Source organism: Lygodium microphyllum, chromosome 25 (assembly GCF_053477565.2).
Source record: "Lygodium microphyllum isolate KBCC chromosome 25, Lygodium_microphyllum_v1.1.10, whole genome shotgun sequence".
In the NCBI taxonomy this organism is placed as follows: domain Eukaryota; kingdom Viridiplantae; phylum Streptophyta; class Polypodiopsida; order Schizaeales; family Lygodiaceae; genus Lygodium; species Lygodium microphyllum.
In genome coordinates, this window is record NC_141159.1 from 119,159,830 (window position 1) to 119,231,918 (window position 72,089).

The window sequence follows — 72,089 nt, forward strand, 5'->3', positions numbered from 1 at the left end:
ACCTTCGAGCCTAGGAGTGGCCTCCTAGAGTCATTTCCTTAGAGTTTGGGATTTGGGTAGTCTGCTATGTTTAGAGATTAAACTTTGTCAGTTTATTATCGATAGACATGATCATTTTACTATACATTGTGATCAGCATTCCTTTGGGAAAAGTAGACATCTATCCACTTCCATGTATGAAAGCATAAAAAAGTGACACATTGAATCCCCATTGTTTCTCTTAACTAAGAAACCTAAACATGAATATTCTAGAAATAGGTAGCAAAACAATCATGAGTTTGTAACATTCCTAATTGAAAAATTATGCCAATAAAGAGTTTCACTAAGTCAATCATGGTGGATAAAACCATAGAGCCCTCACAGTATTCTAGAAATAGGCCTCATGAATTTGTAACATTCCCAATTGAAAACTTACGGCAATAAAGAGTTTTACAAAGTCGATCATAATGGATAAAACCATAGAGCCCTCATTGGTTTTCTCATGGTTGATCATCTAAGTTATGTCATAGATGATTGTGTCATACTTGAAATCCTTGCTATTTTCAGAGCCAAGTATAGTTGCTTTAGATGCCACCAAATCTTGGATTTTACATCTAAATCAAGGAAGAGTCAAAAGAAACATATTGCTTGATCTTTTGGACTTTATACATTGATTTAGAAGGTTGAAGCTCAAATTAAGGTCACCTTTTTTTCCAATGCATCTAAAAGGACTTTTATTGAGTGCTTGATAACCTTCTTTCGGCTCATTTTACTTGGAGTCTCATTTGAAAATCTAGCTCCTTAAAACTTTAGAACTTTTTTTGAAATTAGTTTTTACACATTAGAAGGCTAATCCAATGCCATCTAGGATTTGTTTTACTATTTCTAAAATTTGGGAATAATTTATATACACATTTTGTGTAGTATGGAGACTTCTACAATAGACAAGAATGTGTCTGTAACAAATATTGTACAATGCTCTCTTAATGTAAAAATCAATATACACAAAATGAAAGAGATCACAAGGAAGAAGGCAATTTGTTGTATGCTCAGGTATGATGGAGGGCATGATAGTTCTATTGGTTTCTTGAGGATCTGATTGAAAAGTAAGCGAAGAAAATAGTTTGGCATAAAAAAGTTGTGATGATACTTAGTGAGAACATTGGTGACCATCTATAGAGGATCGAGAGAATTTTGAAAGAGAAATATGAAGGGAATCTTGTTGATGAAGTAACAATACATGGCGAGTTAGAAGAAATCAGGGGTTATATAGGAGACATGTATGAACACGTCTAGAAATATTGGTGGCCACATGTTGGATCTTTAGATGATCAAGAAGAGAAGTGGAAAGACCTTATTAATAGTGAAAGTTGTATAGAGAATGGAGTATATGAGTTAATTGTTCACAAGAACAAGAGCTTAGTTGCACCGAAGAACATTGCTCTTAATATGCAACTGACTTCTTTGAAAGTATATCTTAATAGGTTTTCAACAATGTTAACCTAGATGAATCGCCACATGGGCTAATCCTCTTACACCTGAGAACATTATCATTGATGTGTAACTTAGTTATTTGAAAGTTTATTATAATAGGTTTCTGGCAATGCTAACCCAGGTGAATTGCTACATAGGCTCGCCCTTGAATCCATAGTTTGCTTGATACATGTAATCTCTACAAGACTTCTTAAATGATTTATATGATGGAATCCTCCATTTTGAAATATATTGTCTCTCTCTCACAAATTATGAAACTGTTTTTAACCATTTTAGTAGTCTATTTTTCCCTCTATCTTGAGAGTGAAGTCAAAGTTTGCAATTGAATTTGTTGTGACCTACACCATGTCATTAATAAATTCATATTCTTAAACTCTATTGCTTCATTATCAAATAATGTATTGATATGTCACTCATGTTCATTTCTTTTGTAAGGATCATAAAATATTACAATGGGAAAAGAGTTTAAGCACAAGTCTTTAGGTGTTCTAGAAATAGGTAATGATACACTCGTGAGTTTGTAACATTCCCACTTTAAAGCGTATAATAATAAAGAGTTTTGCTAAGTCAATCACGATGTATACAAATTGACTAAAGTGCTTTCATAACTTCATTATAGAGAGAGAGAGAGAGAGAGAGAGAGAGAGAGAGAGAGAGAGAGAGAGAGAGAGAGAGAGAGAGAGAGAGAGAGAGAGAGAGAGAGAGAGAGAGAGAGAGAGAGAGAGAGAGAGAGATTAGACAATGGTTGGTTGGCCATTGGGGAGCACTATGTACACATGTACTTATGCAAGGCCATGGATGCATGTGCTAATACAAGGCTATTGTTTTTTCTCTTGAGTCAAGGACACATTTGATTTAGCATCTGTGGTTGCAAGTGTGTTTATTGCCTATGTCTTGAATAGAGTTGAGATTTGTTTATTGAAACTCATATATTCTCTTGAAAGTTTCGGGTAGTCATGGAACAAAGCAAAGCAATGGGAGATGTACCTAAAATAGTGCTTTCAACTCCATTGAATGAAATGGATTCAATGGAATTACACAAAATGGCCACAACATCATCTCTTTGATGCTTGTCTGCTTGGAGCCATTCACATGGGTATGGAAGATAGGTGTTTTAATTGTGCTTGCATCAAAGTGTTATATACTTTTTTGGATATAACCATCTATATATTTTGTTGCAGCCAAAATGTGGGCTCTTATAGAATGAATACGTAGAAATGAAAGAAGTTGCAAGGGGACAAGGAACACATTGCTAAATATACAAGAACTACAATGGTTCAAAGAAACATGAGGACTGGTTCAAGTTCTTTAGACTTTAGATATCTCAAGACCAAGATGAATGAGTTGATGGAATTATAGATGGGTTTATGCACATGCATTGATCATGCACTTACCATGTACTCGTCGAAGTTACATGAACATGGTAAAAGGTTTGTATTGTGTTGTATGTGAGATAAAGCACACCCAGATTGTTCTTTAGTAAGTCTTGACTAATTTGGGTGGTGAAGTAAGGGTACTTTCAGCCATTGTTTTTGAGACAAGTAAGTTAATGAATCTATTGGTGAATTATATGTGGGCATTGTTTTGGGATTTGGAGATTATCATGAGCTTGCGATTTGCCAAAGGGTATGTCAACTATCGTTCCTGTAGTTGGAAATGAATGTTAGTAGGTTTAGTGCCTTGCTGCAACAATTGAATCATCACATGAACGGTTATAACTAAGGAGGAAGACTTGAATAGGATATTGTCTCATGCATTTTAAAGTGCATGGGCCAACATTTTTTTGCGAAGTTTGCATCAAATGTATTGAGGTGTGCAACACCTTTGATGTAACAAAGCTAAAGTTAGTAAAATGTATTGGGTATGTGCAATGCAATGTCTCTTTCTTGATGTTTAATCTGTAGAAAGAATTATTATCTCTTGCAATCTAGAGACAGAACTTTACTAACTTTTGTAGTGTAGTATATATGGGAGAGTAGTTTTCTCTATAGAATAAAGAGCAATTATAATAATCCAATTATGCTTAGTATCTAGTTTAATTTTAATACATAATATTTTAATATTTTAATATACACAATATTATAATGTGGAGAGTGCTGAAGTGATGAGGATAAGAAGTTGCAAGCAAATGATGGGGCCATTATGACATGTAGTTGATGAGCTTTCTTGCTACGGTTCTAATGGAGTGCTCACGGGTGAGTGTTCACTTTGTTGTGGTAGCATATGCAATGCTTTGAGGAACGCTTTTTGGCAAGCACATGTTCCATGGACACCTAATGACCTCCGCTCTCTCTCTCTCTCTCTCTCTCTCTCTCTCTCTCTCTCTCTCTCTCTCTCTCTCTCTTACGAAGGTTAAGGCCAACCAAGGGAACAAAAATATGAACTACAAATCTTCATAATCAATACAAAGACCCAAATTGTCCCATTAGAATAGAACACAACCATGCTTTCTCAACAAAACCAACCCTTGTACTTGAGTCTCACATCTCCACAATTTAGCTAAACATCTCTCACATATTTTAGAAAGACTCCCCATAGAATGCACATTCGGCTCTTGAAATAGCAATATCGTTGTTGTAGAATGACATTCGTTGTAAGCAAAGTATGCAAAATGGAGCATAATCCACCATTTTGGGGATCAAAAGTTGAAAGTCCAACAACATGTGACTCGATAATCACATGATTTTCCACATTAAAGTAATTTCTACTACCACAACCATTGGTTGGTGTTAAAATATTAGGCACAACATGATCAACATGCACCATAATCAAATATGTATCAACATGCTGCTCAACTAGCTCATTATCTCCATTTGCAATTTCAACATGGAGAGGCACATTCTCATGAATCAATCCATTATGATTTCCACCACTTTCATAGTTAAATTTCGAAACATTATTAATATGTGACTCATTAATAACATGAATTTCCACATTCTTATCTTTCCATCCATTGCAATTGCTCACCAATGTCAAACTATTAGTCAAATTTGCACCAAACTGTCGTTGGGCTAGTTTATTATTGGCACTTGTGATCTCAAGATGAGAATGCATATTCCAAACATCATGTATCTTTCAATGAACTTCCCTAATGGATCTATCATGACCTAAAAACCCTATTTGAGATTTAAATATTAGAACACTATTAATATGTGACTCATTCATCACAATATTTTCTACATCAATGTGATCTTTGACATTTGCAATTTCCTTATGACCATTTGGAATCTCTTAATGGAAATGCATATTTTGAACATCCCTATAAATGGATTTATCATGACCTAAAATCCTTCTTTGAGCCCTAAGCTTGGCAATCGGTCTTTGTTCACACCTTGTGGAGGTAAGCGCATCCCTACACACATGCAACACATAGTCTCTACTAGTTGTTCGATGCGAACACACCATATTGATTGGATAGTCACAGAATTTGTTATCAACACTTTTTATCAAAGGCATGGTCTAACTTTTAATATTTAAGTACATGCACATTAAATGTATTGTGGATATTCAAATATTAAATGCTAAATATTAAAATTATAGAATACATTAAGCATAATCATGACTCAATTTATTATGATTGGATTGTATTGATAGCATTATATGTGCTATCACTACAAAGTGAACTCTCTCATTAGAATAGTGCCACCTTTGACACCAAGGCTTTAATCCAAACAATACCAAAGTATGCACAAGTGTGAGAGTGCCAAGGCAATTAATAGAGTAAGCATGTGAGTGTTGAGAGTACATAATGTTGTGTTATGGATATTCAAACATTAAATGCTAAATATTAAAATAACAAAATACATTAAGTATAATCATGACTGGATTGTAGTGATAACATTATACACGCTATCGCTATAAACTAAACACTCTCATTCAAATAGTACCACATTCAATACCAAGTCTTTAATCCAAACAATACCAAAATATGCGCAAATATGTGAGTGCCAAGGCAACTAGTAGAACAAGTGAGTGTTGGGAGTATATAATGTTCCATGATAAAAAATAGGAACCCATAAGATCATCATTTATCATAGTCTTTATTCTACTTTTGGCATTCATCATAGTTAATATAACACATTCTCACCCCTACATAACAACACAATGATATGTAATCCAAAGTGGTTGGAGATAACTAATGCTTTGTTACTCACCGTCTAGATATGATTACTCGAGTGTTTCACAAAAAACATGATGATTTGATGCACACATTGTTACGAAAAGACCTCTCTAAAAGGTTGTAATCTATGTTAGTGTGATTGAATCCCAAAAGAGGGGACTTTGAAGCATTTTACTACTATGATGAAATGGTTTCTGCTGAGTTGACCGATAGAGTCAAGTTTTTTGCTTTATTTGAGACAATTTCAAGATGCAACATTCATGACCCTTGTGGAAAATTGAACCCCAAGAGTCATTGCATGGAAAATGGTGAATGTACTCGAAGATTAGTGGGCATGGCAACAATTGATAGTTTTGGCTATCCCATCTATCGAAGACAAGATGATGGAAACACGGTGATCATAAATGGTAATGTTATTGATAATCAATGGATTGTTCCATATAATCCGACACTGATACCATTGCAAATAGCGACGCTGATAACGACGCTCTGCGACGCTAATAACAACACAAATAACGACGCATGCAGGTAAATTTGCGACGCTAATAGCGATGGTAACAAGGAAAAAAAAATTGTGGCAGGGCAGCCACATATAGCATTGTGTGCTTTATTTGGGCTATACAAAATAGTTTCTGCACTGTGTATAATGCTCGTGTAAACAAAAACAAAGTGTACTTAAATCATAACATTGATACATGAAATAAATACATGATCGCATAATGAAAGCGACTGGTACAATCATGACAAGATATCACTACTACATAGAAAATGTCTACATAGATCAGGCGACCAAAAAAGAAGGGTGTGTGAGCTCCAGGGATCCAAGGGTGAACTACATATCCTCGCCATCTGAAAGCTTGTCCCGCCATAAAGGAGCATTGAATAGACTTTGCAAAAAAAGAAACAATTACACATCAGTCCACCATACAATAATGCATTCTAATTAAATATGGTAATTACGGACAAGAAAGATGAGTGACTTACAGGGCTGCCATGTCTATACAATCGATCGATCAATGCAGTGAGACCGTGCCTCTCTGCATATCGAGTCTCAAGGCCGGTCGGATCGCGATTTGTAATGGAGTGCTGCAAAGAAAACAAAATACTAGCTGTTAGAAACATGATTGTCAGTACAAAGGATATTGCAAAAAAATAAGCAAGCAAAACAAAAGAAAAACTTACAAAGTCCTCTATATATGTCCTGTGGCCACCACTCCCAAGATGATGGACCACTCCGGCCTCTAGTTGTGCCCTTGCCACCTCGCGCTACTGACTCCAACGTCCTGGAGAATCTATAGCTTCCTCCCTCAGTCGGAGCCAGTCTTTCGTGTCTAGCCACTTGGGCTTTGCAGCCCCACTCTTGAGTGCCTTGCGTGCGTCCGATCATGTGTGACATATATGCACGCATGCAGTCCATCATCTAGCCCGTAGAAAATCTATCTGCTATGGTTGGAACTGGAAACTCCTCATGCAAGGATGCTATTATGTAGTCCTTACCCCCCTCCGGTATGTTTTTCCAATGATCTAAGATGTTGTGCTGAAAAACTTATTGGCACAACTCTCTCATACGAGCCATCACCCTCCTCCCCTCATCATTCATGATGATGTCTCCTGACCTATCATCGACAAGATAGGCATATCCCTCTGGGGTATGCCTAAGATGGGTTCTCTCCCACCTGCGTCCACGCTCCTGGGCATATCCAGAAGACCCCTATACATCCGGTGTACTGACCGGGGTAGTATCTATCGATGTAGCACCCATAGGGGTGCCACCTGCTGTAGACGACCGACGAGTAACTGAAGTAGACGTCCCCACAGGTGTGACAAATCCTGGAGGTGAAGCAACTCCAGCAGAACGATGAGATGGAGACACTGTGTTCGTGCCTCCACAGCAACCACTTGAGCCACGCTCCCTGGAATCGCCACGAGAGCGAGGAGTTGCACCTATATCCTGTGCCGATCGCGGGCTCATTACCTCCGTATCTCTACAGCATTCCCCTGACCCTGAAGCACTCCCTTCCTCTGGCCCAAGTTTGGAGCGTCGATCTCGTCTGTTCGAAGCTGAAGCATCTGATCACGCTGAAGTAGATCTAGTAGAGTGGCCTGACGATGTCCGAGACAGCAGCTCTTGGTCTGCCATGTCTCTGAATCTCGCCATCTGATCTAGAGACGTGTGAAGATATCCTGCAACTCCTCATCACTCATCCCTCGACTCATCCTAAAAAGGTCACCTGCACAGACAAAAAATGATGTTAGCATAATCAATTTAAATCATACAAACCATGGTAATATAAATCCTAAAAAGATGATCTCACTTAAAATGCATATCTTATGTACCCTTACAAGCGATTAGTTAATGAATTGAGTAAGTGGATACTCTAAGTATGAAGTATCCTATGGTCCCATGTCAATCTCCTGACACAACTCCGCATACACTGGAAGATCGATAGACATGTCACCACAAAAGGATGAGTCCACCTCATTCGCAATCTTGGACTCCTGTATTTCCATCATTGTTAGCCGATGCTGGCTCCTCTACATGCTCCAAGCTTTCGGTGGCCTCCACCCCTTGCAATATCGACTCCTTTATTTGCATATTGTCCTCATCTATGCTCGGAACATCATTTTGATCATATACTCTCGCACTTCGGGGAGTTGAAGGTATAACATACCACCATCGAGGTTGTCGGGGGTTTGGATAGAAGATTACATGTTCACAAACATGTACAAGAGAGATTAAACTATTGTGACATGTACCATGTTGTAATACAATTAATAAACAAATGAGTTCATGCACCTATTCACAATGGTCCGGCAACACAAAGGTGTCGCGTAAATCCATCCATTTTTTTTCGGAATCTATTTCGAGAAATCCAAATGGACCTCGTTAAATTGTTGCTCCAGCTCCTTCAAGTACCACTTTGAACCACTACACATCGAATAGTATCATGGAGAAGCTACGGTAATCCACTGTAACAATACTTTGCAAGTTCCCAAAATACTCCATCTCATCTATAACTGTGTTTGGATCCGTTGCTCATTGTTGGCTCTCCTGCTCGAACCTTGCTAGGATACCACAGTCCATTGTGGAGTGCATTTTGTCAATACGCTTTACGCGAAAATGCCGTCCCGCGACCACGCTGCACTATATATTTTATAATGTACATTGAAACACTCAAATTAGTTGTCGCATATAAAATATAGATACGACAAATCCTAAACACGTCATCACCTTTGGACTACATCCCCTCGAGAATTCCCACTCCTCCATTGAGACCTCCGCCCCTTCGCTAGACGCTGAGGTCAAAGCTCCATGCAACCATTGCGTTGACATGAACCGCGGCATCTCCTCCATACCCTCGGAATATTGAATTGGTCAATAAGGCGTACTACGTCGAAATTCAGATCGCACTTCCTCTCGATCTGGTACCTGGCGAGCCACGTCTCCATAGAGGCATGGTGCAACATGCAAAAGCGATTCACATTCTCCTCCATTGCAGCATCCATTCTTTTTTCTACTCCATTTCCAACCACCACATCTCCGGTCAGTCTATCATCGTCCTTCAGCGACCATAGCATTTTGTAGTCTAGATCCACCAACATTGGTAGCCATTGTGAAATATGCACTTACACTTAGCACATCAATAGTCATTATTACTCTCACATGGCCACTGACTCATTACTTATTATATTCAGGTTGTTACATCTATTTACAACTGGTATAGTTATAGCACCAGTCAACTAGTGTAGTCGGTTATGCATTGTTTGACTTAGTAGGCCACTTTCCTTTATGTTGTATCTTATCTATACTTTGTGTACATTGTAAAGAGTGTGGGAGAAGAAGAAAAAACCAGTAAGAAAACGTTTTGGCCTCCATCTCTCTTCTTGTCTCTTGAGTGAGCTTCTCCTTGTGCATTCTGTGTGTGTTCGGCGCAGCATCTAGATACCAACCAACCTTCAGCCATGCTACTTTCTGGCCGAGCTCATTGTTGCACAAAGTCTTTCAGGGTTTTCATAAAGCGCTCCAAGAAGAACATCCATCGCATATGGACAGGTCCAACAATCTCCACTTCATCTACAATATGCACAAGAAGATGGATTTGTATCGTGAGCATGTTGGTAGGCATGTATTTCTCAAAGAGACAGACCGTCTCCACTACTCCCCGCCTCGTGGATTCAATAGAGGACGTCTAAATCTCCTTTTGTGAGATCCATTGCACCAAAGTTGACAACCTGTAAATGGCCCCATGTATTTTTGGAGTAAGGCATCCTGCGATCGCGATCGGCAGTACAAATTGCCACAAATGAGAAAGCATTATGAACAATGGCTACACTCCAAATAGCAAAATGCGCACACCAATTACAATCCATTCGTAGTACAAATCTGACATATCTTATGCCAGTCATGGGATTTTAGCCCTGATAATTGGTCGTCTTTAGAAAATGCAGACCTGAGAGAATGCATCATACCCGTCGGAGTGCGGATAGACTTGACTACTTGCTTCACAATGCACTCTTCTTTAGTGGACAAAACCCAAGGAGCGCGAGGTAGCTGCACGCGACCATTAGCACTCGATTGCGGCCAAAGCGCCTTCATCTTGCCTACCTCCTTCAAATCCATTCGTGCCCCTATAGTATCTCTCTTTCCTGTGATGTGGTCCCATAGCAATGTCAAGATTGTGGGAGAGAAGGAAGGAGTCTCACTTGTAGCTTTCTTGCTTGCACAATGGGGGAATACACACAAAGGTGGAGGCTGAAAACAGTTTTCCTCTTCTTAGTTGTGTAAGCCAAAAAGAACTCTAGTACAGAGAAATAGAAGAACCCTATATATGGGTCTCAAACCGAACTCAACTAACTAAGGTGGCATACTAACTGAGCCACGAACTAGACTAGATAAGGATAGCTGTCATCTAGCTATTATTCATGGGCGGTGTACCAACCGCATATGCAAGCTGCCCACATTCTTGAAAATATGCATGGGATCCAACAAGTGGTTGATCTGTAAGTGGGTCCAATATAGCAACTCGTAGAAAACTAAGAACCGTCGCATTCCGTTTGGATGTGACTCCGCGTGGACCATTTTCAGCTCGTACCAGCTTGCGGCATTCATACGTGTTGGAGATCGTCCAAAAAAACCTTCCTTGAGTTCATGACCCTCTGGTAAGAAACTAGCGTGTCCTTGATATACCATCTTCTTCATGGTTCGTGACCTTTGGGAGACTAACTATGGCCCGCACAATAGACATGCATGATAACCTGAGGTAACTAGACTTGTTCCAATACCTCTATCCAGTGAATACAAACTTGAAGAGATAAAATATAGATATTACCAACGAGAACGGAAGCTTATTTACCTGAGCACTCTCTAAATCCCGGAAAGTCATGCATCGTCCACATGAGAATGGCTCGAATATTGGCGGACCGTCAACCATCGCGCTTGCTCATATCTTGTATGGTGACCCTCTCCTCCCACAAAATCTTAAGCTCATCGACTAATGGACGAAGATACACGTCCATATTTTTGACTTTATAGTGGCCGGGGATGAGTAAGCTAAGGATGAGATGTCCTTTCTTCATAGAAAGCCATGGAGAGATATTGTAGTTGACAAGGACTATAGGCCACACATTGTAAGAAGTTGAGTGCAGATCGAATGGGTTCATGCCATCCATTGCAAGACCGAGCCGAAGATTCCTTGGCTCTCAAGCAAAGCTTGGGAAGGTAGAGTCAATGTGCCTTCGTGCGCGTGAATCTGTTGATATTCATTGAACTCCATCTGTGGACCTATTCTATGCATGCCACATTGTCAAGCTCGCCATGCCGGACATATGAAACATATGGTTTATGTGGGGGATAAGCGGAAAGTGGGGTAAGAACTTTTTGAGGGATGGTTTGCCCTTGCAAGTCGTATCGATACCTGTGAGCACCACACTTTGGACATGTCTCCATAGTCTCGTATTCTCCTCGAAACAGTATGCAATCGTTGATACATGCATGGATGTTGTTGTAGTCCATACCAAGCTTTCATAAAACATGTCGTGCATCATCACGATACTTAGATATGGTATTTGCAGGTGGTAATATATAATATTTTAGTAACCTGAAAAAAATTATAAAACACCTTGAAAAAGCACAAATGTTTTTAATGATAGTGCCAAAAAGAAATCAACGAAGCGTACGTACAAGATACCTGAACAACTCGGTGACACTCACATCGCTTCACCCATATTTTGCTTGCACAGTTAGGAGTGCAAGCAGTGTTTTTAGGCGAGATACTCGGCACCCATCATATAATGGTATGGATGCTTCCTCTCTAAGCAGATTAGAAGTCTCGACATCTATGGGAATCAATGCATCAATCATTGCCTCCATCTCAGGCTCCAAGATTGTAGGTAGGTTTGGAAGGCTGCCTGTCTCCTCTGGTATTGATGGTATAGATTGGGTAGTACCTTCCAAGTGGTGGATTGACTCAGGCACTCCATCCATCGCACGACCACGAACTCTTCTAATTGGCCGCAAAGGGTGCACTCCTCCTTGGGACGAGACGTCACCTCCCTAGATAGAAAATTTGTCAGCCACACCCAATCTTCTTGTATATTGTATTCAATTAGCTTACGAGTATAATGCATGATTGATATTAACTTTTCTTACCGTTTGCTGAAAATCCAAGTTCGCCTAATCAATGATCTTAGATTGAAACTCGCCGAAGCGTTGTACGTGTTCTATAGACAATTGACGTTTTCGTCTAATTGCCAGCTTGCATTGAGAGCAAGGACATGGGACACACTGATTAAGATATGCCTCGCGATCTTGAACAACAAGACTATCGTTTTCCATTGTCTACGTTACGACAAATAATTTGTTTTTGTTATCATTCTTTTTTTCTTTCTTAAATTGTTTGAGCAGGGATTTCTTCTCTTGTAACTCAACAAAAATTAACGTATGTAAAGTCTCCACCCACCCACCCATAAATTAACATATATATGTCGGAGTATTTTTCGTCTTGTGGTGTTGCACTAGACCTCGCCACTACTCTCTCTTTGTTTTTTATCCATTCATTATGTCCTCTCCTTCCATCTCTCTCTCTTTTTCTCTTTCTTTATTATGCTGTGTATATTTATTCCCTCTCTCTCGTTCCTTCTTCTTTTTTCTCTTCCTTCCCCTCTCTCATTTTCTTTAACGATCACGGCTATGACTACAATGATGACCACGACCACGACTACAACTACGACTATGACTACGACCACGACCACGACCACGACCACGACTACACCGACCACGACCATGACCATGACCACGACCACGACCATGACCACGACTACCACGACCACCATGACCACGACCACGACCACGACCACTACCACTACCACTACCACTACCACTACCACGACCACGACCACGACCACAACTACGATGATCAGGACCACGACCACGACCATTATAATAAACAAGAAAAGAAGAAAAAAAAAAACAACTACTACTACTACTATTACTACAACAATAAACAAGAAAAGAAGAAAAAACTACTACTACTACTACAAAAAAAAAAAAGAAAACTAAACAACAATAAACAAGAAAAGAAAAAAAACTACTACTACTACTACTACAACAGACAACAACAATTAATTTCCTTTTCTCTCTTCCTCCACCTCTCTCATTTCCTATTCCTCTTTCACCCTCTCCCTCTCTTTCTCTCTTTCCCTATCAGGTTTAATGTTTTCCTCTCTCTTCTCCCTCTCTCATTTTTTTCTCTCTCCTCTCCCTCTCTCATTTTCTTTTCTCTCTTTCTATCCCTCTCTCATTTCCTCTCTCACCCTCTCCCTCTCTTTCTCTCTTTCCCTATTATGTTTAGTGTATTTTCTATCTCCTCTCCCTCTCTCATTTCCTTTTCTCTCTTCCTCTCCTTCTCTCATTTCCTCTCCTTGCCTCACCCTCACCCTCTCTTTCTCTCTTTCTCTCTTTCCCTATTAGGTTTAATGTTTTTTCTCTCTTTTTTCTCTCTCCTCTCCATCTCTCATTTTTTCTCTCTCCTCCCCCTCTCTCATTTCTTTTTCTCTCTTTCTCTCCCTCTCTCTTTTCCTCTCCCTCCCTCATCCTCTCCCTCTCTTTCTCTCTTTCCCTATTAGGTATATGGGTTTTTTCTCTCTTTTTCTCTCTCCTCTCTCTCTCTCTCATTTTTCTCTCTCCTCTCTCTCTCATTTCCTTTTCTCTCTTTCTCTCCCTCTCTTGTATATGCTTCCTCCCTCACCCCCTCCCTCTCTTTCTCTCTTTCCTTATCAGGTTTAATATTTTTTCTCTCTCCTCTCCCTCTCTCGTTTTTTTCTCTCTTTCTCTCATTTTTTATCCCTTTCTCATTTTTTTTCTCTCTTTCTCTCATTTTTTTCTCTCTTTCTCTCCCTCTCTCATTTCCTCTCCCTCCCTCACCCTCTCCCTCTCTTTCTCTATTTTCCTATTATGTTTAATGTTTTTTCTCTCTCCTCTCCCACTCTCATTTCCTTTTCTCTCTTCCTCTCCCTCTCTCACTCGCTCTCCCTGCCTCACCCGCTCCCTCTCTTTCTCTCTTTCCCTATTAGGTTTAATGTTTTTTCTCTCTTTTTCTCTCTCCTCTCCCTCTCTCATTTTTTCTCTCTCCTCTCCTCTCCCTCTCATTTTTTTTCTCTCTCCTCTCCCTCTCTCATTTCCTCTCCCTCCCCCACCCTCTCCCTCTCTTTCTCTCTTTTCCTATTATGTTTAATGTTTTTTCTCTCTTTTTCTCTCTCCTCTCCCTCTCTCATTGCCTCTCCCTCCCTCAGCCTCACCCTCTCTTTCCCTATTATGTTTAACATATTTTCTCTCTTTTTCTCTCTCCTCTCCCTCTCTCATTTCCTTTTGCTCTCTTCCTCTCCCTCTCTCATTTCTTCTCCCTCCCTCACCCTCTCCCTCTCTTTCTCTCTTTCCCTATTATGTTTAATGTTTTTTCTCTCTTTTCCTCTCCCTCCCTCTCCCTCTCTCTCTCTTTCTCTCTTTCAATGTTACCCTCCCTCTCCCTCTCCCTCTCTCATTTCCCTATTAGGTTTAATGTCTCCCTCTCTTTCTCTCTCCTTCCCTCTCCCTCTCCCTCTCCCTCCCTCTTCCTTTCCCATTTCCTCCCTCTCTCATTTCCTCTCTTTCTCTCTCATTTCCTCTCCCTCTCTCAATACACATGAATTATACAAAAAACAAGTAAAAGAGAGAGAGAAAACTCCCTCTCCCTCTCTCATTTTCTCTCCCTCCTCTCCCTCTCCCTCTCTCATTTCCTCTCCCTCCCTCTCTTTCTCTCTCATTTCCTCTCACTCTCTCAATACACACGAAGTATACCAAAAACAAGTAAGAGAGAGAGAGAGAAAACTCCCTCTCCCTCTCTCATTTTCTCCCCCTCCCCCTCCCCCTCCCCCTCCCCCTCTCCCTCTCTTTCTCTCTCCCTCTCCCTCTCCCTTCCTCTCCCATTTCCTCCCTCTCCCTCTCCCTCTCCCTCTCCCTCTCTCTCTCTCTCATTTCCTTTCCCTCTCTCAATACACACGAATTATACCAAAAACAAGTAAAAGAGAGAGAGAAAACACAAAAGCAAAGCAAGAATGGACAATGCACTCACCGTAAAGGCTCAAAGAAGTGTTTGGTGGCTCCTCTTTGCCCTCCATATGCCTCCTCCTCTTCTTTGTGAACGGCGGCAGCGGCAGCGGTGGCGGCGGTGGCAGTGGCAGTGGTGAAAAGCCTTCTTTCTCTCTTTCGTGAATGCGCGAAAAATGATGTGCTCGGGTTTCGGCCCGCGTTTTTTTCCTGTGGGTACCATCACTATTTGCGTCACATTTGCGACGGTAATAGCGACGCCGCTATTTCTCGTCACTAACTTGTGTCGCTATACCCTCATATCCTTGTAGTGGTATAAGTATGTGTACAAGGTGCATGATTATGCAACCATCCAATTTTTTGTTGGGGTTGATTCAGCATAGAATGGTGGAAATGTTCAAGAAGGGGACAAGATCTAGAGATATTTGGATGCACGATATCTTTCTGCTTCTGAGGTGTGTTGACGAATCCATGATTACCCATTGTACAATGAAAAGCTTGATATACAACAATTGCAAGTACACTTGCCTCGTGAGAATTATGTAGTATTTCGAGATACGGATAATATACCAGATGTTATGAAAAATGAAGACCTCCAAAATACTATTCATACTGAATGGTTTGTATGCAATTGCATTCATCTAGAGGCTAGAACTCTTATGTGGGAGCTTCTCGCTCAACTGCCAAGACCCACGGACCACTTATTGTTTCAAGTGTTTCGAGCCAAGTGTAATGGCTACCTCTCACATAGCCATGCACACTCTCACACATACAAGTGTAGTGAGCTTACCTTCATGCCCGACCGAGTTGCCTCCTCCATCAAGCTCTCTGGTAGCTCCATGATCTAAGGGGCAAGCTCAAGCAAGCTCGATCCTTAAGCTCCAAGCTCCATTGCCGTGCACGAGACAAGAGAACATAAAGCAAGGGAGGAGAAGATAGAGAGCTTCTCCACCACAGTCCCTCACCCTCACACACTCACTCTCTCACTTCCTCACACTCCCTGTCCTCCTTTAAGGCTTGTGCATGCTTAGGATTCATTGCATATGGTCGTTGCTTGATTAGTACTGTTTCGGGGGTCATGAGAATGTTGTGAGTCACAATAATATCTATTCACTTCAGCTCATCATGCAAACACATCATTGAAATCCCTTAGGAGATTTATGAGATCATGCTCTTACTCCTCTGTTAGGTCATTCGCTATGTACACGGGTTGAGACTTGTCTTGCCTTCCCGCCAAGTTGACCTCCTTAACCTTGATTGGTCCTTTCAATGGGTTCACTTGCTTGCACTTTGCATTTGGCTCCTACGAATACCACTATTCGATCACTCTTTTTGTACTTCATGAAGTGCTTAGGTAGGTCATGGGGTTTCTTCTGTAGTTCAGCTTCTAAAGACTTTGACTATTTCCTTTTCTCCTCCTTCAACCTCATGTGCCTTAGGTGGACTGGAAGGTCCCCCTTTGTGCATCGGGTCCCAGGTGGTCGAGGTATCTTAGGGACACTATCAAAGCTCACCTCTGACTCGGAATTGTACTCATCATCCTCACCAGAAGAGGCTATCTCCCCTAGTGCTCACAACACTAAAGTTGACTCTACTCCAAATAATGGTGTGGTGCCAAGATAAACTAATCCCACTTGCTCATAATCTACCATGTCGAGGCATTCTAGCCAGACTTGATCGCAATCTACCTTGGCAACTCCCTTGCTCACTCAAAACGTGTTGATCTCTCAGGGTTTAATGTTCACTCTAATTTGCTCAATTACTCTTTAATCCGCATCATATTCTATGGTTTCTACTTCCTCTTTGCTCTTCTCACTGATGGAACAATAGTCTTTGTACTCATCATCAGAATTCTCATATTGGGACTGTGTGCCGCTTGTAAGGTCCCCCCTTTCAAGCTCTACTGCACTTGTCATGAGAGTTCAATTATATGACAAGTTTAAGTTATGGACCTTAGTCCATTGCCACTCTTTGCTTTCCATAAGATCCTTGAGAGGCTTTAAATTAGTAGTTGGGTTACCTGCAAGCTGACTTGATAGGTACTTGAGGACTTTGTGAAGTTCTAATTTGTTTGTTGGGACATGAAAGGTGATTGGCATTGGTTGACTCATGGAGCTCTCGACCATCATGCACAAGGATACCATGGGTAGGTTAGAAGTGATGGCAATGTTAGGGTTTCTAGCTGAGTCTATAGCTTGTCTAGTTTCACCCTCATCCTCCAAGATTAGGAGATCAATGATTGCCAATACGTATATCCATTCTTGTTCATCCTCAAGGCAAGGAATGTACCTTGTTAGAGGTCCATAATCGCTTATAGGCCTCAAGTTTCCCTTTAGTAGGGTAGAGATGGCTTCAAAGTCCATTGGTGAGGTTTCCCATGTGTCCATCTCTACTCGAACTCCTTCTGATCTATTGCCAAAGAATATCAGGCCACTATGCCAGTCCTCTATCACTCTGGCATTCCTCATCCAAGGTCTGACGAGAAGGATATCATAGTCCACTCCCTTCATAACTATGAAGTTCACAGAGAATTGGATTCCTGCTATTTTTAGAGGCCAATCCTTTAGGACTCCGAAGGGTCTAACCTTCATCCCATTCTCTAGAGTGACATTGAGCATTATAGTTTCCATTGGTGGGTTTCCCCAAGCTTGTGTCCACTATCCCCTTTCGTGTAGTATCTTTCAAGGCAATGACATGTAAGACTGTGTGCATCTCATTGCCCTCCCAAAAGGCATTCACTTGTGGGGACTTAGACATTTGATTCAACATTAGGCTTGGTATGTGTGTCAGTACATCGTGGTTTGGAAAGTCTTGTGGTTCATGTTCATTACTGTATTCTACCATCGCTTCAATTCTTGCCAAAGTGCAGAGTTTTGCCTAAGCAATTCTCTCAACGACAATGTCACAGGAATTGTTATTAGTGTGGTTAGCAATTTGTCATTCATCTTTCCCTCCTCTGCATCATGGGCTCCTTGTCAATGATCATGAGTCAGTTGCATAGCCACTGACCCCTTATTCTACCCATGCAACTGTTCACGTGGTGGTGTTAGCTCTCATGCCCTTAGATATGTGGGAGAGACTAATGGGCTCAAGGTTGAGAGTTCGTTAATCTCTTCCTCAATCATAGGTTCAATATCTTGAGGGTGAGCTTGTGCTTCTTCTATCCACTCCTTGACCTTGTCCATAGCCCTCAGTTGTTGCTGGTTAGGGTTAGGGTACTCTCCAACCTTAGCGCTTCCCTTCTCTCTTATCTTAGGAGCACATGTTTCTACTTTAGCATCACTGGCCTGTTTTCCCTTTGTTAATGTGGTCTCACTCTCAATCTTGAGTGTTATTTTTACCTTGGTTCTCTTTTTCCTTCGTTGTTGACTCTTCTTCCCTATAGAGGATGCATCCAGGTTGCTATGTCCAGGTAATAAGATACTGGCCTGCTTTGTTTGAGCTCATGTCATGACATTTAGGGAAATGGGTGTGGCATTGTTGTCGGGTGACTCAAGCAAAAGAGTTTGATGGCATAGATGGTACAATTGTTGAGCTAGTGGAGGATTTTCACCTACTAGGGCAATTGGCAAATAGGTGTGTGACTTCACATTCAGGGCATCAAGTCGCAATCTTCTCTCTATTTGCTTCCTCCTTTTCAAGGCAATGAGATGAGATATTCCTTGGATGGCCTAAATCTATCATGTTATGGATTCTTGGTTCTAAGCTCTTCCTAGGTCTCTACCTCTTCTTCTACCTAAGGCCATGACCAGCACAAGTGTATAGTCCATCAATATGGGATTACCCTCTTTGTCATAATAGACATAAGGATTCAAGTAAGAATCTTTCTCTAGTGGTTCCTCCACAAAGTGCACTGGAGCATTGCTTGATGGATGGGTCATGATAGGTCCTCAAGGTCTAGGGATTCTTGTCGGGTTGATGTCTATCCTTGGGGTGGCTTGGCTTTGAATTGTTAGGTGCAGGGAGAGCCAAAGGGGCATTTGAAATTGGATGTGCATTTTCTTCCCATTTATTGTTGCTAAAGATAATTGCACCTATTATTCTCCTTAGAAACTTGAACCCAAGAAAAGGTCCACGTAATAAGATACCAAGGCATTTGGGTTGTTTTATGACAATGTATCAACGTCTATCTATACCTACTGGTTGGTTTACAAATCTTCAACCATGTATTGCTATTTTTGGAATGAGATGGTATTTGTTTATTTTTTGCATGTGCTTATATTGTGATTTTCTTCAATTTCAAGTACCAAAAAGAGAGATAAGACTATCATATCCCCAACGCTATTACCAACAATAACTGTGGCATTAGCCTCTGCTTCACTTTTGCATATTCTGCTCAAGGATGAAGATTTTTGTAATGATTCCTCGAAGAAAAGAAAGCTCTGTTTTTGTTAGGTTCCTTGGCATCAAGTCATTTTTGTAACACTTGAAAATAATCGAGCATGTATAGACAAAAAAGTATGATGACTTAAACCTTTGGCCTTCATGGCTTGCTAATGGAAAGTAGGAGTATGATGTCTTATACCTTCCCTTTGTGGTGTTAACACTAGAAAGAGGCCAAAGTTGCTAGTTTCGAGCTCTACTTGTGAATGTATTGCTTGGAGATAAAAATGATTTCTAAAAAACAGAGACAGTTCTGTTTACTTGGACTTACACACACACACACACACACACACACACACACACACACACACACTATCACGTGAAGCAAAGATGTGTTTTCTTACAATCATGTGAGTGTCCTACTTGGAGATAAAACGGAGATAGTTTCATTTTGACTAGGTCTTTTGGAGAAAGTATTTTTGTAATGCTTGGACTCTTTTATATATATATATACACACATATATATATCTATACTATTAGTTAAAGAGAGGTGGGGGCGGGTGCCATGTGGCAACCCCCCACCTCCCCCACAAAAAAAGAAAGAGAACGTGGGGGCGGGTGCCATGCGTTCCCCCCCCCCCCCCTCCCCCCCGCGCAAAAATAACGCCTGCCCCGGCGGGGTGAGTCTAGGCGCGGAGCGCTCAGTATATTTGTATTATGATTCATTTCGTTACAACACTGATGTTTCAAAGTATCACACGAAGCAAGGGTATGTTTTCTTATAGTCATATATGGATGGAAGTTTATAAGTTTGATGCATAAAAAAATTACATGTGTGTTTGGCATTTTGTATTATCAATTTTATAAAGAATTTTAAATTTGAAAAGAGAGGAAGAGAGAGGGAATAGTTTCAAAATATCACACGAAAAAAACATGTGTTTTTTGAGCGAATTGCAGAGCCAAAGAATTGGTAAAGCGGCTTAGCGTCCAATACGTGAAGGCCTAACGTTCAGTACGCGATGCGCTAGTAATTAATAAATCATTCTACCTTGAACCTTAATCAACTCCTGATAACAAGGCGGCAGCTCTTAATATCGGCGTTAAAAAATACTTAATCCAGTCGTTGTGAAGGCCTGAACACACGGCCAATCATCATCGTCTCATCGTCGTAGTCTCCGTCCCCCCTTCAGTGTGCAGCAAAAATGGCGGCGTCTCTGTCTCCCCCATTCTCTTCTCTCTTCCAGCGCCCGACGCCATGCCTTCCTGTTACAGAATCGCAGCTCTTTGGACTGCGCCTGGCCCGGCCTTCTCCCACAGAGCTCAAATCTTCGAAGAGAGGCCACAAGGAGGTAACATTCCTCACATATCTTGGTCTGCCTTGTGATTCAATTGCGATCGGGCCTTCTAATGTTCAAATTTCGCAATCCTCTGCGGGCCTTCTAATGTTTGCTGAATTGTGCACTTGACGCACAATGCTTTGTTCAGCTCAATGGGGGCAGTAGGCCATTTAAGACTACACACCGTTACAGATTCGACATCACGAGATTCTGTGCAGGAGGCACTGCACACCTAGCTGGATGCAGTTGGGGACAGGGAGCTGCCGGCTCCCACCCTGGGCTGGCAATTCTCTGGCCCTAACGGCACCTAGCTAGGTATATGCGGCGACACATACTACATGCTCTGTGCTTGACACGTACATCTGAATTGACCATTGGCTGTTTAAACAGAATTATGGCTCATGCTATTACACATAGCTGATGCTAGATGTGTGGATACCATCTGACCAAATCAAAGCTAACATGGGGATTGAATGCACAGTTAACTGGATTGGAAAAGCAACCTTCAATGAGGATTGTATACCTCAACTGTGGCTGTAATTGTGTGTTTTTTGCAGATGGTTGTAGCTGCCCTGTCCGAGAAAGGAGACTATTACTCTGAGAAGCCACCCACACCTCTTTTGGACACCATCAACTACCCGTTGCACATGAAGAATTTGAGCATGCGAGTATGCTTTTTTTCTTATTGTTCTACTTTAGCAAAATGGAGTTACTTCAGAAAGTTTGAGTTGCATGTACTTTGATCCATCCGCACAATCAATCATTCATTTCTTACGTCCCAATGCCCATGGTCAATGCCCTGTAGATAGAGGCTTATGACAAAAAAATGAATTCGTAAGTCTAATTAGTAACATTTTTGTCAACACAAGGTGTGAAGTGATGCATTAGAAGCAAGTGGATAGAGCTCCACAAGCAACATGAAGAGCTCTAGTTTGAAACTCAATGGAACTTCTGCCAAAAGAGAGTCTTTCCTGCATTTTCATCAGATGACGTGGGGACAATAAGTCATGAATGCTAGAACATGGTAGTGAACAATCGTTATGCACATCATCAGGAAAGTCCTTAGGCTTTTCAGGGACTACAGGATTTATTCTCTTTTCCATGAACACAGGAGCTGAGGCAGCTTGCAGATGAACTTCGCTCAGATACAATCTTCACGGTGTCAAAGACAGGTGGTCATCTTGGATCCAGCCTTGGAGTGGTGGAGCTCACAGTAGCCCTTCATTATGTTTTTGACACCCCAGAAGACAAATTCTTGTGGGATGTGGGCCACCAGGTAAGCCTTGCTGATCAATGATGCTTCTTCACGTCTTCTGATGGCATTGAAAATTGATGTGGTAGCTTTTTGCAGGCATATCCTCACAAGATTTTGACAGGAAGAAGGTCCAAAATGCACACTCTGCGACAGACAAATGGATTGTCAGGATTCACCAAGCGTTCAGAAAGTGACCATGATGCATTTGGTGCTGGCCACAGTTCAACTAGCATATCTGCTGGTTTAGGTATAGAGCATTTGTGGCTAGCTATGTAGCTTGCATTGATAGGAGACTTGCTAAGAGTTACTTTGCTTCTATTGGCTCAGTCAAAAGTCTCGTATGTACTGATGAAGCTTATGTTGAATTTGAACTTCAGTTGAAGTGTGCATTATTAATTTCAATTATGAGAGCTTAACTGCACTTGTGAGATCAGTTGTCTCTCTTCTGCCAATAGTCTTGCCCAATTTGGGGCTCATGACATGTTGCTAGAACTCTCCCTTAACCCCTGAGTTTAACTGCAATTCTCAACCCTGAGTTTGACCCCAATTCTCACCATTTTCTTACATCCATGCTCCCCATGCTTAGGGCGCTATACAGGGGCCACAGGCCTCCAGCCACCTTCATTCCAATCGTAGTCAGAAGTCTCTCAAAGTACTTTCCTTTTTTCACTTGCTCTATTTTTTACAAGCATTAATACCCTTTCCCTGTTATTGAAATTAGTACTACAGTCCACATCAACATAGACCAAATGTTTACCATATAGCTGGGCATTCAGATTTAGTCTTGAGGGATAGCTAGTCTTCAGTGGAAAATGCTGGTGATAGTGAGCATCTTTTGACAATATCAATCTGACTCTTTAGGCTTTGGTGGCCATCAAGTGGAAAAGAAAGCTCCATGTTAACCTCTGGTATAGACATGACAGTCCCTGTTTTAAGCTTTTGTCGACATTTAAGTGTTTGCCAAGTTTGCTTTGTGAGGCTCTATCAAAAGCCTTGGCAAAGCCAATGAAGCGGGAACTCAGTCCCTCCTCACCACCTTCTGCTGTTATTAATGGTCCACAAAAAATTTCAAATATGATAGAGATTCAAGGTGGCCACCATTAAGATCACATAGCATCTGCACCCTCAGCATTTGCCATTAATATTCTTTCACAGTCATTTGCCTTACTAGACTCAATTCTAATGCATCTCTTGTAAAGAAATACCCTAACATAGAAACATAAACAGAAACCGTACAACAAAGCACAGACAATGAACACAGTGAATGAATGAAGTGATATGACTACTGAATATACGATGCTCATGCAGCAAACACACTATGTAGTGAATGAATACTGTACCTCGAACTCATGTATCTCAAGGATCAGGGCAGGGGTAATGAGCTGGAGAGTGTGTCGTACTCTGAACGGATCTCGAATTGCAGCAAGGCAGCCTCCGGATGTCGAACACCAGCAAACACAACAATGAGAAGCTGGATCTGATGTAGACAGTAGTGAGGAGAGAGAAATACTAAAAACGCACGCAGCAGGTGAGAGAGACTAAAAATGCAAGTAAGACAGCCTGCAGGAGAGAGAAAGACAAAACGCAGATTGCAGGAGAGATAAAGACTAAAAACGTAGGCAGGATAGCTTGTAGGAGAGAGAAAACTGCCAAACGCAGGCAGAACAGCCTAGTGACAGCTTGTAGAAGATGGTGACTGCTGGAGGAGAGAGAAAACTGCCAGTTGACACCCACAGCAGCTGGGCAACAGCCTGCAGGAAGCAAATGTAGGGCTGTGATGACGTGGCAGGCTGTACGACAGCAGGTCTGCACAGGAACAGCAGTTGCGTGGCTGGAATCAGCTCCAAACTGTGTGAAGAGGGCTGGAAATCAGGCGCCAACTGATGGAGACAGCAATGAACAGCTTCGGTTGAGATGCCCTCTGCGAACGGGGTGTGGGCAGCAAGCTGAAACACTTGAAATCTGCAAAATGAGATTAGGGCTGAATGGAGAGCAGCATACCTATTTATAGAAAGTTTGGGCCCTCCCAAAAGGGTTTGTGCATGTGGGACACAGAAACTCTCTAGGATTGCGTTTCTTTTAAATAAACAAGGTTTCTTAATTAATTAAGCATGTTTTGGGGCTGTTTAAGTAAAGCTAATGCATTGTTAGCTCAACATCCCCTCTTAGGCCCAACAACGGTGTGCCACGAGAATAGAGGCCAGCCAAGCCGTTGCTTGGTTTATCTTTTACCTCAAGGCGTTCTACCCCAAAGCAGCTAGAGCATCGGCAAAGGGTGCATGTCGACTGCCCAGTGGCCTACTAAGACTACAGAGGCAATGGTTATCTTACCAAGGGAGCCCAAGTGATCACCCTAGAGAGGACAGGGCATTGGACAAAGGGTGCGCGCTGGCTGCCCAGTGGCCTACTAAGACTACAAAGGCGATGGTTATCTTACCAAGGGAGCCTAATTGATCACCCTAGAGAGGACAGGGCATCAGACAAAGGGTGTACGTGGGCTGCCCAGTGGCCTGCCAAGCCTTACAAAGGTAGATGGAATCAGTTATGGACTTTTTTTTTTTAGGGCTTTTAGATTTGATAGATTAAGCATTAAGTGAGGGTTTCAAATCAGGTTTTGTCCTATTGAGTATCCGTGCTCCAAATGGGAGAGTGATAAGGGATGGTGAGACCCAAGACCTTCACAAAACAAGCATACTATTCCTATCATTACTGGGTATCGGTGATGAAGAAAATGACTAAGATGTGTGTATAGCAAATATGTCAAGTAAGCAAGACAAGCACATCAAGCAAGCAAGCTGGGAAAGACTGCCTTGGAGACTGCCATGTGCAATGCCCCGAATATGGTGGATCCTAGAGTCGACTACTCCAAATGATCGAAAAGGGATAAATGTGCACAAATGCATTGTTTACATGAACAGAATGCCAATGCATGGGGTAATGCAAAGGGAGATGTAAGATATCATGCTTATGCAATATGCTATGCAATGGTGCCACTAGGACAACGCCCTCGTAGGGGACTTGTTTACTTGTCCAGGTGCCCTTTTACAATCATCTCATCCTGACAGTGCGGATCATAATACAATATAAAAGAATAAATGAATGTAATGGCAAAAAAAAATTATAAGCATCATCATTGTCACTATCAAGAGTAGAAGCCGCCTCCTCTCAAACTAGAAGGGAAAGCAAGAGGGAAGCACTTTCTTCTCGTCAAGTTGAAGAAGTAGAGGAGGGTGTATCCAAGCCGATCCTAGGTATCAGGTACTGAAGAACCGGCCGGTTGACCGCTTTGGTTAAGATATCTACAAAATTATCTGATGATGGCACAAACTCTAGGCGAATAGTGCCTAGCTCAACTTGCTCTCTGGAAAAGTGGAAGTGAACTCCGCATGCCGTGTTCGTGGTGTGATGATCGGATTGCCTGCAAGGGCAATGGCACTCTGGTTGTAGCAGTAGACAACTGTGGGAGAGTCACATGGAAAGTGAAGTGCTGCCAGTAAACTCCTCAGATAGATGGCCTTGGTGGTGCCATCGAAAGAGCCCGGTACTCAGCCTCGGCCGTGGAAGCCGCCATCGTCTCCTGCTTACGGATGGAACAAGAAATGGGAGCCGTGCCCAAGGTAAAGAGGTAGCTGCGATGGGAATGCCGGGTGTCAGGATCTCTTACCCAATTAGAATCGGTGTATCCCTGCAAACATAAACAAGAATCATATGTCAGGCTATAAGAATAAGTACACCGTAAATAACGCAACACATGAAGTCATGCAATCCAATGTGATATCCTAGGTGCTGTGAAATACTGACTGAGTATGCTAACTAAGTAAGCCAAATCTGGCCTAGTGTGAATTAACCAAATAAGTTTTTCTACAACAGAACGATAGGTATGTTCATCGAAGGGCTGTCCTAGGATATCCTTTGACAAGTGGACAGTAGGATCTAGAGGCGTGGCCACTGGCCGTGTCTGATCCGAAGTGTACTGTTCTATGAGCTGAAGTGCATACTTCTGTTGTGACACAAAAATACAACCCCCAGAACAAACTACCTCCATCTCCAACAAATAAGACAACAAACCAAGGTTTGTCATCTCAAATGTAGCTTTAAGCTTAGCCTTGATTTCTGCTATGGGAGCAGAATCTGAGCTTGTGATGAGTAAGTCATCAATATATAGCAAGATATAGCTAACCCCCTCTGCAGTAGATCGAACATTTAAGTTCGGGTCATAAGGGGTAGAATGATATCCGTGAGTCTGCAAGAACTCATCCATCCTATGGAACCAAGACTGCGGTGCTTGCTTCAACTCGTAAAGAGTTTTATGCATGTGGAATACCTTATCCTTAGGGTTCCCTGAAGGAAAGCTCGGTGGCTGCTCCACATAGACTTGCTCCTTCAAGAAACCATTTAGGAAGACACTCTTGACATCCATCTGATGTATCGGCCAACTGTGGTGAGCGGCTAGCGTGAGTAGCAACCGAAAGAAAGTCAACCGCGTAGTAGGGGCGAAGGTCTCTTCATAATCAATGCCATGCTTATGTCGAAACCCTTGCACAACAAGGTGAGCCTTGTACTTGTCTAGAGTCCCATCAGTTTTTAGCTTGGTCCTAAAAATCTACTTTGTCCCGATGACTTTCTTGTGGCTTGGACGATCCACCAATGTTCAAGTTTCATTTTGGTCAATATTCTCTAGCTCATTCTCCATGGCCTCTCACCATTGAGAGTGCTGAAGAGTCTCTTGCCATGTATCCGGCTCAGAATGCGCTATATAATCAGCTCTAAACAACGATGCAAATGATGGTTGAGAAGCAAGCCGGTAGATCTTCCAGGTCCCTCCGGAGTGGAATCTATTGGTAGGATCCCCGAATCCCACGTGGTCTATTGGTACCAGCGAGGTAACGGGTCTCGAGGAGGGGGACCTGGGAGTGGAAGAATCTACGGAAATGTCAGGAGTGGAAAGTAGACTAAGCTCAGGAGGCACGATCTTAGATGAACTGGGAGAAGGAATCGGATTGGAATTCTGTGCAGAGGATTATACGATATCCCTCTCGTCAAAGACGACATCCTGCCTAATGATCACCTTGTTTGTCCGTGGATCAAACAAATGATAGGCTTTTGCTTTAGAGGAATATTCTACAAAAATAGGGAGATCAGCTTAGGGAGTGAGCTTTCCTATCTTGTCATTAGGCGTGTGTATGTACGCATGATACCCGAAGACTCTGAAGTGGGAAATAACAAGCCGAGAGCCAATAAATGCCTCATATGGGGTCTTTTGAGGAAGAGCCGTAGTTGGGCACCAGTTGAGGATGTACACCGAAGTGTTAACAACCTCGATGCAAAGGCGCTCAGGAAGCTCTGCTGTGCGAACAACATAGAGTCTGCCATTTCCATGACTGTCCGGTTCCTATGCTCTACGACTCCATTCTGAGAGGGGGAGTTGGTAGAGGTGAGGTGGTGGGAGATGCCATGCTTCTGTAGAAACTCGGAAGACTCATGGGAGATGAACTCACCACCATTATCACCCCTCATGCAACCGACATGACAACTAGTCCGGTTATGAACCAGTAGCACCCAAGCAGAGAAATATGTGAAAGCATATGACTTATGCTTGAGAAAGTATACCCACATGTATCTGGAATGATCATTTACTATAAAAAAGAAGTACAACGCGCCATTCAAAGCAGTAGTGGAAGTCGGTCCACAAAGATCAACATGAATCAATCTAAGAGGCGCCTTAGCACGATACGAGGTCTGTTGAGGGAATGGGGTACAGTGTTGCTTCCCGAGCTAACATGCTTTACAGACATCTCGAGATAGCTTTAGGCGTGGAAGACCCTCAACCAGCTCACGGTGTGAGTGACAACTCATAAAGAGAGTCATAACCAAGATGCCCTAAGTGAAAATGCCAAAGGCGCTCATTGTTTGTAGGCTCCTGAGATGCAGCTAAGGCTTGGAAGCTATGGAACATGGAACCCGTAGCTGGCGGCTTGGTCAGAAAATGTGTCATGTGGTATAGGCTATTAGGCTCTGCCTCACTGTGAGCAATCACTAAACGAGTCAGAGAGTCAAGGACCTCGACTGTGGTCGTTGTAAAGAAGATTGCTTGCCAACCGCAAAGCTGTTGAACAGATAACAAGTTCATCCCAAGCTGAGAGACATAATATACATTGTCTAGCGAAGCCAGATCCGGACCCTTGTCAATGGCAAAATTGACGCAACCTTGAGCCTGAATCTTGATCGAGGAGTTGTTTCCTACGTGGATCTGTTCGGTTGTAGGGGCTCAGGAACAGAAAATGTCCGCTATAGGAGTCATATGATGTGTAGCTCCATTGTTCACAATCCAAACAGGAGCTGAAGTGCTCGGCTGTGATGAGTGGGCCTCGGCGGTAACCTCGTCAGGAGGCAACTCACAAATGTGGACGAGACTCGCATCTGATGTCTCTATGGAGACGATGTGGACCTTTGCAGACCAGTTAGACAAGCTCTTTAGAGTTGAGAATGTTGTCGACTAAGATGGTTGAGCGGTGGCAGTACGAGTCTGACCTTTAAATTGCCCCTTGCTATCACCCTGCCTCCCTTGCTAGGGGTTGCCCAATTGAGGGGCGGGGGTCTGTGACTTGGGTTTTGGTGCTGTGCCTCTTGCCTTTGATCGACACTCGTCGTCAAAATGACTAGCCTTTTGAAATGTTGACAATACCTATTCTTTTTAGATACATTTTGCCACCCAGGTTTGAGAGATTGGGATGTTCCTTGTGATTCCTCGGGTTGCTTTTGCTTTTGATTTTGATCTTGATTTTGAGTGGAGGTTTGATTTTGTTTTCCCTTCCCTTGTTGGCCTTTCTGAGAATGAGCAACAAGAGCCCCCTCTGAAGAGAAATTTATATGAAACTGATCGAACAACCATGTGTAACGCAATAGCTAACACTCAAATTCATAGAATGTAGGCATAGTAGGCGTTGAAACTATACCTTCCACAGAATTGAAGTATTTCCTAGGGAGTTTATTTAGAAACAATGTGACCTGATTGTCAGAGGACTTGAGAGTCCCCGTAGTGGAGAATTCAGGGAGAAGATGTTAATACTCAACTAACTTGACTTTCAAGTCATTCCGGTCAGTGATTTTGAAAAATTGGAGATCATGGTCAAGATTGATACGACGGGTCTTGTCCCGAGCTACATAGTGGTCAGTCAAGTGTCCCCATCGCTCAGATGCTAAGTCAAAATGCTGAAGCTGAGAATGAAACTCAGGCAATAAGCCCTGCATTAGGTTTGCCAGTCGACACCTGCAGCAGCTGGGTGACAGCCTGCAGGAAGCAAACGCAGGGCTGTGATGACGTGGCAGGCTGTATGGCAGCAGGTCTGCACAGGAATAGCAGTCGCTTGGCTGGAATCAGCTCCAAACTGCGTGAAGAGAGCTGGAAATCAGGTGCCAACTGATGGAGACAGCAATAGACAACTTCGGCTGAGATGTCCTCCACGTACGGGGTGTGGGCAACAAGTTGAAACACCTGAAATTTGCAAAAACGAGATTAGGGCTGAATGGAGAGGGCAGCATAACAAAAACTCTCTAGGATCGCATTTCTTTTAAATAAACAAGGTTTCTTCATTAATTAAGCATGTTTTGGGGCTGTTTGAGTAAAGCTAATGCATTTTTAGCTCAATGTCTCTCTCGTCTCATAATTCTCACCTTATACTGCTTCTCCAGCTTGTAGCTTTTAAGCATAAATTGATCTAGTCATGGACAGACTCTTGTAGCTCCAACTTATAAATTTCAGACACCAGGCCTGCTGCCTCAGAAGTGCCTATCAAGAAGTCAATCATGCTGGATCCTTAGCGAACATGCAGGTGAACAGCTGTACAAGCAGACATCATGATCAAACAGTTTTTCAGACTTGAATCAATTGCTTGAAACCCTGCTCCAGTGGTCTTCCTCCCTCTTGACTTATAGTAGGATAGATTTTCTGACAAGTCACCAAGTTCTTTACTAAATTGCATTCCTGCTTTTGCTTGACTCTACCACTGAAATTTCCCAGAAAGAATGCATTTTTTGGGGGATAAAAGAATACCAGATTCCTGGCTAGTGGAGAAAATGATCAGGATTACTGTATCATATACTCTGCAGTTCTCCACTTCTTGTTAAGGGAGAAAATCAACCAACTGCAACAAAAATCACTGGTTTCCAAATGTTCTAAGCATATATCTTGTTCAGACCATTATTCTTAGCAATGCCAGCAATTTGGAAAAGCCTGTAAAGTTCCCAGTCTACTGGTCTCAAGTCCCATTTCCCCAGGCAGACGAAATGTCCAGACTATTTCCTATTATCTCCATTTTTCTCTGATCCCTTTGATATTCCATAAACCAAGCCTTAGATTTGTATGTCCTATGTAGGAAAAGTGTCTCACTATGGCATCCTGTGCAAATCTATTATCGTCCACAGTGTACATCGACTTCAGTGCTTTTATCTTATCTAAAAGTGTCCTAAGTGCAGTTTTTGTTAGCCTAAGGTCCTAAGGTGACAAAAAATGAGTCACTGGCCCAAGCCAATGACTCATTTTCTGTTACCTGCTCCTCTCTTTTCCTTTCATTGTATTTTATATTTCTTCAGAAAGAGATTAATGACTTTACCTTTGTTAGTTAATGAAATGTGTTACTTATAATGTTATTTCATGGATCTTGATCATAGACTCATTTTTCAATCTCACATCTCCTTCTCTATTTCTTGCACTATTCGCTCCTATTTCGGCAATAACGTTATCTTTTACTTTTGCATCTCTGGCATATGCATCCTAAGCATTGGATAAATTCCACGGTTAGCAATTAGACATATAGAGTCTTTGGATTCGAGATGCTTAGTGTCCTTCCCTAAGTGATTAGACTGCTTGATCCAGTCTTTGTTCATTGTTCTGTCAAACAATGCTGCAAACATGTATAGGGCCAGTCTAGATCCTTTTAAGATGAGCAAGAAACAGCAGGTGCACTCAAAGCTTCTCGGGCAACAGCAGGGCAGCAACTCAAGCAACACATCTGTTTGATATCAGTTCACAGATATGACAGTCTTTCGCCATCATAATGAAAGGTTTATTCCAGAACTGCCAATGCTTTCATTATTCAAGACGTGTGAGCCCCCTTTGCAATCTGTCCTTTTACCACGAAAGGAAGTCACAACTCTTTACAACACACACAGGCCCTAAAGAAAGCTCTCTTACATGCCCTTCCAAATATATTTTTGGCTGCCTAGTACTTCATCTCTGCAAGTATTTCACTAAGTGCATTATCTTGACTGCAGATAAATGATAGTCTGTATGAAAATTTGGATCAGCAGTATTGATCATGCACAATGAGAATTATGCAGCTTTATGAATTCAGAAGAAAGAAAGTCATGAGCTTATATTTTGTTTTAAGTTTATGTCCCTTATATTCTTCTTCCAGGTATGGCTGTTGGAAGAGATTTGAAGGGGAAAAGAAATCACGTGGTTGCAATCATTGGAGATGGAGCAATGACAGCTGGACAAGCATATGAGGCAATGAACAATGCTGGCTACTTGGACTCCAATATGATAGTCATTTTAAATGATAATAAGCAGGTCTCTTTGCCTACTGCAACACTTGATGGCCCAGCACCACCTGTTGGTGCCTTGAGCAGCGCTCTCAGCCGGTTGCAGTCTAGCAAACCCCTCCGTGAGCTTCGGGAAGTTGCAAAGGTATGATCTGCTTAAATGGTTGGTGATGCAATTGCTTATTGATACCTAATAAACTGAACACTGAGAGCAATTGAATCAGATGCATTCTGGAATATGACATAAATTATGGATGTAACCAATGATATTGACTTGTGATTGCAGGGTGTAACGAAGCAAATTGGTGGCTCAATGCATTCTCTAGCTGCTAAAGTTGATGAATATGCACGTGGAATGATCAGTGGTTCAGGTTCAACATTGTTTGAAGAGCTTGGGTTGTACTACATTGGCCCAGTTGATGGCCACAATATCAATGACCTTGTAACCATACTTAGAGAAGTAAAAAACACACATACCTCAGGACCGGTCTTAATTCATGTAGTTACTGAGAAAGGACGTGGTTACCCTTATGCTGAGAGAGCAGCTGATAAATATCATGGTGAGAATTAGTTTGCTTCTGAATTCATATGCTACTGCCTAGTCCTTTGTGTCACTTTTTCTTTTCTTGGGTTTCTTCGTGACAGTCTCTTCTTCTTTTCTTTTGCAGGTGTGGTAAAGTTTGATCCATGCACTGGCAAGCAGTTCAAGGGCAAGAGTCCCACTCAGGCATACACCACATATTTTGCAGAAGCTTTGATTGCTGAAGCTGAAGTTGATTCTAAGATCATTGGCATACATGCAGCCATGGGTGGAGGCACAGGCATGAATATGTTTCTTAAACGGTTTCCAAACAGATGCTTTGATGTCGGAATAGCAGAGCAACATGCAGTCACGTTTGCTGCTGGTCTTGCATGTGAAGGACTGAAACCCTTCTGTGCTATATATTCTTCTTTTCTGCAGAGGGCCTATGACCAGGTGTGGATTGCAATTGCAAGTAATAAAAACCTGCAGCTCATATTTTGGCTTCTAATAGCTGGCAATCGCTCAAACACATTTGCTAATAAACTGTCATATGGCAGGTGGTACATGATGTTGATTTGCAGAAGCTGCCTGTTAGGTTTGCTATGGACAGGGCTGGACTTGTGGGAGCAGATGGCCCAACTCATTGTGGGGCTTTTGATGTAGCATACATGGCTTGCCTTCCCAACATGGTTGTGATGGCACCATCTGATGAAGCTGAGCTTTTTCACATGGTGGCCACTGCAGCTGCTATTGATGATCGTCCCAGCTGTTTCCGGTACCCTCGAGGAAATGGCATTGGTGTCCAGCTTCCCCCAGGAAACAAGGGAATTCCTTTGGAGGTTAGTTTCATGTCTGTTTCTCTTAGGTCCTTTCATGGACTTTTAAGCTTTTGATGTTTGGGTTAAAGATTTTACTGATTTGCTGTTGCAGATTGGGAAGGGAAGAATATTGGTAGAGGGGGCTCAAATTGCTCTCCTTGGCTATGGCACAATTGTACAAAATCTGTTGACTGCTCGTAATCTTCTTGAAGCACATGGGCTTTCGGTAACTGTAGCTGATGCCCGATTCTGTAAACCACTTGATCGTGATCTTATCAGACAACTCGCAAACCATCATGAGGTTTTAATCACAGCTGAGGAAGGTTCAGTAGGTGGATTTGGATCACATGTATCACATTTCATGTCTCTTGATGGTCTTCTTGATGGAAAGTTGAAGGTATGAAATGTCTACATGTGTTTAAAGTAAGTGGATTTTCAAGTGAATACATGACTCAATTTCTGGTTGTTTTCTCCCTCTTTCCAGTGGAGACCACTTGTGCTTCCTGATCGATACATTGAACATGGAGCTCCAGCAGATCAGTTGTCTGAAGCTGGACTCACAGCTGCTCATATTGCAGCATCTGTGCTGAAGATCCTTGGAAGAACTAGGGATGCTTTGGAGATCATGTCTTGAGGGACATTACATCATGTATACATTGTTTGACATTTGGAAGCATGAAAGAAGCTTGGGTATCAGCAGCAGCATCCAAGATTCTTTGCGATAGTGGATGCATAATACAAATGCTGGGATGTTAGGATGGACCATTCCCAGCATTCTGAAGCTGTGGAGCAGCTTTGAACTCAGCTCTCTGGAATTTTAAAATGCTTCTGCTTGGGAGAATCAATGCATTATTTTTCTGTATATTCATCATCCATAAAGGCCCTGTTGCAAAAGCTGCATCAAAATCCAAGTGCTGAAATGAAACATACAATCAAGTGCATCATTTTCTGAGTACTGCACTGTGGCAGTTTGGCCCTGAGGCCTGAGTAAGCGAGAGTCTATGCTAACATCTAACCCCACTATTGTAGTAACTACTGATTGTATGTGGCACACTGCTTTCTGTAATTGTCCTCCCAATTGTGATCTATTGGGTTTTACTGTAATCTTCCTGCCAGCCTTGTGTGTTTTTGAATATAGTGCACTGCTTACTGTATTTTTCCTCCCAATTATATCATGTTAATCTAAGCTATTTATTCTACCATTGCTGCTGGACTTTTTGACATGTATCTGCTCTACAAGTATTAAAGCACATTGCTCATCTTTTACTATACTCATGCTGCTGTGTTTAACAGTTTCTTTTCTCAATGTGCACATGAACCAAAAACATATCATGAGATATAGTTACCAAGCAATCCAACAAGATTGTCTATCATTTTGTGTTGTAGGTATTGCGCTTCATTTTGGACATTGTAGGCTGTCCTGGACGCCCACATTTTGGGCCTGGCTACTCGAATATTGGTTGTGGCCCCAGTTTGCCTATCTATAGCCATCCTACCTCCCTCCTTCATTCATCAGGTGTGATCATTCAGCCAGCCCTCCACGTTCTCTCTCATCCCCTTGCTGCCATTTAGCACCCACATTGATGCTCAGTGTATGTTACATTTTGGGCATTGTAGGCTGTTCCGAACGCCCACATTTGGGACCTAGCCATGCTAATACTGATTGTGGCCCCAGTTTGCCTGTTTAAAGACATCCTACCCCCTTCATTCATTCATCTATTGTGATCATTCAGCCAGCCCTTATTCGCTCTCATCCCCTCGCTACCATTTGGTGCCCACACTACATCTTAGTGTTGGACATTGGGGCTGAACTTTCCAGCCTTGTATCTTTTTGCCATTGCAGTCAATTTGTTCCTTCTCTCTGGCATTGATCTAGTCTCCTCCTCTCCGTGTTTGCTTTCCTTTTTGTTGTGCACTCTCACATGGTATCATTTGTCAAGTTGGGAGCTGGAGTCTTTGAAGAGATTCAGTCTATCCACCATTACAGCCACCGGGACATCATCCAGACCTTGCATTACTGTTTTGTAGGGCAGAACCCTGATTTCTCCTACTGCCTGCTGTGTTTAGAGCTGGACTACCAACAGTTTGTAGTGCTTTGTTTTGTGCATGGCCAGCTGGCCGCTTCCTGGGCAGCTCCTTTTCTAGGCTGAGCAGCCTCAGTCTTCAGGCAGGTGCCGTCACTGCAGCCTCTAAAGCTGCTGTTTCAGCCAGGTAGTGCACCTTTTCAGCTGGTGTGCCCCTCTCAGTGCTGGTGCAAACATATACAATCTTTTGGGGCCACTAGTCCTTGACTAGTAGTGATGGGACCCCCTTTGCAGATGTGTGTTCTATCCTCTTTACTCGCATTTGAGAAGCTAGATGGGACAAAGTACCATCTATGGTTGTATAAAGTCAAGTGCATGCTGAATACTTTTGATCTTTGGGATATTTGAGTCCCTATAGCCCAATCTACCATGGATCCCCGTGTTCGAGTGAATTTACAAGGGATCACATCAACAGGATGGAGGAGATTCGGGATGAGCTTGTATCCCTTAGTAAGACCATTCCTTTGGAGGACCTAGTTGTGACACTTTTGACATTTGCCATCACCAATATATGAAGTGTTCTACACTGGTCTTCTCACCTCTCGTATGTGGGATACTATTGCTTGGGAGGAGCTAGTCTCACTAGTGCTTGAGCAGAGTGTGTCACAGGGAGAGAGATTTTGCCAAAGCTAGTGTGTATACTTGTGCCTTTGTAGCGTCATTTGGAGGTGAAGGACAAGCCAAGCAAAAGAAAGGGCAAAAAAAGAAATTGGAGTCATCTTCAAACTTTGATATAATTTTGAGGGGAAGTGCAAAGGATGTCCCAAAGTGTCCTTACTATGGGAAGACCTTGCACCTCGAGAAGTGTTGGAAGAAATGCCCTCATCTTTTTTGGGGAGCAAACACTCTTCCCACCATCCTCGGATTTGTTCCATGCCTATGAGCCTCATTCTGAGTTAGGTGAGGATATTAAAAGCTTTGACATTATCATTATCTACCATTTTATGTGTTTTAGGCACTTTAGATGGAGGGTACACTAGTGCGTTTCTTTTTTGGCCACTGTAGGTTATCATGCTACCCATATTTTGGGCCTAGCCACTTGTATACTAGTTGTGGCCCCAGTTTGCCTATTTATAAGCAACCTATCTCTCATTCATTCATCCATTGTAATCATTCATCCATCCCTCATTCTCTCTCATCCCCCTATTATTGTTTGGCACCCATGGTGATGCTAAGTGCTCCGTCTTAGGGCTAGCCATTGCAACCCTGTATCTTTTAGCCATTATATAGTTAGTTTGTTCCTTCTCTCCTACATTGATTTAGTCTCCTCTCAGAGTTCACTTTTCTTGCCATTGCGCGCTCTAACAAATGCATGGGTGATGCAAGGGGTAATGCTAAGTGTTGTGTTGGAATAAAATGCTATGCACAATGGTACCACTTGAGCAATGGCTTCATAAGGGAGTTGTTCACTTGCCCAAGTGCCCTTATACAAGCATCGTAGCAAGACACACATGGATAAATATGTAATTGCATGAGTACATCAATACAACTACCAAGATCGTGTAAGCACCAAGAGGATGTTATTTCTCCCTCTCACCATCAAACGTTGGAAGGAGTAAGCACCCCCTTTCACCCCAACAAGTCAATATCGAAAGGGGGAGGAGAAGCATCCAATAAAGTCGAGTAATGTATGTCTAGTTGAAAATCTATGAAATAAATGGGCTCCACAGTGGCCTCAAGGAAGATTGTAACTTGGCCTTGAGAGAGGAAGCATCCATGTTGATTCAAAAAAATATGTGAAGCTCAACCAAATAGGAGCAGCTAATTAAGAGTATTGTACTATTCAAGTCCACAATTGTTAATTTCTAGTTAAAATACAAGCCATAAGCGTAAGTGCCACATGAGACCATAGAACACACATACCTCTACTTAAATGCAGATGCTTTAGGTGCCTTTATGTTATATTAAGAGTTCCCATTATCAAAGGGTAGGTGTGATAGTACGAGTAGAAATGTGTAGTGGAAAGGCAAGTACAAACTAGAGCATGTCTTGCTAGAATCTAAGGATATTTAGGTGGGAATAGAAATAAGTCTTAATCAGTGTCACAAGCATCTAAACCATCAGAAGCATCTAAACCAAGTAAGGTGTGATGCTCTAGATCCTGTAGATTGGAGGGTCTCTTGGGAAGCAGGCTTAGCCACTTCTGGTTATATACTAGATGTAGATGGCAACTCAAAAGTAGTGGAAGCCAAGATCACATCCTGTCTATCCAAAAGGGAGACAAGGATGTGTGAGGACCAAAGTCGATAGAGGGATAACTGGCTAGTTGTTAGGGCTTAGATTCCATTGTCTATTTAGTACTTTTATATTTTAGTACTTATATACATGTAGGCTTTTAGGATCAACATGTGTAAAGTGACTTTATATTTTATATGATGTTCACTTGAAGTTAGTCACTTGGCCTGAGAATCAGGAAGTTCTATTTTTCCAAATTCTACATGATCAAGAATGCGAAATCTTTTAGGACAGTGCTAGAATACGGTCACTGATGTTTGATTTTATCTACTTGTGTTGGTCTCCTGAATATTAATGATGTCTACTTCAAGTTATTCAATTAGGATTGGTCGTGATGATAGTAAACTATGTGATATTTTTTAGGACAACAGTCCTGTATTAATGAATATAATATGTATTTCGTATCTACATATTGTTCCTGAATATTAAATGCCTAATATGACTGTAAATAGATTCAAGAAGTTATTTGCAGCCATAGGACTGCTTTTAGATAGATTGCAGGGTTACGAGGCCATAACACTTTTGTGATCTTGCTGGTTTCATGGGCATAATCCTCATGATTTAGACATCATGCTTGGAAAGAAGAAATTTGCAAGATAATGTATTATTGCAATGGTTTTAGTTGATAGCTTGAAGATTTCAATCTAATCAAGAGTTGTCAATGCTATGGGTTCAAAGTAGTGTGGTTCCAATTGAAATTTTTGATTTGTGTGACATCTAGTAGTTTTAAGGGTTTATTTTGGGAGTTTAGCCCTAATTTCAAGTCTTTAGGTTTCTTCTTCAAAATTGAAATGTTAGTAGAAGAAGATATAAGAGCAGCAAAAGAGGGTGTAGTCTGTTGTGAGAGGAAACTCGAGATGATGAGAGAAAGGCCATTTTAGAAAAAATAGAGATTTAGGTAGTTTTAGGGTAGACATGCATTCAAGAAAATTCATGCAATTCAAACAATTTCTTGCAATTTAGACAGTTTCCTATAGTTCAAGTAGATTCTTGCAGTTCAAGTAGATTCGAGTAATTCAGGTGGATTCATGTAATTCGGATGTTCAAGAGATGATGAAAAAGAATAAAAAGAAAACTTGCCAAAAAAGTGCTACCAACAAAGAAGAAGATCAACATCAACTTTAAGAAAATGCCATAATGAGGAATTGATTGGTATGACCTAAAGTGCAAAAGTGTCAGGAGTTATAGAAATGGCATGAGTAACTGGAATTGTTGAAGATCTATCAAAGACGGCTTGATAACATAGGAATCTGATCAATATAGGAGTTTTCAAGCAATACTTGCAAAATAGTTTTTCAAGGAGCTTGAACTACAAAAATTGTAGGAATAACCCCTTATATCATAGGCTGAAACCCTACTACTTCATCATTGCAAAAGTTAGGAGGTTGGCTGAAAGAAGAGTAGTTCTTTTGCAAATTGCATGTATGTTTCATGATGGGTAAATCTAAGAAGAAGCAAAAGAGATGCAAAGCCTACTTTGAGCATGAACATACCTCAAGATGTAGTCTATCTATTTATGAGTCCTGTGAAAGAGAGAAATCCTGCAAGTATTTTTGCATGGTTGATTTATGTATGTAGTTCAATGATATCTACAAGAAGCTTTCTTCCACAGCAAAGAAAGGTACATGTTCAAGGATGGATAGAGCAACGATAATATACTTGATGAAGCTTATGAGAGTGAGAACGTACATTTGAGATCTCCTTCTACGGAGACCACCAAGGTTGCCCAAATTGTAGCCAAAATCACCGGCGTTTTTTGCATCCACACCGTTCCTGTGTAGATGTAACCCTATTTGGAGGTAGGGCGGTAGCATCCACAGCTTGGCAACCTCATTCTGAGGCTTGGCGGCAACATCAAGGTGGTAGTCGTCACCATCTAGGACTCTGTTTGGCATCTATATCAAGGAGACTGTCCTTTTTTCTTGGCGTTTGCTCCCAAGTGTGTTATTATTTTTCGAGCTTTCGATTTTGTGCTTTTGCAATTGAAACCGATTTTTTGAGCTTTTTGAAACAACCTTGGATTTTTTCTACAAATGACATAGAAATTATAGTTCACTACATAAAGGTCATATTACACACTACTAATCTTTTTAAACATGAAGATATATGATATATCATGCATGCATCACCGTTTGGGAGCTCCCAATGAAACATACACTATTCAAAATAGAGAAAGCAATGCTAGTAAATAATCACTACAAAAGAAAACCAGTACTAAATCTGGGATGACCCCTCAAAAACCATCACACTTCAAAAATTGTCCTATATGAAGGGTGCAAAAAAGTCAATGTGAACCCAAGTTGGTCCAATACAAATCTATTCCTAGAGATAAGTAGTTCCCATGGTAACTTCATAGAATTGACACATAGCTATTATGCCGACATAAAAAAGGAGATTTGACACTCTCACATAATTGGGTGGATCTTTTGTGGTTGTCCAAGCACATGCAATGTTTGTGGATGTGAGTATTGGCTAATGTATGATCATATTCTCCTTTGGTTTGAGACCAAGAATATGCACATACACACAATACATGTGTTTGCAACCAATGAAATATTTGTGTACTCTCTTTTTTTTGAAAATCAAGATAGGCGCAACTAGGATCTTCTTTAATGTGAACATCATATGAACTGTCTATGAGTACCTGAAAATACTATATGCTATTTGTGTACTTTACATAACATGGGCTCCTTGTAAACCTGAAAATTTAAAGTTGTTAATAGTTAGACCTACAACCACCAAATCACAATTCTCAATCACATAAACATGGAATAGAGTACTCTTCCCGGTTGATACAATCTTCTAGCAATGATCATGTCCATTTATACTCATCTGTGCTTGCTGAAACATTTTAACTATAGACTTGCTAGTGGTATGATATACTTAATTGATGTACTTTAAGACCAAACACATGGCATGCACCAAAGTCCTCATTGGTCTTGTGCTTAGTAGGCATACCGATCTTTCAAAGATTTTCTCAGCTTGTTTTGGTGTTGTATTACTATTTTGATGAATCTATGTTGACATGACCTTCCCAAAAGTTTGAGTTCGCATAGACGTTGGACATCAAAACATATCTAGTTGTGGGCTCAATTTCATCTATATCCAACATTACAAAATTAAAAATTTTCTTACCAAGATCCACATCACCCCACTTTTGACAAGCCCCTAAAATTGTATTCCATGCAATAGATTCAGAAGTTAGTTGTAGAATTTTTAGCATTGCAAAAGCTTCACTAAGTTGGCCTGCTCAACACACGAGATCAAGCATACAATTGAAATGCTGAATAGATTTTGCAAAGCCATAGCTTTGACAAAGAGTCTCAAAGCATGTCCAGCCTTGCTTTATAAGGCTAGCATGGCTACATACTGAGAGCACATTAAGAAACATGATTCCATCAGGTTTTATGCCTTCATGTTTCATGCTTTCAAACAACTTCAAGACTATTGTAGCCTCTCCTTGACAAGTATATCCTGAGATAACTGCAGTCCATGATACCACATCTCACACTGATAGACCATCAAAAATTAAGTGTGCATCTCTGAGTGAACCACATTTGGCATACATACTTACCAAAGCATTTCCAACCAACTTCTCTTGTTCAAAACCATCCTTATTAACAATATTAGCATATAGATCTTGACCTTAGCCTAATGCTCCAGCACTGCCACAAGCTTTTAAGATACAAATTCTTGTGACTGCATTTGGATATGTACCCTCCACCTCCATATTTGAAAGAAGATCTAAAGCTAACTCAAGAAGTCCATTTTCAAGATGCCTTGAAATCAATGTATTCCACAAGCTAGTTTCTTTGATTGGTTGTTCATAAAAAATGTCTCGAACTTCCTCAATGAAGCCACATTTCAGGTATAAATTAATCAAAGCTTTGACAACCAAAGGATCCAAATCAAACCCTTCTTTAATGATTTGAATGTGAATTTCTTGGCCCTTAGCTATGGCTCCCATTGTGGTACATGTCCCTAAACTGCAAATAAATGTGCAAGAATTTGGAAATATTCCTTTTAACCAACATCTAATCAAAACAGTCTAGTGCTCTTCCACACTGCCCATGTTGACAGCACCCTGTGATTAATGCATTCCACGAGACAACTGTTTTAACTGCTAGATCATTATGCAATCTCTCAGCTTCTACAAATAAGCCTGCTCTTGCTAAGCATCTACCAATGCATTGGCAACAAATTCATCCTGTAAAAAGCCCTATTTTACAAGTTATGACCCCCTAACCTCCCACCAACATTCAAACTACACACAAAAGTGACATAATTAAAAGGTACACTCTCAAACTACATTTGCTTAGGATAGCTTAGCACTTCCTCATTCAAGCCCTGTTCCATGTACCCAGTAATCAAAGCATTCCACAAGACAACATCTTGGATGGTTGAGCTATCAAACACATACTGTGCTTCTGGAATTGAACCTATTTTGGCATACACATTCACTAGAGTGTTGACTATGAAGGGATTGCTCTTGAGCTCTTCCTTGACAACCTCTGCATGTGTGGCATGCACCTTCTATACGTTTCCTGATATGCTGCATACTTTTAGCACACATAGATATGTGTAATTAAGTTTGAACCCACACCCTCTAATTGCATCTTATCAAAACACTCTAAAGTTTCCTTTGCAAGTCCATGTTCAGCATACTTAGAGATAAGTGCAATCCAACATACAACATTTCTGAGTGGTAGGTCATCCAACACCTGATGTGCTTCTAGGAGCAGACCACATTTCACATACATGTCTATCAAGCTACTGGCAATAGTGAGATTTCTTTCAAGCCCCTCAATAGCAATTTCAGCATGGAAACCTTGGCCCCTATCTTTGGTGCATATGCTTCCACAACATTTTAAAATGTGTAGGTAATAGCATAAGGAGAGAGACCACATTTTATCATCTTTTCAAACAAATCAAGTGCTTCCTCACTAAGTCCCTCCTTAGCATAGCTTGCCTACTAATATGTTCCATGAGACTACAGATTTAACTATCAAATCATCAAATGCATCTTGTGCATCTTCAAGCAAATCACATTTTATATACATATCAATCAAGGCATTACCGATCACATAATCTTTTTCACATCCTTCCTTCACAATCAAAGCATGGGCTTTTTCCCCTCATCTAAAGATCTCATGCTACCACAATATTTACAAATGTAAAAAAATGAGGCATCATCGAGGGAAGCATAACCTTGCACCTACATGCCATTAAAATAATCCAAAGTTTTCTCACTCAGGCCATTTCTGACAAAACCTGCCATCAATGCAGTCCAAGCAACTACGTTTTTAGCTGGTTGGTCATCATATGCATCCTGTGCTTCCGCAAACGATCCACATTGGGCATATGCATCAATCACACTATTGATAACATATTGATCCCTTTCAAAACCCATGTTTCACAATCTCACAATGTACACCTAGAACCCCATTTGTTGTTCCCATGGTAGAGCAACATTGCAAAGAAGAAATGTCCATTGCAATGTTTCTAATGCCTCATCCTCTAGACCATGGTCAATGTATCATGCAACCAAAGCATTCCGGGAGACCACATCTCGAGTTGGAATCTCATCAAATACTTCAAGTGCTTCTTCCAACGACCTACACTTTGCATACATATCCACCAATATATTTTTCAAAGCCTTGTTTTGTGATTTCATTGTGTAATTCCTGACCATTATCCATGGATCCTATCTTAGCATAGGCTTTCAAGCTATAAACATAGGTGACACCATCAATAAATATACCTTGAAGTCACATCTCTACCAAGCACTTTAGTGCTTCCTCAGCAAGTCCATGCTCACGTATTCTGCAAGCAAAGTTGTCCACATTATAGCATCCTGGTAAGGCAACTCATCCATGATTGCATGTGCTTCCCCAAAGAGACCACATTTGGCATACATATCTACTAGCTAAGTACAAACAAAAACATTCTTCTCAAACCCCTCATTGACCACATCCACATGTAGTTTCTGGCCAATATCAACAAACTTCAACTTTATGCAAGCTTGCAATAGTGGTTGAATTGTAAATAGGCTAGGATGGACAAAATCTGCTTGCATATTTTGGAACAAAGTGAGAGCACCTTATATATCACCAGATTAAATGTGCCCTTGCAAAAGAGAAGTCCAAGAATGCTCACTTTGCCGCCTTCAAAATATTCAGGGTAGCATACCTCCAGAGTCTCTCTCTCTCTCTCTCTCTCTCTCTCTCTCTCTCTCTCTCTCTCTCTCTCTCTCTCTCTCTCTCTCTCTCTCTCTCTCTCTCTCTCTCTCTCTCTCTCGTCAAGCCACATATCCTCCTCCTCATGATCATAGAGCAGCCAGTTCGTCTGCGTGTGTGCAGACAACAAGGAAGCTACTGCAGTTGTGGGATCCATTTTTGCAAGGTTCATTAGATGGTTCCTCATGTTGCACATTTGTGATGGTTTCGATTAATGATTCCTCATGTTGCACATTCATTGCTCATGTTCCTCATGTTGCTTAATGATTCCTTATGATGTGCTTCTAATTGGTTCCATTGCTACCTTGTAGACCTTGTGACCTTGCAACTCTACAAACCCAAGAGCCTAATACTGACAAAATAAAAGGGGGTGGGAGCCCCCCCATTGTCCGCATGCATGTGGACGATGGGGGGGCTCCCACCCCACTTTTTTTTTTACAAGTTAAGCCTTTTATTATCACCTGAGGCTGATTAAGACATGGACCTATGAGAGGAATCATCTTCCCCTTGCATCACCATCAAACTTCATGGTGATTAAGCCATAGATCTAGGGCTGATCAAGGCATAAACCTTTACATCATCAGCAAACCTTGCATGTTTATATGCCACTTTTACTTCCTCTCTTATCAAAATCTATAACATTTCAATCTTCTTGTTGAGATCCAACAACACATGTAGACTTTAGGCCGATTTTAGGCCATCTTATTATTAATAAATTGGATGTTTTTTCATCATTGTGTAGAGACACGACTACTTCACTTTGCTATCCATCAAATGATTCTCCTTTTGATGCTATGTTGTCTATCATATAACATGCAAGATAACAAAGAAATTAGTCACTCCATCTTCTATTAAATTTAAGAATGTAGTCTGTAGTGCATACCAAAAAAGTATACTTTAAGAATGTAGTCCACGTAAGAGCTATGAAGAAGAAAGCAATGTGATTGTCCTTCCTACCAAGTATTGCAGCTAGCCACTGCTAGCATGTAGGTGTGCATGTCACCACTCACATTGCTGACATGTTTGCTAGAGGAACATGTGCACTAAATAGTTGAGATCTCCATGCTAGATTGCATATAATGATGCTGCGTAGTATACAGATTAGTGGAAAAATGTGCCCACTATCAAATGGGCATACAATTAGGAGCCAATTCTACTGACAAGTGCCCCATGGTTTGCACAAGAGCATGCTATATTCTAGAGGTCATTGGTATGTAGTTGAGATATCTATGCTTTATAGCAAATATCCATTTTATATAGCACTTGTCATGGGTAGACACTTGGGACGCATTCTATACCAGTATAAGTGCCCCATGTTTGTTAAGGGATGTGCTAAATACCAAAGATCATTGCTTTATAGCTAAGATAGCACTATATAGCACGAAGTCTATTTATAATATAGTGGAAAAAGAGCTTATGAGGTATTGAATAATGGAAGGACTTGACTAATGTCCCATTTTGGCATAGGGTGTTGTGAATTCTTACTCCAATAGCTTATCCATTTGACTATGTCATGCAATCAAAATTATCATTTTTGACTCCTTCAAGGAAGCATGAATACTGCTTGTGCTGGAACTTAGAACTACTTCATCTATGTCACTTGTGTTTCAAAGCATTAATAACATCCAAGTCATGATAAGTAATCCATTTCCAAAAAAGAAGTTTCTTCACCTCTCCATTCGATCTAGGCTAATTTTGATATCCCTTATCTCCATATTCATTTTAGGAGTGCTCCTTAAACCTTTTTTTTTTACTAATGTATTCCTCCCAAGCTCTAGAGTTGAGTTGAGCCATGAAGCAATCTTGATCGTTATTCCCTACTCCATGGCAATGCCCATGTGAGGCTACCTTATTTTTGCAACATGAATTAGCAAATCAACTTTATAAAATGTTATGTTGCAATTCTCCCAAAATAGGAATGTCAATGGCGATGAATGTAGAGGCAAGCACGAGCTCAACTGCCAAGATCCACGGATCGCTTATTGTTCAAGCGTTCCAAGTGAGCACTAATGGCTACCTCTCACATAGCCGACACGCTATCCCTCTCTATGAGTGTAGTGAGCTTACCTTGATGCCCGATTGAGTTGCTTCCTCTCTCAAGCACTTTGGTAGCTCCATGATTCTTGATGCAAGCTCAAGCATCCTCAAGGCTCCACCTCCAAGCTCCATCCTCCATAGCCACGTACAAAACAAGAGAAGAGAAGAGAAGAGAAGAGAGAGGGTGGTGGATAACTTCACCTCCTTGATCCCTCACCCTCACACACTCACTCCCTCACATTCTCACACTCCCTCCCTCAAGCACGCACAAGCAAGCAAAGAGAAGAGAAGGAGAGAAGAAGAAGAGTCCACTTTGCCACACACCAAAGAATGAGCTCTCATTCATGTTTTGAACTTTATATACAAAGCCTTAAATCCCATTTGGGCAGTCATCCCCTTTTTACATGGCCGACCCTTTTTTCCATTGTTCTCCTATCTTCCTAGCTTCCTTCCTACTGCCCATCTAAGTTTATAATTTGCACAGGTCAGGGCTCGACGCTCTTAAAATAAATCACGATGCACCTTGCGCTCTTTTATGGAAGTATTGACTTGTGCTTTTTCTTGAGCGCCTCTCCTTGATTTAGGACTTTTTCACACTTCTTGTGTTTCCCAATTTTGCTTAGTGTGCCTTCGTTCTCCATTTTGCTTTTGCCTTGGCTCTGTCTTTTGGTTTAGATTTTCCCAATTTTCCACCTTGTTCGTTTGACGGTTAACATTACCCCCCTCATAGTTGAGTGCCAGTCCCATGGCACTTGTTGGGGGATGAGTTAGACTCTGTTGTTGGAGTAGCCAAGTAACTCTTTGAGTTTGTGTATGAGTCGAGTTGGAAGGTGTGTTGGAGGGATTTATGGAACTGTGAGGCCCTTGAGTTGGAGATGATCCCTTGTCTTGGAGGGATTTATGGACCTGAAAGGCCCTTGAGTTTGGACTGAGCCCTAGTCATGGAGAGAGGCTGGTGGGCAGATTTGGCATTGAAATTGAATATTGTGTTGTATGGATTTGTCGCTTGGCCCTCTGTGGTGACCTTCTTATGTACTGTTCGAAATGAGCTTCTTCATTCACTTTTCGATTGGGGTTGTGGCGTATGCCTCGGTTTGTTGGGCTGGCATGGTAGGATGTTTCATAAGATGGGAGCACATTGCATGGATGATGGGGTTGTTGAAGTTGGTGGGGGGGCCTTTGGTTGTGCACTACGTGTGGGTGTCTGCCATTGTCGTGTGGTGTAGTTTGCGCAAGCTAGTGGGATGGAGCTTAGGGTGACAAGTCTAATTACAGGCAAGTGTTATCTTCTTGGGTGTGTCCTGCCCTTGATGTGCCCTAAGCGTGATGTGGGGGGTCAAAATGAGGCTAGGGGTTTAGGTACAGAACCGTCGGCCGAAGCCATTGGATGCACCTAACTTGAAGGCCCCTAGGTGTAGTGGCTGTGGTGGATGTGCAACTTGTAGTGGCGACACATGATAATTTTCTCCTTTTTTTTGCTTTTTTAAAAAATATTATTTTTTATTATTTTAAAAATATATTTTTAAATAATAATAATAAAGTTACATAGTCGTGATAGAAGTCTAATCTTCATCATCGGAGTGGGGTGGAGAAGGGGGCTTAATAGATTTACTAAGGAATCGGTGGCTTTGGAGATACCCCTTGAGGTTTAGGCGGACTTGAAGGGTGGTGGTGGAGAGGAATGGATGATCGCAGCAGGTGAAGCGGCTATCATTCATGTCCTCTAGTAGAGTTAAGCAAAATGAAGGCAATAGAGTGGCTCGTATCATTAGCCGAGCCATCGTGCAACTATCTATAGCATTAGGATCAAAATGGAGCATTGGGCGGCTGTGCTCCTGCGGGTTGGGGACTTGCCTAAGGAGTATATCCTAAGAAATCTAAGGTAATTACAAGTTGTAGTAAAGGCAGGGTCAGGGTATGAAAAGAATTGGTTAGTGAATTGGATTAGAGTATCATATAATTTTTTTGACGTGAAGACGAGGGCATCTTCATGTGTAGTATAGTGAGGATTATAGATTACAGGGAAGTCATAACGACCGTGGACACTTGAGTCAAAATCCACTCCCACCCTTTGAGGGTAAGGCATAAAGGTTGGGTCGTTCCACTCTCGAAGGGTTGAGTGTTGCAAAAGGCCATCCAAGTGTCCAGGTTCGTGTCATAGACCCTTTTTCTCCATGTAGGTTGGCATCCGTAGCTGGGCATAGACCGTGGTACTTCAAAAAATTTATTTTGCCAAAATTTGGTGTCTTCTGTGGTCCATAATGTGGGGTTCTTGTCTCTCTCCTCCAACCATCTTTGTCCGAGCCTGCTTTCGATGTTAATCACCTCCTCCACCATCTTGATAGGTAACACTCTACGTAGGGTGGTGGGGAATCGGAAGTTGAGGTCAAAGGGGCTCCTAGCCATTTCTTGCCTCTCCCAAATTATGAGGTTGGCATGAAAGCTTGTTGGGGTGTCATTTGCACATGGTGGGATAGGTGCCTGGGGTGCCCTCACTCCCCTAGCATTCCATTTTCTCCTTGTCTCCACCACCATTTGCTTTCTTCTTTCTCTTAGTGTCGCCTTTCTTTCTGCGAAAGTATTTGCATATTGTTGCTCTTCAGGCCCGTGGAAGGAGAGGTGGTGGGACAAGCTCATCTTCATGTGGTCCCATTTCAAAGTTCACATCCACCTCCCTTTCTCAAATTTCCTCTTGCTGCTCCTCTTCGAGGAACCAGAGTGCGTCCACTTCTTGTGAGGTTAGTCTTGTCAATAGGAGATAATGCCGTTGTTCTTCCAGGCTTGGGCCAACTCTACTAGGTTGTGGCAGCAAGTGTAGTCCAGTCTTCAGTGCCCTATGAGCCATTCCCAATTTCTTTTTCATTGCCTCCATGGACTCTCCCTCCTTTTCCTGGGTGACGTCAAATAGGGTTTCTAGGAAGGCGCGTTGTTGGGTGTGGAAGCTCACTTGGGCGGCCTTCGCTCTACTTTCGATAAGTATCTTTTCTTTTTTGGCTTGAGCAAGGCGATCTACTAAAGCTTTGACCCTTTTTTTGTTCTAATTGGCCCATTCCTTCGCCCTCTTGTTCATGTCTTCGAGGCTTTCCCCCTGCCTTTGGGCTAGCATTGTCAGCCTTCATTCTTGGTCTTCCATTTCTGCCCTTAGCTATTGCTGCTCTTCCTGTGCCACGGTAGCCTCTTGGGTTAGTCTCTCCATCTTTGTTTCACACCAGCGAGCTCTTTCCTCCCTCAACTCCTACAACTCTTATGTGGCTTTAGTGAGTTTCTCCATTTGAGCTTGTAGACCTTCATAGAGTGCCACAATCTCTTCATTATGCCGCCATAGGCATTGTGTGGCATCGGTTTCTCCGTTCAAGCGCACCTGCCATTTAGCTTATGTCTCTTCCTTAGCTTGTAGGTGCTCTTTCAGCTCATTGACTTCCCTTTGGGCCATAGCCATTTGGTGTGTTCTCTCCAGTTGGAATGCCACCATGGCCTCCTTTTCAGCTTCAAGCTCTACTATCGTGGTTCTCTTCTCCTTGGCTCTCTCTAGTTGAGAGAGGAGCTCTTGGATGTACTCATCGTATTCTTTGGACGGCCTCTCTGTTCCTTCTCCTGCTCCTTGGCCCATTTCCTTATTTACAAAGTATTGGACCCAAGCTATGAGAGCGGAATTTAGGTGTTGGGAAGTGCTTAAAAATAGCTAAAAATTATGAATATCAAGGGAAAAATATTCAACGTCGAAGGCAGCGGCTCGATCTAGGACGATTTTAAGCGTCAAAGTGCTTTAAAGGCGCCCGAGCGACACTTGTTGATTTTTCATAAATTTTCAGACTATCATGCGGGTTGACACGAGTTACCGGCCAATGCGGGATTCCAAGCCGGATGCCTAGGATTTTTCAGAGCTCAATTTGGAGTCTGGACGGGGAAATGGCCAAGGAAATGGTCAAGATATGAAAATGTGGACATTTGAGAGGCCAAATTGGGTGTGCCCTTTGGGAGTTAGACCCCCCCACTAAAAATTTTATGCAACATTGATCAAAAAACGTGGAGAGAGAAAGGAGAAGAGAGCGTGGGAAAAATGGCGCCTATTTTTGCGTCCACTTCTTGGAGATGGAGGATGGAGACTGCAAACAACCCCCATCACTGATCATTGCCCTTGCTTCCCTCCTGGATGCTGACTCTATCGCCGCCTCTCGCCCGTCAAATGATGGTCTCTTTGAAGATCTCTGATTTCAGTCTTTCTCTCTCCTCCCTCTCTCTCTTCTAAAGGCAAGTTCATGTGGGAAGAGGAAAGAAGAAGAAGGAATGATGGAGGCTTGTCCGGCATGGATCGGATTGCTCCACGGGCTGGAAATGGTGATTTGTGATCGTCATGAGCATGAAGTGCTGCTGATTTTCAGATTTGCAGCCATGGACATGAAACCCGAAACACGCAAATAAGCGGTAATTCAATTTTTTCAAAGGAAATTTGAGATTTCATGGCTTTTGATTGATAAAATGTTGTTCATGTGGGCTAAAAATTGTTTATGTTGATGTTTTCCATGAGTACTTGTTGATCATAATCAGAAAATCAGAAAAATATGCATCTTGTGGCTCAAAATAATACACTAAAACACGTAAAATATGAAAAATCAAGGAAAAATGATGGTTTTGGGCATAAAAATGAAAAAATGAATAGGAACACCAACTAAATTTTCATTTTTTCTGCAAGAAGAAACTAAGGGCCACATCCCATAACCTATTTTGAATTTTCAGTAATTAAATAATGCAAAAAATAAGGGAAAATACAAGAAAAATAGAGAAAAATCACTAAAAATAAGGGAAAAATGCATTTTGGGTGCGGAAAATTAATGAAAATTAAGAACAATGTTTGTGAATGTTTGTGGGGACTGAAGCATGAGGATTTGCCTCGGTTCAACCCCACCTTCTTGTTCTACTGTGTTTTTCCCACTCTTTATACATAAAATGATGGCCAAATGCCTTATAAATTTATACAACAATGCAACATTTGATCGATGGGAGGGTAGAGCGGTCAAAATGTGTCTAAATGCGGAGTAAAATGATGAAAATATTGCTGGGTTTTTTTTGTATGCTATATAGGTCGGTGAATAATTATAAAATAAGGGCCTAGTAGCACAAGGGTGTCCTTGGTGCTAGGTTCGTGTAACGCCGCATAAGAACGGTAGTTGAAAATCATTGAAAGGATGTTTTGCATATGTGCACAATATTGATTTCATAACTGTTTGAGCACTTGGCATCCACAATATGCATAAATCATGGAAATATTTAAAGGTATCAGAAATCCTGGATGCACAGCAATTGCTTTCATTAGGACCTTGACCCACGTTGAGTGAGAGACAGGACACCCTAAGCCATAGGCTAGTCGTGGGGTCTAGGGGAAAGAGAAGTAAGGACAATGGTACATTCATGTATACGATTAAATGGTACCTTGAGTGGATTTTGTGTGAAATGTTTATATGTTGAGCGACGCATCGAGGGGCCAATCCCCAAGGTGTAGGAGAGTCGCAGAGGTGGCGGCACTCAGCCGTTGGAGGACCCCCTATGTCTGTGCTTCGTGCCATGAGGCAATGTGTAAGGGACTCCCTCTGAGGAGTAGTGGGTGAGAGAAGAGTGGACTACAAACGACGTAATAGAAACGCAAGACATTTAGGAAGGCAGTGTATGTGTCATCAACGCTCCTGGCCGCGAGGCCGTGGGGTTGTTGAGTGCGTGAGATAGAGGTCCGGCTAGTGCATAAGCCAGTGCCGGCCCGTTCTAGGTTCCATCAGTGGTGCGTCTGCCGGGAGCTGCCGATAAGTGGCGGTCTCCGAATCTTGGTCTCATAAGGGACCTGTTAGTTTTATTGGTCGATAGCCGCCTTGAAGCGGTGGATATCAAGTTAGTCTGATAAAAACTTTGGTCATTGGTATGACGATCAATCCAAGAAATTCCCAACACCCAAAGGATACTTTGTCTATCTTGAACAGTCTAGTGGGATCTTTAACACGTTGGGTGATTGACTATTTTACCCTTTGCCCTGAAAGTGATACCATGCTTGAGTTTGGGTCCCTATGGGAAAATACCCATGGAGCTACCTCTAAGATTAATAGCCCATGGCGATTAGAGAAAAGGGAAAGTGAAAGTAGTGCTAAGATGACACAGTCATCTATGATAATTCATGATGATAATGTCATAGAAAAGACTGTGACAATGATGGTTAATATGCACATAGGAGGACATGATGATTATGATCTAAAGATACATTTGATGCTAGTGCCCGACGCAGTTGGGTACTATAGTGTGATTGCCAAGATCCATAAAGCATTGGATGATGTCCATGTGTGTGGAAAACCATTGTTAGTAAGGAAGATTTCATTAGGACCTATCCTAAGTTCTAGCAAAGTGGTGGTAGATGAGAATAGGCTTACTAGAACACCACTAGCAGATGATGGGATAGATCCCCTATTGCATAGTGTTGGACTCCCTAAACCACTTTGTGAGTTGGCGGAAAGGGAAGTTCATGGAATTAGTGACTCTTCCACACCAGTAAAGGTGGAAATGGAAGAGGTTAAAGACCCTAATACACTGGTATTAGGTCAAGAGGAATACGAAGATTTTAATGACCTAGTCTTGATCCCAAAAGGGAGGACTAAATGTCCTCCTCTTTATAGGGATCTCCTAGTGTTTTATGGGTTGCCAAATGAGGATCCGATGATTCATTTAAGAGAATACGACCTAACTTGTATTGCAAGTGGGTTTGACGATATACATCGGATGCTTGTATTCCCAAGTACCCTAAAGGGGGAGGCAAGGAAATGGTACTGGAACCTCCCAAGAGGGTCGATCAAATCATTTTAGGAGTCTTGTGATAGATTTCTAGATGAGTATGAAAAGAAGCTCCCTATGATTCAGGTCTTAGGGCAGCTTATGTAGTTTAGAGAGGAGTCTTATCCTTCTGTTAAAGAGTATGCTAGAGCCTTTGATAGTATTCTTAGGCTTTGGCCAAGACGAGCCAGTGCACTACCAGATGATGTGCTATGTGAGCTCTTTCTGAATGGCTTAGAGATTAATACGCAAATCCAAGTGGGACTGCGGAATTCTAAGTCGTTAAGGGAAGCAAAAATGCATGCCATCGATTATGAGGGTCATATTCAGAGATGTTGGGAAAACTTTTGGAGTTTTCCCTGCTCAGTACACGTGCATCCTAGTTTCCAACCATTTCTGCAAGAAGACATCTCACTTGTTGATACCAAGGTAGCCTATGAGGGGAACCTTGGTGGCCAAAATTTCAAAGCAAAAAATGGTCATCTTATGAGTAGTAATGACATGCCTCTCAGTGAACAGGTTCCAAGCCATGTAAGTCCCAGTAGGGCTTGCAACACTTCCACGAGAGATAGTTGTGATGGAAATATGGATCGCACCAATGGGCCTATGAGTGTTGATAAGAATTCTGTGTGTGGTTCTAATTTTGTTGCTAGTAAGGCTTTTGAGAGACCTTTATCATCTCTAAGTGAATCATGCTTCCGGGTGGATGTTGTTCCTTCCAGTGAAAGCATGGTTCTTATGGAAGAAAATTTGCAATATGGACGTAAACAAGTAAAGACATCTTTTGTAAAGAGGATGCAAAATGCTAAAAGTCCACATGTGCTTCACAAAGGTCATAAGGATGTGAGGCCATTTAGCCATAGGGATAAGTTTGCATTGAGTTCGTTAGACAAGTGTAGCAAATTGAGGGAATGCAAGAATATTAAGGGGAATGTGAGATGGGTTTGGAGACCCAAAATCTCCAAAAGTATGGCAGGAGTGTCAGATGCAAGGCCAAGGATCCCATCTGGATATATTCTGTTGAACCCCCAAGAGGGTAAGATTGGATATACATCTGACCATATACACTGCCTTGGGACACACCCATGTGATATGCTTAGGCTTGAAATTCTACCTAGTTTGGGTCGCAGCACTGATCTACGTGAAAACCCAAATAGGGGAGGTTTGAATGAGTAGAAAGCTATGATTCTTTCTCCCAAAGGAGCCACTTAGCCGCTTGAACGACCAGGTTATTCGGATTACAATAAATGTGGGACATGCAAGCCCACTAAGGTTGTTCATTCAGCTCATAGTGCCCAAGAAGGGATCGGTCTTATTGATGAGTTATTTGTGGAAAGGCTTGGACTTGTAGCTCTACAAGAAGAAAACCATAAGATTAAAAAGAAAAAGAAAAAAGAAAAAAAAATACAAGATCAAGCTTTTAGCTAACTTGCATGAGTAGCATGGGGCTAGTTGACCTATGATATGCTATCTTTGGCACCTTGGGTAGTCTGAGAGGGTGTGATGTATATGCCAAGGACATCAGTATTACGTGGACTACAATGACATATCTAGTTTTAAGCTAGGAAGGCTAGCTGCTTTGGATATTACCTTCAGATTTCGTTAGGCCAAGAGGGCCGATTTAGTTTTGTAGTGAAGTGTTTTATTTCATTAGGCCAAGAGGGCCGATTTAGTTTTGTAGTGAAGTGTTTTATTTCATTAGGCCAAGAGGGCCAGTTGTCTGTTTAGTGCGGGTGCGTTTAATTGGGTTTTTGTTTTAAGTGTTGTGCTGGACATGTTTTGTGATTTGTGAAATTTGGTGGAGCCTTTGCTGTGATGGAAGCTTCTTGTGGCCAATCCAGGTGATACCTCTCCTTTCCGAGTACCTTTCTTTCCTGTTATATGTGTATTTGTACTTGTCAAGGAGATACATTTTTGTTGGGGACCGCCAACCAAGGCATGAAGTCCCAATTTTAGACTAAGTATGTTTGAGGGAGGTCGGAGTAGTCCTTGCCTCCTGTAAAGACATTGTCAGGCATCGAACGACCTATTTTAGAAGGAAGTCCAGTGGCCCTGTTCTGCTAGCCTGCTAGGCAGCCGTCCTAGGAGTTCTTGTTAGTAGTGAGGCAGTTAGAGAAGCCTGCCAGAAGATAATAATGATGATGCCAAGAAACCCAGAACATCCCAAAAGATGAATATAAATACGAAGGTATGTAAAAATGGGTTCTAACCCCTATCAAAGAAAAGAAAAGGAATGAAAATATATAAGCAGTTGATCATTGCCTTGTGAAGGCTTGGTAGGTTCCTGGGGACGAGTCAGACCCGGGGCCGATACCTTGTCTTCCTAGGGGTGGCTTCTTGCTGGAAAAAGAATGATAAAACAAGGAAAGTTGGAGCGAAAATAAAAGTGAGCGTTAGAAAAGGATTAAGTGTCGCCTTGTGAGGGCTTGGTAGGTTCTTGGGTGCCGGGACAGGTCCTGAGACCGATGCTTTGTTCTCCTTGGGTCACTACGCTCAGCTCCCTCCTTTTTACATGGCCAAGTATGTTGATAAAATAAAAACCCTAAAAGAAGAAATGTACTGAAAGAAAATACTCCTTGATCAGGCTATAGGAGTCCTCGCCTTGTAGGAGCTCCTAGTTGTGTTGTCTTTAGTTGGTAAGTAGTTCAGACTACCACTTAGGGCAACCGCTTTGATAGGTTTTTAGTTTAGCTGTGTTGGAGCAGTTGGTTAGTGACTCACTTTGGATCTTCTATTAGATAATGCTAGGCCTACTCCTTGTGGATGTCATGCCTTGGTTCTGTCCAGGGGTAGGGGGAGCATTGTGCTGAGTTTTATCGTATATCTGTTTTGTATCAGCTTGATGCTTCTTTGGTTGTTTATGTGCAGATATGTTCGTGGATTCGACGGGCTGAGTCGTCCTATTCCGTGGTCGCCAATGAGAGCGGAATTTAGATGCTGGGAAGTGCTTAAAAATAGCTAAAAATTATGAATATCAAGGGAAAAATATTCAACGTCGAAGGCAGCGGCTCGATCTAGGACGATTTTAAGCGTCAAAGTGCTTTAAAGGCGCCCGAGCGACACTTGTTGATTTTTCATAAATTTTCAGACTGTAATGCGGGTTAACACGAGTTACCGGCCAATGCGGAATGCCAAGCCGGATGCCTAGGATTTTTCAGAGCTCAATTTGGAGTCTGGACAGGGAAATGGCCAAGGAAATGGTCAAGATATGAAAAGGTGGACATTTGAGAGGCCAAATTGGGTGTGCCCTTTGGGAGTTAGACCCCCCCACTAAAAATTTTATGCAACATTGATCAAAAAACGTGGAGAGAGAAAGGAGAAGAGAGCGTGGGAAAAATGGCGCCTATTTTTGCGCCCACTTCTTGGAGATGGAGGATGGAGACTGCAAACAACCCCCATCACTGATCATTGCCCTTGCTTCCCTCCTGGATGCTGACTCTATCGCCGCCTCTCGCCCGTCAAATGATGGTCTCTTTGAAGATCTCTGATTTCAGTCTTTCTCTCTCCTCCCTCTCTCTCTTCTAAAGGCAAGTTCATGTGGGAAGAGGAAAGAAGAAGAAGGAATGATGGAGGCTTGTCCGGCATGGATCGGATTGCTCCACGGTCTGGAAATGGTGATTTGTGATCGTCATGAGCATGAAGTGCTGCTGATTTTCAGATTTGCAGCCATGGACATGAAACCCGAAACACGCAAATAAGCAGTAATTCAATTTTTTCAAAGGAAATTTGAGATTTCATGGCTTTTGATTGATAAAATGTTGTTCATGTGGGCTAAAAATTGTTTATGTTGCTGTTTTCCATGAGTACTTGTTGATCATAATCAGAAAATCAGAAAAATATGCATCTTGTGGCTCAAAATAATACACTAAAACACGTAAAATATGGAAAATCAAGGGAAAATGATGGTTTTGGACATAAAAATGGAAAAATGAATATGAACACCAACTAAATTATCATTTTTTCTGCAAGAAAGAACTAAGGGCCACAGCCCATAACCTATTTTGAATTTTTAGTAATTAAATAATGCAAAAAATAGGGAAAAATACAAGAAAAATAGAGAAAATTCACTAAAAATAAGGGAAAAATGCATTTTGGGTGCGAAAAATTAATGAAAATTAAGAACAATGTTTGTGAATGTTTGTGGGGACTGAAGCATGAGGATTTTCCTCGGTTCAACCCCACCTTCTTGTTCTAGTCTTTTTATACATAAAATGATGGCCAAATGCCTTATAAATTTATATAACAATGCAACATTTGATCGATGGGAGGGTAGAGTGGTCAAAATGTGTCTAAATGCGGAGTAAAATGATGAAAAGATTGCTGGGTTTTGTTTGTATGCCATATAGGTCGGTGAATAATTATAAAATAAGGGCCTAGTAGCACGAGGGTGTCCTCGGTGCTAGGTTCGTGCAATGCCGCATAAGAACGGTAGTTGAAAATCATTGAAAGAATGTTTTGCATATGTGCACAATATTGATTTCATAACTGTTTGAGCACTTGGCATCCACAATATGCATAAATCATGGAAATATTTAAAGGTATCAGAAATCCTGGATGCACAACAATTGCTTTCATTAGGACCTTGACCCACGTTGAGTGAGAGACAAGACACCCTAAGCCATAGGCTAGTCGTGGGGTCTGGGGGAAAGAGAAGTAAGGACAATGGTACATTCATGTATACGATTAAATGGTACCTTGAGTGGATTTTGTGTGAAATGTTTATATGTTGAGCGACGCATCGAGGGGCCAATCCCCAAGGTGTAGGAGAGTCGCAGAGGGGTGGCGGCACTCAGCCGTTGGAGGACCCCCTATGTCTGTGCTTCATGCCATGAGGCAATGTGTAAGGGACTCCCTCTGAGGAGTAGTGGGTGAGAGAAGAGTGGACTACAAACGACGTAATACAAACGCAAGACATTTAGGAAGGCAGTGCATGTGTCATCAACGCTCCTGGCCGCGAGGCCGTGGGGTTGTTGAGCGTGTGAGATAGAGGTTCGGCTAGTGGATGAGCCAGTGCCGGCCCGTTCTAGGTTCCATCAAGCCATTAGATTGATGGCATCCACTTGGGTCGTAGAACTAGGGCTTGAGATGGCGGTGGTGATGGCGGGTGTTAGGAGGGTGGGTATGGGGGTGATTGGGGCCTTGCCCTTGCCTTCGTGCACTGTAGATGGCACGAACTCAAGCACACATGCACTTGAGTTGGGCCTGTTGTCTCTGATGGGGCTTGCTGGTTCTAGCTCATCGTGCATGGAATGCTGCTCAATGGACCTACGCATGGCAAGGGCCATGTCTTCCTCCTCTTTTTTTCTCAGCTCCTCCTCCTCCTCCTGCTGATTTCTCTTCCTTTCCTCCTTGGCCTTTCTGGACTTCTTGCGGGCCTTTTGCAAGTCCGCCTTTTCTTGTCTCCTCTTCTCCTCTTCCTATTGTTTTTATGCAGTTTTCTTTTCGTTTTCCTAGCCTTTCCCCAGCTAGTTTGCTGTTCTTGTTCTTTGCTTTCCTCTTCTTCCCTCAGCGTCCTCTCGCTGGACTGTGCCTCCCTTCCTGGTGAGGTGGTGACCTGCTTGGTGTTTCATCCACCCCCTCTTCTCCTTCTTCCTACGCGCCTGTCCCAAGGCTTCCCTGATGATTGTGATGAGGACCCTACCGAATCCAATGGTTGCAGCCTTTGAAGATGAAGCTTTCCTTTTAGCTTTGGTGGTGGGAGATTCTCCTTCAGTGGGCTGCCCTCTTGTTGCCAAGGCTTTTGCTGAGGTCTCAAAGGTCTTTCTCACAAACCCGTTGAGGTTGACCTCATCCAGTGACTTTGTTGCGACACTCTCTAGCAAGGGGACGTTGATGCGGCTCATGATGGAGTTGTATCTTTGGCTAGAAAATAGCAAGTGCATCATCTTGACTTGGAGTTGGATTTCGTGAGATCAAGAATGTCCGCCAAGCTGATGCCATCATTGGTGTGGGGACTTTTACCTTGTCCATCCTTGGTAAGGCATAGACGTCTCTTTTTGGCTTTCTTTCAACTTTGTTTGCTAGGCTCAATGCCTTTTCCACCAGCTCCGGGGTCAATTCAATTTGCACTTGGCGAGTTCCCTCCCCCTCATGCATGGTTATGGTGCCACGGTTTCTATAGAAAGTCCTCAGAAACTCTGCACAGTGGAAGTAGTCCACCCCCTGGCTCACTGCTTCCATGCATTCTTGTAGATTGCATTGCTCGATGATCTGTCTTATCATTGTTCTTCAATGGCCACGTCATCTAGGTTGAAGATACGCCCGGATTTGAACTAGTTGAAGGTTTGCGTTTCCACCGAAAGTCCATACTTTGCTTGTTCTTCCTTTGAAAAAGGCAATTTGCTAGCCTTGTCTTGGCCTACCATGATGGGTTCCTGTCATGAAGCCATATTCACCATTAGTGGTTTTCAGAATGAGCAACAAGAAACGACTACATGCTTGTTGAACTAAAATGCTTGCATGCAAAAGTAGACTTTTCCTTCCAGTAGTCTATTGATTTTAACTTTTATCAACCTTTTCCTTAATCACAAGTTGTTGCATTTTACCCTTGCAATGTGTGCTTTTCCTTTATTTTTTTCTTTATGTGTTTGGTTTGACTCACCTTACCCCTTTCCCCTTCGTAATGAGAAGCATCCTTCATAGGATGAAATGGTTAGAGGATGAAGGGCCTTTAGTGCACGATCTTAGTGTTTTACTTTTGCATGAGCCAGGCATAGAACTTGAATTATATTCTAACTGAGCATAGTGGTCCATATCGAAAGGGCGAATGCCCACATGTGTAATGTAAGTGAGGACATCAAGTAAGAAGTCACCAGAGGCCACTCTGCTGGCAACATGCAACTCCTCCTCAGTGAGGATATGATCTAGTAAGTGTGTTCTTTAATGTGTTCTTCCATGGGTCTATTACGGAGGGTAGTCAACACCCTATGTGAAGTTGGAGAGACATAGGTTGGGTCATATTCAGATGCTTTGATTGTATGTCATTGTTTAGCATTGGTCATTATTTAGCATCCCTCTAGCTTCCATTGCAATCGTAGAGCGTACCATTTCTGCAAGAAGGGGGATCTGTTGTTAGCAAGTCGTTGCAACTTCTCGATTTTTTGGTTCATGCCCATGATCATGCTCTTGCTATATGATGTGATGAGACGTTGTTTGGTTGCTTGTTCCTTAGATATCTCAGTTGCAATTAACTCCGCAGCTGCTTCAGAAGCTTTAACAAATACAAATTCTGACTCCTCCCAAGAGCAAGGGAGCCTTCGCACTTCTATTGCTATAGGTTATTCCAAGAGTCCTAGAACTAGTCGATTATAGCTTTTAGCCAATGTCATGAAAGTAGCGTCCAAGTGTTGGAGGCAAGCAACCAAGTTGTCCCTAGTATTTTCAGCTAAATTTGTGGCCAAGGTTAGAATTGAGTGCCACTCATAAGAGGGTCTAAGCACGGTAGTTGAGGTTTGACAACGCTAGAGAGGTCATGGAGCCCCAAGAGAGGAACACCAATGAAAATGGATTCTACTGCAAGAAAATCTTCCTGTAATATCAACAAGCTTTTATTTCATTCTTTTGATGACGAAAACAAATAAAACAGCAAATCTTCACGCAGCATCATAGTAGATATCTCCCACGGATTTGATAGAATCAACCATAATCTTCAACATCTTCATAGAATCTATCAATAGAACAATGAACATAAAAGAATACACCATTCTTGAATGGAAATCAATCACATAGTATTCATCTTCAATGTCTTCATAGTTTTCTCTCTCAATCTCTCATATACAGTTACACTATTTTGATAGTATTGGCTATCTCTGGCTCTCTCTCTCTCTCTCTCTCAATAGTACATCATCTCCTCACTACAATACTCTCATAATGACTCTCAATAATCCTTCTTAGGTCGTGGATACACCTCCTAAGAGGTATGTCTGATGTGAAGAGGCACTAGAGCCACTACAATGTCTCTTCATAGCTCACTACTGTCACTGTCACTTAGTTTTCTCTTCAGTCTTCAGCAGCTTCTTCTTCCATTTGTTTTAGCTCTTTTGAACTTAGATTCATCCTTTCCAAAAGTTAGAAATCTTTTCCAAAGTCACACATACATTCTACAGAACACTTACAGAAGATCTACAGAACAATACAGTATAGGACTAGAGCAGATACAAAACAGTTACAGAGCAAAGACAGAGGCTCTACAGAAGGTTTACAGAGGGTTACAGAAGGCCATCATAACCTCATAACTCATACTAAAACCATTCCAAACTTATTAAAAACTATTCAATAAACCTTCAAAAGATTACAACCTTCATCAATCATCAATCCATGCTTCATATAGAAGAAAACCAGAACAAAAAAGAAGCTATACAAAAGGTATACAGAACCAATCAGAACCTTAACAGAACCTATTACAACATCACAGAGCCTCATATCTCCACTAAAAATCATCATGAACTTCCAAAAAATAATCAATATCATCCAAAACACTCTCAAACACTTCCATTAACAATCATACATCACTCTAAATCCATCAAAAATCAATCATCATTCAGACCTCAAAAACAACAAAAATCAATAAAAAATTCAGTCTTTTTCCACTCTCAACAGGTCAGTAGCTAATGGTTATTGCTTGGTTTGATCACGAGTTTGTAGCTTGGCCTTATGTTCAATGGGCATGGTTGTGTGGCTGTAGGGGATGCAGTACTTGGTGCATTTGAGGGTTGAGGGGGGGGACATCACCAGGACTAGATGGGGTCGGTTTGTTAGTAATAGGTTATAGTTTTGGCTAATATATTGGCTTATGCCCTATTGAGCTATGCTTTAGAGATTCCATGGATTTAGCGGCTTGACTCGCTTGTGGCTTGAGTGGTTCTGACATGACGTTTTGTGTGGGCAAGCTTGAGGACGGTGTTTGAGTAGTGCCTTTGGATGTTTGGGCTTTAGTCAGCCAAATCCAGGTGTTACCTGCATAGTAGCCTTGTGCTTGCAACAAGGCCTTTGGGACCCATTGTGGCTTGACCATACACTGATGTTTATAGTTTCGTCTCGGCCTCCTAGGTTTCAGGTACGGATCCTTAGCCTTGTGAGGCCACATGTTTCTATTCCTAGGTTGCGCTCTCTATTTAGGTACCCATTTGAACTGGGGTTCATGGGCTTCAGTGTTGGTTCTAGTGGGTTTCTAGCCTCGAGGTTGGGTAGACAAGTCGTCCTGACCCCCCTCCTGAGACTTGGTGGTGGGTTTCTCTATCGGTGGCTCTATGGACTTGGAAAGAGTCACACCGCCCTTGCTGAAAACTATAACTATACGGACATTACCCATGGCTAGGTGGATACGCTATGACTCATAGTCAATGTGGCAAGAGGCTTGCTTCTTGAAAGTTGCCCTAACAGTGATTTTGCGCCTGCATTCTTAGTGTTGGGAAACACATAGAAGATTATTGGCATGCTTTCAATCTCGATAGAAGCTGCAACCTTGCACTTTCCCAAAAGTGTGTAGGGTTGGCCTCCATAAGGGGTGAGGTTAGCAATAATGGGTTGCAACTACGGTTTGCCAATTTGGGTCCAATGGTCATGAGTCAAGATGTTAAAATTGGCTCCCTTATTGATCAATGAGTTGATGGTGCATGTGCGTTTAGCAGTGACCGTCATGTGTAGGCAAGCTGGTGGTACTGCTTTCTCATCCTCACTGTCCACCTCAGTGATAGTGGCTACTCATATGTGGATGGGGGGTGCTAGCATTGGGGACTCATGCAATGGGTGTGTGGGAGGGAAATACTTCTTTATGCAGCTGCCATTAAAGAAGCCTATGCCCTCACCCTCTAAGGTTTCTAGCTAGACATTGTTAGTTTGGCTGATGGTTCGAACCTTAAAAGGTCAAAACCCTCGAAACTTCAGCTTTTTCTTATGTCCCTTGACTGACTACAACCGTACTAAGTCACCCCATTCAAAGCTACACTGCTTGACATGCTTGTCAAACTAGCTTTTGTGTCTTGCCTTCTCGCATATGAGCGCATAGGTGGCTAGAAGATGGGTTTCCGTTAAGCGCTCAAGTTCAATCAAGTGTCCCGTCCATGCCCCCTTCCCATCCCATCTTTCTTGAATGATGATCCTGAGGCTTAGTATGAAGAATTCCAAGGGAAGGATTGCTTCCGTACCATATGTCAATCTAAAGGGGATTTGCCCTACCGCCATCTTGTAAGCCATGCGGTAGTCCCATAAGGCCGCCATCAATTTGTTATCCCAATCATTGCATGATGTAGAGACAACCTTGGTCAGGACATTTACTAGGATTTTATTTGTTGACTCGACTTGACCATTTGCAAGGCGAGGATTTTCGATGGATGATTAGGAAGGAGGACAGGAGGTGAGCTATTGCTTCGTTGATGAAGTGTGTGCCTTAGTCGCTAGCTAATTTGATGGGCCAACCGAATTGTGAGATCACTTGCTCCCATAGGAACTTAGTGGTGGTCCTAACGCCATTCTTTCTCGTAGCTTGTGCTTCTGTCCATTTGGCTATATAGTTGGTGGCCACAATGATGTATGTAGCTTGTGAATATTGTGCCGCAGGACTAATGGGTCCGATGAAGTCAATCCCCCATTTCTCGAAGGGTTGTTGTGTGATGATTGGGGTTACTCCATGCGATCTTTATGGATAGGGACTTTGGTTCATTGGCAAGCATCACAATGCTTCACAAATCGCGTCGCATCTCGAAAGAGGGTAGACCACCACAATTGGGACTACAACACCTTGCGGGCTGTCACATCTCCACTAAAATGTCCTCTTGCAATTCCACCGTGTGCCTCTATTAGTACGTCATGCATCTCATGCTCACACACATATTTGTGTAGCAACCCATCTTGCCCCAGCTTGTAAAGTTGGCCGCTATCAACAGATAGGGTTGGATTTTCAAGATAAGCCACCTAAGACATGACTTTTCTAACAGTCGTTTCGGTAGTTTGTGCTCAAGCACTTGAACTATGTCGTCTTCCCAATACGGTGTCAAGTCATCTTTAAACAAATTTTTTTCGTTGGATAAGCGGAATAGGTGTGCATCTGGCAGTTCATCCTCAATGCCTTGTCCAACTACTTCTCCCGTGGGGATACGAGACAGATGGTCAACCATGTAATGATGCTTTCCTTTACGCACTACCACGGAGAAGTCAAATTCCAAAAGCAGAAGAAGCCATCTAGCAATGTGTCCTGTGGTGCATGGTTTATTAACCGGATAAAACAAGGCTTGATGATCAACAAAGAAAGTAAAAGGCATAGCCACAAGATAATGTCAGAATTTCTTCACGGCAAATACCATGGCCAAGTCCTCTCTTTCCGTTGTCGAGTAATTCATTTTAGTCTCAATGAGTTGTTTGCTAGCAAAGCTCACTGGATAATCCAAGTTGTGTTCACCAGGTTGGCACAACACAGCTCCTATGGCAAATTTCGAAGCATCAATGTGCGCATGGAACGTGAGTGTCCAATCTGGGGATCGTAGTATCAGAGTGGTGGTTAGAGCCTTTTTTAGCTCCTCATACGTACGTTGGCACTCCACGGTCCATTTGAATACACTCAATAGCTTATATAGAGGTCTAGCAATCAATGCATAGTTTAACACAAATCGTCGATAGTACTTGATATGTCCTAAGAAGCATTGAACACCCTTGTAATCAGCTGGGGATGGAAGATTGACAATGACCTTGATACTATTCTTTGACACCACATGTCCTAGGATACATCTATGCTTCACCTAGAATTGGCATTTCAAGGGATTCAATGAGAGGCGGTACAATCGACATCGTTCAAAGACCTCTCGGAGCCTGCCCAAGTATTCATGCCAAGAAAAGTAAACGCACAAGTCATCCATGAAGACTTCTAATTACTTCCTTAGCATGTCTTTGAATATTGTATACATCAGGTTGGAAAGTGGCTGGTGCATTAGTCAATCCAAAAGGCATGACTATGTAGGCAAAGACTCCCCATTCAGTGGTGAATGCCATCTTATGCCTATTGTTAGGATGAACTTGCACCTGATTGTATCCCGAGAAGCTCGCCAGGAAACTGTAGGTCTCTTTTCCAGCCACTCTCTCTAACATGTGCTCAATGTACGACAGTGGCTAATTATCTCTTTTTGTAGCTGCATTTACCTTCTTGTACTTGACACACACTTGAATCTTCCCATTTTTCTTTAGGACGATGACTGTGGGAAAGACCCAGTCCGTGTGTTCAATCTTGTAGATGAATCCCACTCTCATCAAATTTTCAATTTCTTCCTTAATAGAATGAGTGTGCTTTGGATTCATGGGATAAGGCCATTGTTTGACCAGTGTGGCGTCAAGTGTCATGGGTATGTTGTGAGTCACTACACTCGGGTCTACCCCTTTGAGCTCTTCTAGGGACCAAGAAAATATGTCTACATACTCTTGTAAGAGAGTAATGAGACTTGCCTCATCTTACTCAGCCAAGTCATCATCTATAAAGACACGTTGTGGGGTCTCCACTCCCTAGTTAAATTGACCTCCTTGACATTGGTGGGTCCCTCGATGGATTTGCTTGCTTGTGCTTGTCGTTTGGCTCCTAGCAAGATCACCACCCTATCTCCCATTTTGAACTTTGTGACTGTTTTGGTAGGTCTTGTGGTTTTTGTTGTTCCTTTGTCCGTGTTTCTTTGCTCAGCATTTGTCGTTCCTCAATTAATTGTCATCGTCATAGGTGAACGGGTAGGTCCCCCTTAGTGCGTCTAGTCTTGGGAGGCCGAGGTATTTCAAGATCACTATCTGAGCTGACTTACTCCCAATTCCCATTGCTTTGCAGAAGACTCAAAGACATAGAAGGGATATCGAATCCCCAAAGGTAGGACCAAGTGGAGAACACGGCCAAAAATCTGAACGCAACAAGGACAGATAATACCGCGGAGGTGGATTTGCTCAGTCTTATCAACTTGATCAACAACTTGGCAAAACAAGAAGTCCTAGACATGGAAGGAGGCAGCTCAGGTCATAGAGGCAAGGAGGAGCTTAACCTAGGAGACTTTCTTGAGGTTGTCTAACATTTAGTGAACCAATATGATGCTCAAACTTGGCTAGAACACCATGGTAGGCTGATAGAGGACATCATAGTAGACCTAGAGGAAGAGAGAAAACTAGACCGCGGGGCTGTGCAAGGCCTAGCTACATACAACAAGGATCACCAAACCAGGAACTTGCACTAGAGGTTAGAAATGCAAGAGATCCAAAGAGTGCTAGCCTTAGTAGGCAGGAATCGGTTAGAGAGCGAGAGAGTGCTGGAAGGAGATCTCACACTGAGCGAGATCCTGACAAAGCAACTGCTAGATAACACGACCACAGCAGAACAAAGCGCTGCAGCATTGGAAACATCACTACTGACAGGGTTGGGAGTCAACCAAGGCTCTAAGATTCAATTGAAAATCCCTATGGTAGCAAAGAAGCTAGACAAATACCAAGCTACCGACGACCCATACACCTTCGTGGAGTAGTTTAAGCAGGTCTACAAAGCCAACGGCCTCACTGATCCTTCTCAATGCTCCTAATCCTTTGGACTGTGCTTAGGCAACAAGGATCTGGCCTAATACACAAGTCTGGATGCTGCAGAGCGTGTCGATTTCAATGGCTTGAAAAATCTCTTCATTAAGAGATTTTTCGAACTTAGATTCTCCAATAACCTATTAGTGCAGATTATGAATGTCAAGCAGAAAGAGAGAGAGAGGAAATTTAAGATTATGTGACCCACATAAGGAGCCTCTTCAAGAGAATTCCATTGGGTGAGAGACCAACCAAAAGGGCGGTATCCAAGGTATTCATCAACGAAATACGGAGCGAGGAGCTCTACAAGGCCTTGGCCAGCAACTCAAGCTTGCAGTAAGATGCACTGGCAAGGGTCTTTGAAGAAGCTATTAGGGTGGATGACTAGCTCAAGGAAAGAGGCTCCAGAGGCTCAAATCAAGAAGAGTCTAGTGCCAGGAGTTCCAAGAGAGCCTCAATGATGAATGAGAGAATAGAATCAAGCACTCATGACAAAGGGAAGGGCACTGAGTCGGGACAAGAGTTAGCAGAGATTAGGATGGACATAGCCAAACTATAGGAGATGATGAGATGACTAATGTGCCCACACGTCCAATGTGTGTATTGTGGTGGAAACTACTTGCCGGATGAGTGTCAGGACCCTAGGTCACGTCCTTGTGCTAATTATGGTAGGTTCAACCATGACACCATGCATTGTCAATCACCTCGGAGGCTTTCATACCCAAAGCTTTATGGTCAACTCCACCTTGCGAACAAGCCACTGAACGTCTTTGGAAGGGGAGCCCCATTGGCTCTTCATGTACCAAATGATGCTAAACTGACTATCCCTAGGATGGAAATAAATCCTATAGGTATCCCTAGACCACATGGACCCTACATGACCCATCCACCGAGTGACACTCCAGTCCACTATGTGGACAAGCCTAGCAATGATGAGCCTTATGTAAACCCATACGTGTCATGTGATGAGGAAGGCAGCACTATCCTCATGGACTATCAACTAGTACTGGTGATGGCATTGGATAGAGGAAGAGGCAGAGGCCTAGGAGGGCAAACCCAAGAACCAATCGTGTGTTGGAGTTGCGGTCACCCAGGACATTTTTCTTTGCGTTGCTCCAAGAGGGAACAAGCAAACAGAGATAAGGCTGACCTGAGATGCACTAAGTGTGGAATCACTCATCTCATTTTTGACTGCCCTAGTCGGAGACCATCCTCTAGTAAAAAAAACAAGCCATTGGTTCCATTGGGATTGTTCGGTGTCAAGACACTCAACGGGGAGGCCACACCTATCCCATTGCATGTCATGGCTCATGCACAAACAAAGCAGGCCAGCATATCATTGCCAGGGCCTAGCAAATTTGATGCAACCTCAATTGGAAAGAGGAGCCGAAGACAAAGGAAGAGGAGACCAAACGCTAAGGTCACACTCAAAACCGAAAGTGCCATGACTCTACTGGTTGGAAAGCCATTGACATAGAAGAAGAGATGTTGGTGCCTCAGATGATTGAAAAGGAAAGTGCTAAGGTTGGGGAGTACCCCAACCTGAAGTGCCAACTCAAAGCCATCAAGAAGGTGAAAGAATGGGTAAAGGAGGCCTAAGAGCACCTAAAGGACACTGAGCCCATACTAGAGAACGAGATTGACAATCTCTCAAGCATAGGTGCCCCAATCTCTCCCCCACAACCAAAACTAATGGAGGCAATGAAACCACAAGCTGAACCGCCCTAACAGCCTAAAGCCATCAAAATAATCAAGTCCATTGGCCGAGAACCACAGACCTAGAAGAGAGGTGAGTGACTAGAAACCTCCTCAATACACTGGTGACCACTCCGATAATTCTAAGCTTAGGCAACTTGCTTAGGCAACACCCAATGCTATGATGGGAGCTTAAACAGTGGGTTGAAGAACCAAATGAGCCAATTTCCATAGACTTGCTTGAGCATGATGTAGAAGCTCAAATATCGAGCCTGGCTCCGCACTCCATACCTAAATCCTTGCATGTCAATGCCTTTTGGGAAGGCACGGAAATGCATGCAGTCCTGCCAGTCCTAGCACTGGGAGACATCACCAGAAAGGGGATTGTGGACACAAGGGGCAGGAGTGAGTGTACTAAACCATGCGATACTTCAAACTTGGGGCAAGCCATTGGTCAAGACTGCTAGATTTAATGTCACATTGGTAAATGGAATGAGGTGAAGCAATTTGGAGTGTTAAAAATTTGACCAGTAAAGATTGCAGGGATCTAGTTCTTTGTTGGCTTCATAGTCATGAAGGGAGTGGACTACAACGTCTTGCTAGGCCAACCGTGGATGTGCAATGCGAGAGTCGTAGAAGATTGGGGCAACGATCTTATCTTCTTAGACAATCAAACAGAAGCTGTGATAGAGGAGATGGATACTTGGAAGACTACCCCAGTCAACCTAGACGCCATCTCCACCATGCTAAAGGGCGATGGACAGACTAGGGGATCATATGGAGCCCTTACCAAGAATATCCCATGCCCTGAGGATGAACGAGACTGGATGCACGTTCTGGCTACCATCAACCTACCATTCTACACTAAGGAGTACAAACAAGCCATCAAGGTGATTGATTAGTTCACAGACACGCCTTCAATACTAGTCTACATGATGATTGAGAGTCTACATGGAAGATCCACTCATGTTGCATTATGAGTCCCAAGCAATAGACGCGAGCTCCAAGAGGTCCTAGGATACTTAACCAACAAGTTGGCTGGCAATCCAACAACGGCCCTTAAGCCACTCTAAGATCTCTTGGATGAACTTGAATGGCGATGGTCCAAGGTACACGATTTGAACTTGAATTACAATTGGGCCTTACTTCTTGACCAACAAGACGGGAGTAGTTAGAACCAGGAGAATCAAGAGCAACCTAACAAAGACATCATCGACGACAAGTATGAGGATTGTTGTTCCTTTAGTAGTGAGAGTGAAAAGGAAATTGATATCCTAGAGCATGACATTGGGGGGACATGTAATCAAACAAATACAAGCAGACCCCAGACAACGCGAGCAGAGTGCACTTAGAGATGGATTCAGACGTGAGGAATGAGATCAAACTTGGTTGGAGCACACAGATGCAATCGATTGCGAGCGGGTAGGCCTAGTCCAACCAATTGATACACCATTGCTGCGAATGGACTCACCTTCAGAGCTAGAACCACCAAGAGAGAGCCCCTCTTCTAGCAAAAATGGAGAGTTCAATTCCAAATAACACAATATTAGTGAGTTTGGGAATCTCCCAATTCCCATTTTTTGAATACTAAAAAGGTGGCACTCAGATAACATGCCCATAAGTTTCTCAAAACCATATGATGTGACCTATCATTGGAAAGCGCTTGAAAAATGAAATCTATTAAGATATAGAGTGCTCGATTTGGATTTATAGTGTTCAAGTTATGACAAATCCAAAGATTTGACCACATGTCCCAAACTTATGGGAAATTCCCATATTCCCCAATATGGTGTAGTTTGACAATGTGCTAGATAACATCTACTAGCTGGTGTGGTTGCAATGCCATTTGGAAGGATATTAAAGCTAGAAAAAGCCTTATGCTAGAAAACATCTACTAGTTGGTGTGGTGGGCATTGTTGGACAGACCCACTAACAAAGTGTTGCATGGTCTGTGAACTTGCAAAGCTCATGAGGCTATGCCTCATTTGCTTTGCACTTTTGCAAGAAAAGGGTTGCCCCAAGGTTGAAGTATCACATGGTTTAGTACACTCATTCCTGCCCTTGTGTCCACAATCCCCTTTCTGGTGATGTCTCCCAGTGCTAGGACTAGCAGGACTGCATGCATTTTCGTGCCTTTCCAAAAGGCATTGACATGCAAGGATTTAGGTATGGAGTGCGGAGCCAGGCTTTGTTGAGAATCTATCAATCACACCTTGTGTATGCCCCTTTGTATGGAACAACTAGGTTAGGAAGATGCAGTTTATTCTAGGAAGAGAGACAGAATCCCATATGCACAGTGGATGAAATGTGCTACCAAGCAATCCTATATAATGATGTACTTGACTATCACTTTCATATGAAGATAATGCAATAGTACTTGTCTCTTTCTGTCAAGTCACTGTGTCATTGTCAGTCCTACACAAGATTGTGTTTATGAGTTCAAGTCTCAATCTTGAAACCTAATTCACTTGTGTAACAGTTGTCTTCTTTGTCAATGTCAACATGAGTAGTATCTTTATCTTCCATCCTCCATAGCTTCCGTCTTTGCCATGCTCTAGATCCTACATTTTTAACATGGTATCAGAGCGCAGCTGAGCATGGCTTAGCATGTTTCAGGTCCTTTCTCTGCTCCCTCAGTTTCTCATAATCTCTATCCAGCTCAGCTCAAGTGTTTGACTTCATCTCCAACTCCATTTTCACTCTCTATCCCTTGGCAGCCATAGCCAACCTGCAACCTACCTCTGTTGGAGGAGCTGGATCTCCACTTATAGGGCATATCTTCACTTGCTTCCTTCTGGGAAAGTGTTCCCCTACTTCCAGAGCTTCTTCTTGACACATCAATCACTGACATTGGGCTCCTATAGCTTTAGCATTGTCATTCTTCTGTGGTTCTGTCCTGTGGCCACCATAGCCAGCCTGAACATACCTCTGATAGAGGGCTGAGATCTCCCTCTACAGACCATATCTCCTCACACTTTCTTCTGAGAATATCTTCTACAGATCTAGGCGCAACTTCCCAGCATGAAAAACGTCAACATTGTGCGCAGTACGGCGTGCCATTGCTGATCTCCCCAATCTGGCGCAGTTTTTCGCAGCTGCCTAAACGACCTGCTGTAGCTCAGCATAGGGGCAGCCATTGAAGGGGCTTTTATGGGGCTTTAGTAGGCCATATAGTGGGCCAACTCCAGCTAAGAGGGTTCTTAAAAATTTTACTCCTACGTGCTGCTACAGTGAAAAGAACAGTCGGATCTATGAACCCTAAACTCAGGCAGCCATAGCTTTGAGCTTCAAGCTCAGAAATTCATCAGTTACTCTCTCCTCAGGACTCAAACAAAGCTCTTGCCACTCAGATCTAACTAAACACTGAAGATTCTAACAAGGATTACTCATCAAATCACATCAAGGAGGGGAGATTTGTGCTTGGAAGATTTGAAAGAGTTGAAGAAATCAAGCAGCTCAAGCAACAGCCACATCAAGCTTCTCTTCCAACTCATATTTTTCACTCAACTGAAGGCTTTGCCTACTCCAAAACTCAGTCTTCAGCAAGAAATCAAAACATCAAAATCAACAAGAAGAAGGTTCAAGAAGATCCAGCATCAACATCAGGCTCATCAAGAACAGTATCTATTGATACTTATCAAGTGTTATTTAACACTATTCTTCTTGTATCCTTTGATACACTTGAGTACAACACTCTTACTAATTTATATCAGATTTGAAGCTGATTCCTGGTCATATCAATGGAAATTAGGAAAATTTCTATGTGGATACACTTCATGAAGAGTAACATGACTTGTGTTGCTTATTTACATGACATAGAAGATGTTCTTACTCTACTTGCAGAAGGAAATGGAGCTACCTACACCAAAGAGAAATCAATGAATCCATTTGAAGATTCTGAAGACATGTCTACCACTTTGCTTGAGGGGGACAACTGGAAGAGCAAACTCAAAAATGCTACAAGCAAAGTCAATAAAGGAGCAGACCAAGAAGATCATGAAGAAGAGAGAAAAGATAAGAAGATTTTCCATGATGCTGACAAAGAAATAGCATATGCTGAAAAAGACCACAAGGGCTTATCGGTCCTTGTCTCTCATTTTCTGTTTTAAAACCATCGTACCTGCCTTAATGTTCCTTTCATAAGCTTTGTAAACTCCTCATGTAGCCTTGTACTACAGCCTCTGTACACTTTGTGAGGCCCCTGTTACAGCCTCTGGATGTTCACCATGTTTATGGTACCCACACTTAGCCTTTTCTGCGACAGCCTCTGGTGTTTTGCCATGTTTGTGGTATGCCCACACTTTGCAGGTACTGCTCTCACTAAAGCCTCTACACACTTTGTACTTTTAGGTTGTGATTGAGGAGGGGTGTTGAGAATCTGTCAATCACACCTTGTGTATGCCCCTTTGTATGGAACAACTAGGTTAGGAAGATGCAGTTTATTCTAGGAAGAGAGACAGAATCCCATATGCACAGTGGATGAAATGTGCTACCAA

The 72,089-nt window shown here is 42.2% G+C and overlaps 1 protein-coding gene across 1 annotated transcript; it reads left to right on the plus strand.

Moving 5' to 3' along the window:
* Positions 1–20,577: 20,577 nt before the first annotated feature.
* Positions 20,578–34,175, plus strand: LOC148014669 (putative 1-deoxy-D-xylulose-5-phosphate synthase, chloroplastic). The gene is made up of 10 exons (XM_087667274.1): positions 20,578–20,848; positions 21,394–21,504; positions 21,948–22,112; positions 22,188–22,338; positions 31,508–31,779; positions 31,921–32,194; positions 32,303–32,610; positions 32,715–32,996; positions 33,088–33,372; positions 33,460–34,175. Exons 1-10 carry the CDS (start codon positions 20,702–20,704, stop codon positions 33,607–33,609), a joined length of 2,145 nt encoding a protein of 714 aa, XP_087523400.1. The 5' UTR covers positions 20,578–20,701; the 3' UTR covers positions 33,610–34,175.
* The last annotated feature ends 37,914 nt before the right edge of the window (positions 34,176–72,089 follow it).

Bases quoted from the DNA above. Each gene is read 5' to 3' on its own strand.
- LOC148014669 (XM_087667274.1), top strand. From the start codon at position 20,702: ATGGCGGCGTCTCTGTCTCCCCCATTCTCTTCTCTCTTCCAGCGCCCG. The intron at 22,339-31,507 runs GTATAGAGCATT...TTCTTCTTCCAG, and splicing joins TAGCATATCTGCTGGTTTAG to GTATGGCTGTTGGAAGAGAT. The intron at 32,997-33,087 runs GTTAGTTTCATG...TTGCTGTTGCAG, and splicing joins ACAAGGGAATTCCTTTGGAG to ATTGGGAAGGGAAGAATATT.